This window comes from Homalodisca vitripennis, chromosome 2 (genome assembly GCF_021130785.1).
Source record: "Homalodisca vitripennis isolate AUS2020 chromosome 2, UT_GWSS_2.1, whole genome shotgun sequence".
Taxonomy (NCBI): Eukaryota; Metazoa; Arthropoda; class Insecta; order Hemiptera; family Cicadellidae; genus Homalodisca; species Homalodisca vitripennis.
The window spans coordinates 120,571,270-120,643,358 of NC_060208.1; positions in this window are offsets into that span (position 1 = coordinate 120,571,270).

A 72,089-nucleotide genomic window follows, 5' to 3' on the forward strand; every position below is an offset into this window, starting at 1 on the left:
ATGGCGTCCCCTCTGACCTAGGCTCCACACGAGAAATAGCTCTTCGCAAGTATCTCCAACAGGAAAGACGGCTTGAAAGAAAGCCGGGAAATCTGGCTCATTATTCAGACAATTTACAAAACTATGTTGACCTAGGTCACATGTGTCTCGCCCCTCAGCCCTCTCCATATGTCCTCACACATCACGGAGTTGTAAAAGAATCATCTTCATCTTCACCTCTTCGAGTTGTCTTTAACGCCTCTGAAGTAAGTGACACGAATCAGTCTCTTAATAAATTGCTGTTGACTGGACCCAAGCTCCAAGCCGACATCGGAACTGTTATCTCTATGTTTCGATTGCACCCCATCGCTCTGACATGCGATATAAAACAAATGTATCGAGCCATAAAAGTTGCTCCTTCTGACCGCAAATACCAACATTTGTTTTGGCGTTCTGACCCTTCTGGCCCTGTCCAAGAATGGGAACTTCAACGATTAACTTTTGGTCTCTCATCAAGCCCTTTCATCGCCCTTCGAACTTTGAAGCAACTAGTTCTCGACGAAGGTCCTAACTACCCCATTGCTGCAGAAGTGCTAAACTCGTCCTGCTACATCGATGACATCGTCTGTGGTGCCTCTTCGGAACACGCAGCCCTTCAATTGTTTGATGAACTCAATCAACTCTGCGTATCTGGTGGTTTCGAACTTCACAAATGGGCTAGTTCAAGTGTTTCCGTTCTCAACACCATCCCTTCTGACCACAGAGAAAGACCACATCCCCTTGGATCCATTCACTCCATCAAAGTACTAGGACTTGAATGGGACCCTTCCACGGATTGTTTTCACTACGCTATTGCCCCTGTAAATAAAACTCCGACCAGACGAAATGTTTTATCTCAAGTTGCCCGAGTGTATGATGTCAACGTTTTCATCAGTCCAGTTATCTTCACACTAAAACACTTGCTTCAGCAAATATGGGTTGGAAAATTAGACTGGGACGATCCACTCCCAAAACATCTACACATTGTTTGGGATAAATTTGTCAAAGAACTTCCACTTATGTCACAAATAAATATCCCTCGCTATATCCTCAGTACGTACATATCCGTCCAACTCATAGGTTTTTCAGACTCTTCTCAGAAAGGCATGTGCTCGGTATTGTATATAAGAGTCGAATGTGAAAACAAAACTACCGGATGTAGCTTATTGCATTCTAAAACCAAAGTTGCTCCACTCAAACCACTAACGATACCCCGCTTGGAATTATGCGCAGCGTTGCTCCTCTCCCAACTGGTCAAAGCTAACCAGAAGCTTATCACCAAACTACAGATATCAGATATCTTTTTATTCACAGACTCAATGAATGTTCTTGGTTGGATAAGAACACCTCCGCACCTTCTAGAAACTTTCGTTTCAAACCGTGTTTGTAAAGTAACGGAAATCACGTCTATTGATGTTTGGCGTCACATTTCAGGAGACAACAATCCCGCAGATTGTGGCACTAGAGGTCTGATGCCCTCTGGCTTACTTGATCACCCGCTTTGGTGGCATGGCCCCTCTTTTCTACTAAATGAAATTTCCTCTTGGCCTGTATCACCTGGAAAAAGCTCCTCTGAAGTAATTGAGATCAAGAAAACACCATTTAGCAATACACTAACAACTAACGTTATACCACCAAACGATCTGTACCAGTGGATAAATCGATTTTCTTTACTCACTAAACTACAAAATGCAATGAGTTATGTACTAAGATTCATTCATAACATCCGATCCAGACAGTCTGCTAAACGTTTTGGTCCTTTATCTGTAAATGAACGAACCGAAGCCCTTGCTCAATGTGTAAAACTCGTTCAAAAGCAACACTATTCTCCAGAAATAAAAGCAGTCAATCAAGGAAAGCCATGCTCTCCTTCGCTAAGAAAACTCACACCATTTTTATCATCTGATACCCTCATGGTGGGGGGTAGACTGAAGTTTTCTCCCTTGCCTGAGTCTTCGAAGCACCCTGTTTTGATTCCTTCTCAAAGTCACTTCGCAACTCTATTGTGTGATCACTATCACCTGTACTCTCTTCATGGTGGTCCCAAAATAGTTCAATCTCTTATTCAACGCCGCTACTGGATTCCTGGTGCGAGAAATCTCATCCGAAAACGCATTTTTCGATGTCTCACTTGCTTTAGAATGAAAGCAAAACCCACACAACCCCTAATGGCAGACTTGCCCCCCTCTCGCTTCAAGCAAACGCGATGCTTCACCAACGTTGGATTGGATTTTGCTGGTCCCTTTCTTGTTAAAGAAAGTACTAGAAGAAACGCAAAATTGTCTAAATGCTACATTGCTCTTTTTTTATGCATGACAGTCAAGGCTGTTCATCTAGAACTAGTCCACTCTCTCAATACTGAATCTTGTCTAGCCGCAATCGACCGTTTTATTGCTAGAAGAGGTTTATGCCGCAACATATATTCTGATCAAGGCCGCAACTTCATTGGTGCTGCTCGTCAGCTTCAAGAAGTTTATTCTCTACTCAAGAACTCCACGCCACTGATCTCAGACCACTTAGCCAAGAACGAAATCCATTGGAACTTCAATCCACCCTGTGCTCCGAACTTTGGTGGTCTCTGGGAAGCTGCAGTGAAGTCTACCAAGCATCATCTGAAGAGAATAATACAAAACCACCACTTCACTTCAGAAGAATTCTCGACATTCTTATGCCGCATTGAAGCTGTTCTGAACTCCAGGCCGCTCTGCGCACTTCCATCATCACCTGACGACGACTTCAACTACTTGACTCCAGGCCATTTCCTCACTGGAGATCTTCTGCTGTCAAGTCCAGAAGAGGACATCACTTCCGAGCCACTCAGTCTTCTATCTCGTTGGCAACAAGTGTCTCGCGCCACTCAACACTTCTGGAAGAGCTGGAAGAAAGACTACCTCCACTCGCAAATCCAACGCCCATAATGGACTGAACAAACTACAAATGTAAAGGAAAATGACCTAGTATTAATGTACTCTAGCAATAGTGATCCTCTAACTTGGCCCCTAGGTAGGATTATCAAAGTGTTACCTAGCTCTGACAACATTGTTCGTGTGGTCCAAGTGAAAACCCCGTCAGGTATTGTAACCCGTCCTGTAAATAAGTTGGTTGTTTTACCTAATGTTTAGTCATAATCTCCTTAGTGTACATATAACTCCATTTTCTATTCATATTTAGCTCTTAATTAATGATAAATTGACTCAGGTATGTTTCATGACGAATGGTAAATTTTCTTCAATCATAACGTTTTCTTTTTTCTTACTTGGGTCAAAAAATGTCCTTTTTTGGGTGGGGGGAATGTTCAGTATTTATTTCGTAGTTAACGGCTGGTGTTGACTGGCCCGAGATGACGTCACCGACTCGCAGCCCCTTCTCCAACCCCTTCAAGATAAGAAGACGCGGCTCATTATTCTCTCCGCAGGCGGCGTACTGGACACACGCTGCTGCCCGCATTCCACCCCAATACATGAACAGTTTTCACGTTTATACAGCTCTATTTTGTTTTTATGTACTTCAAGTCAATATAGTTACTTTATTTTCCCTCTCGGAGTGAATCATTCCCCTTGTTGTCCACCGCTCTCCATCTACAAGACCTACCCAAGACTTCTGGTGATCCTGGACTCCCCGCTGCCCTGACCGAGGACCTCGACGACCCCGTTCTACGAGACTCCCCCAAGGTACATCACCAGTCGTTTTTATTTCGGCTATACCGCGGTTACGGCTCTTCCTCAAAGACCGTACAAAATATATGTATTTTTTTGTTTAGTGCAACATTCAGGAATGGATACCTTAATACTTTAGTCCTTTTGGCTAATATATAGAATAATCCACATACTTCTTTTATTACGCCCATACAATTTCTTGTAGAAGGTATTATTCAAGCATCAGATAACAAGTTTAGGTTACGCGGAAGCAGTGTGAATACAAAGCTAGAGGCTATTTCTTTTTCATGCACGATTGCACCCCTTTAAAGTGCCCTCTCATCGTTACTGCACCATCCTACCTACAGCCTCTCATTTTGTTCAGATCATGTACTAAGTTTAGAAAAGGTATCCAATCTGTGTTAGCTAATGCTACCCCATTAATATTATACATTGGAAAAAATGTAAAGAATTCTCTGACTTTGTACGATGAGTCATTAAAATATTTTGGCCAAACGTGTTAATCAGCTTATATTGAATAAATATGCTCTTATCGTCACCGTCCAATAATTAAAGTTTTAGATTGTTGTCTTCACTGTTAACCCTGTATCTCAAAATCGTAAATTTCCACAATTTAGTCTGGCTCTTCTAAGCCTATTTGTCCGCTATCAAGGTGGAACTTCAATGCTAATTGTTGCTTCCACTTAAGTCATATAATTTTGATTATAAGATTGAGCTTTTTCCTGTTTTCTTTAATATTTAATATTCTTTCAGCATTTATTTATTTGATAACACTCTCTGATTTTACAACTATAACGGATTCAGTGTGTTTCGCTAAAAAAAATCGATAGTTTGTGATAAGTAAAATTCCGTGTTTACCAAATACTTGCTTTGCTTTTTTAATTGGAGAACTCTTGTCATAAATGACCCTGACTCTTGTCAAAATATTATTAATTTGACATCGTTTTTATTAATAAGAATGTGGTCATGCGGTTTGGGTATTAATTGAAAATTTGATACTATACAAAGTTTACTATTTTAAACATGTTAATGAAAAATAATATTAACTAGGCTATTTATTAACCAGGACGTTTATTTTGATAACGACAAAGTTGCAGTTGAAACTGACGTTCATGTTGTTAAGGATAAAATATCACATATCAATCCTTTTAAGTAATTTCGATTACGTATCTGAAAGGATGAAATCAAATTGGCAAAAATAAAACCGTAATAAAATCAAACCGAAAATGATTTTAATTGCTTGAAAATATATTTGTAATTGTTTATAAATATTGAGTCACAAAGTATAATTAAAACTATTTAATGCAACACTATATATTTCTGTAGTAGGTACTAAATATAAGCTATTGAGGACTTATAAATCATAATATAATATTATACAACGATTACAAAATATTTGTAAACATTTCTTTGGAATTAACCGTAATAATATTATTCAGTTATTACGTAGAAAATGTACATATGCGTTACGTGAATATATAGGTACTACTTTATAAATATTTTAAGATGTTCTAAGCCTGTATCATAACTTAATTAATAATATAATTAATGGTCTCAACCTTATAATCTTACAAGGAAATTGTTCTCTATACACAATATTTGAGACTAAGTTTTATTACAAATATAATTAATAATTAGTCAAACAAATATAAATTGAAGATTGTAATTAATAGTAGATAATCAGATTGCAGTTAATAGCATATAGGTTCTGGCACGTTGCGTTTGACAAGCTGCACAATAAAGGCCTCTATAATGTGATCACTTTATCATATGTACTTTCGTTTATGAATAACTTATCAATGTACATTATTCTAATAGTATTATTGATATTAAGCTATTATTGCACATTAGATTTGGGATAGTTCTGGCAATTTAAAAACTGGAATATGTTTTCAGAATTATTGTTATTTAAATATCTATTTTTCTAATTAATACGTAATCATACGGACTGAAATGTCACTTGAATATTGTGAGAGTTCTGAAACGAAAAAAAAAAAACGAAAATTGAAAATTTTTACCCAAATAGGTTAAATGAGTATGTAACGTACGTTATGAATTGTACTTTATTAGTGAATTGTAATGTCTTACAAAATATATTTACCGTTATCAAAATGAAGCCTGGAGACATAATTGTAAATATCTAATAGTTAATAATGTATTATGTAAATTACGACTATTTCTATTGTAACTTTACTTATTTAATGACATTAAGATATGAATCTGTTTGAAAGTGACTACGAACCGTCGCTTCAAAGCCCACATAAAATGCAGTAATTGCGGTTAGGAGTATCTAATAGAAGATCATAACTATAAAGAAAACTATTTAGATTTCATGTTAATCGAAGCAAAATATTTTTGTGATGATCCCTTATAAATTAAATCAATACATAATATAATCTATAATAAGTATATAAATGACATATACACATATATTTATAGTAATATAAACATCCTTAAATATATATGTCTATCCCTTTTCACCATAGGACACCTCATCGTGCTCCTCTAGGATGTAGTTGCTATGTAGTGTAAAAGTTAAATTTCATCCATCAATTTACAACTAAGTATGCTGCTTTTGTGTGTTATTTACGTAGTTTAGTTTATCGAAATGAAATGTAATTAACGACTGTGACATGCATATATTAAAGAAATCTAGAATATGTAGGCATATATGCTTAAACAACATTTTGTCATTTTATTTTATCTATACCTATTTTCTAGAATAGGGTTTAAAAAATAAGTGCTCTTGCAGGGTAAGTACCCATTTTCACTTTACAAAACGTGGAGGCATTGAAACTTATTACAAAAGTGTAAATATATTAAATTATTGGTACTCTGATGATGGATACATATAGCATATTACTCAAATTAAGAAAAGTAAATAGTCAATTATTTTATTTATCTGATTTAAGACATAATTTATGCTACTGTGTTACAATTTACTGAATTTTCCAGTTCAAATAAAGTGATTTAATGTAAATTTTAAGTATGAAATTATTCATTGATTCCACAGGAACCGCTGTAAGACACCATATCTCCGGATGTCTTTGAGTGACGTCTGATCCTCAGTATCGTGTAATTTGGCGTTGTGTATATTTCAAACATTTCGCATTCTGTATGTAAATTGTATGCAACAATGTATCTGGGGACGTACGCGCACTTAATATAACACTTTAATATACTTCTGTTAACTGCCCTAAGTACAACAATATTCAACTTCATTTGTTATCTTTTTAATTCCCATTAACATGTAAACAAAAGATTTAGAAACATTAACATAAAAAGGTTAAGAACTTTATATAAAAAGGTAACAAAGGTCTTGTAAAAGGTACTATAGATGCCAGGAGTCTATACTATTCTTAAAAATATTCTTAACTCTTTTAATATACTATCCTGGCATGTTACATACACGTCAAATTTAAAAAAATGTCTACAAGGACTTTTTAGCAGTAATTATTACATTAACAAGATTTATATAACATAACGGAGAATATTGTTTGCGTTAAATCATTGTTGTGTTAATAATACAGTTTAATACCTGTAATATTTAGTGGAAATCGAGCGGAGTGTAAGGTTAGTAAGTTATTAGTTCATATAAATTACTATTATTGCATTATTTTAGTGTGTTACTGAATTTGAATGTTACTCAAAACTACAACTCTAAGAGGTAATAACAGTGACGGACGGAAGGTAGAAGAGGCTCTGCATAGGAAGGCCTCTTGACTTTGTTAAATTTGAATGTTTTGGCCAAATATATTACGAGATAGTTCTGTTCAGTTGCATAAATTCAACAACTAAAATTTTGTTTTGGTAAAATAAAATAAATTTAAATAACCAAGTGTGTAAGTCAGAAAATGTCAAATCATTCTATATTCTTGGTTTGCGCTAAAACTAATTAGAAAGAAAATGGATTCCAACTTTTAGGAATACGTTGTATTTCAACTATCCTGAAATGTGCAATAAAATGAAACAGATACTGAGATCGTGAACGGGAGTGTTCATGTGTTGAATAAAATATCACGTGACACACATTCCTGTGACGTAGATTTACAGTTAATGTTCAACAGTAGTAGCTGACAAAAATAAATAATACTACAATAGAGCTATAACTAACTATGTGTATAAGATATTTGCACCTTATCATTGACTCAAACCGTCTCATTATATTAACTTTATTAAAAGCTTAACATTAAACTCATTTATGTAACATTAATTATTATAACTAGTTGCTTTTTACAATTCTCTGAACGTGAAGTTGACTCAGGTTATTTTTAAACACCAACGCTCACACCTATGTTTGAAACGATCCCAACTTTTCAACACGTTTTATAACCGGAAAGGGATGAGAGCTTTTTATATATAAATGACAGTATACACGAAGGAGGAATGAATATTGGAAATCATAGTTATGTATTTTGTTGGCTAACGGAAATGTAAACAACCAAATAGCTATAATTATTGATGCTTAAGTAACACTAAATTTCGTAATGTATAATTTTAAAATACGAGTAATTTATTAAAAATAATGTAATAGTAGCCTAATTAACAAAATAACATATAGTACTTATTAATAAAATAATACAAATACATTTATACTTACTTACTTGTACATACTTATTTGTACTTATAAATAAAATAATACAAATACATTTGTAAAATCTACAATAGTGGGCACATAAAATTACGATGTTTTATTTGACTAGATTTTAATTTCAATGAACTTAAAATCACAAAAGTACTATCGTCAACATATTAAAGATCTACATTAGAACTTGTTAACAAGGTTTGTTAGTAAATACCAATATTTAAATTCAAAAATAGCGTTCATATTCTGGAACCTACATTTTTATGAGAGACTTTCTATTGTTACCTAATAAACTTTACCATACTCCTATTTCATTATTTAATGTTGTTTTTTGCTGTAACGTAATACAATTTAATTAAATAAGTACAGAAATATTAAATATTTTTCACAATAACATTTACAAAAGACACCCATGGTTACCGCTTATCCAATCATTAACAGATAAAGGAAAGTTACAATCATTTGTGCAATCGTGTAACAAGGTACCTCATTTACTCAAAAACACTTGTTACTGAACAATACATCTGATGTTACGCATGGCTGAATTTACACTTGATTATAATTAATTGACAACTACGTGACTACTTAGTAAATAACTGCAGTTTGTCATGAGTTTTATTATATCAGTATTTAAATTTTACACTTAGTTTCTTGTTATGCTGTAATCAGCAGTGAGCTCTATGCTATAATGGGCTCTATGTTAATCTTGCGCTTATTATTCTTGTGATTGGCTTATCTTTTGATTAGTTTCAGACTATTGATTGCGAGACTATGCAACATACTAATAACTATGTTTTGGAGATATTAATTAATTTATAAATTATTTATCCAAAAGGTTTGTGTGTTAAACGATATAATGTAGCCTACCATTGTACATTTCTTACGGTTAATAAAATTGAAGATTTTTATTTATTTTTATAATATGCTTTTCTGCCCAGCTAATTAATAACAAAAATTTATAAAAAAATAATTATAAAAAGTTACAGTTCCCAATATTAACAAAGGCTTTTAACTTCTAAATAATTATAGGACATTATTATTTATTATTTTAAAGAAACCAGTGAAACAACCGCAGTATAAGTGTTTAAACACTATTAATCACCGAAGTATATATATATATATATATATATAATATATATATATATATATATATATATATATATAAATTATTGCTCTAATAGAGCAATTATACCCTGGAAATCCATAAAGAAAGTGGCCATTACCTTTGTGGCCATGCTTACAATGTTAGCTACCTCGGGAACTTTTAATCTTTGATCTTCTTTTACCATATTTTGTTCTTTATTGATATTTTCCGGTGTGGAGACTTCAACGAGCCGACCGGAATATGCTTCAAATAACGTGCTTTTTCGACCACGTTTAAACTCATTGATCCAAAAGTAAATGATCTTCAATGTTGGGGCAGAACCTACTTGGACTTCAGCTAACTCGGATTTGATCTGTGTAGCTGTAGAACCCTTTAAAAGTAAAATTTTTAATGGCTGCACGAAATTATTATTTTTTAAATTCAGTGGCTACCAACATAAATTACTAACAACTGCTTTTTGAAATTTCTTTTAATATTCGTATAAATATACGGCTTACTTACAACATTGCAGGCTCTGAAAATTGCCCGCTCTTTCATCTAAATTTACCAGGCTTATTAAACCGGACCCGTACGCGTATACATAGAATGCAATTAGAACAGTTTATTTGATGATTAAAATGCATGAAACTCAATACTAATTGTAAAAATACCAAAACCATGAATTTCCATCTATTATTACAATATTAATAGAGGAAAACTTACACATTTCTACAACATCCAATTTTAATTACCAAACATGGGGATAAAATGCCATATACATAATTGTTAAGACTAATTTAATGATAATTTTAATGTAGAGAACTGATTGAAAATTATATAGAACATTCTATAAAAATTACACTTGAATACGCTTCAATAATTGACACAGCTTGAAATATTCATCAAAGAAACGTTCCAAGTGACAGTTGTGTACAGAGTGGGGTATTCCATTACGAGTTATTACTGTGGACAGGTCAATTACTAATGGTAGCGTTATCTGATTCCTTTCAATTAGTTATGTAGTGGTTCCATTAGTATTACCCATCAAACGTTACCTTTACTGTTTCATAGACTAGTTTGTAGTATTTTTTGTATGTTTCTTATAAATGTTCTACTTTTAACAAAATTTGGAAAAAAATGTTTATAGATCACAATACAGAAGATCTAAAACTGACTCGATCTAGAAATGGATTTTTTATATTCCTGTAAGAAATATAGCTTACGAAAATGTGAATACATGTATTTTAGCAAAGATATTAATAGCTTCTTTTAATATTCAATGTATAAATTTAACGATTTCAATTGTTTTTTGTAGGAAATCCAAAGTTTTATATGGAATGATAAAATATATCATAGAATACACATTCCAAGCAATTTTTAAGTGTTCAATTTGCAACAGTTTTTATATATTCCTAATTACATAGCTCCGATAGTAGAAAATGTAATGATTGTAATAATGACAGTACTCATTTAACATCCGTTTTATTTTATTATTCACTCTGGATGACGTTCTTTTAACAGAGTATAAAGTTGTAGTTCTCTATCATAGCATGTATCCATATGATTAAATAGTAGACGACTCACTACAGCAGACTGAAATATTCCAAGATTTTAAGTTTGATAATATTTTATTCCTTTTAAACCGAAAATATTTTAAGTAATTTATATAATTTTATGTAATATAATATATAATCAAAGTAATATTTTTCTCTTCTTAACTGTTTTAGGAGGGATATTTCAGAAATGTTAGTTAGGTAAACCTTCTTCCATTTTAGTTCTAGTATCGTGTCTGCTTACGAACTATCGAGGTAACGAAAGCAGGTTACTGTAAAAATGTATTCCTGGGCAGAGATAGGTATTTTTTAGCTGCCTCGAAACAAAAAAAGTTATTTTCATTCCTGGTTCTTCTCCAAGTCTTGTCGGGTAGGTGTACAGAGTTTTAAAGTTCCCATGGTAATAAAAAACAAATTCTGGATTTTGCAGGTCCAGCTGGTAACGATCTATTGGATACCCAATCTAATAATCGAAACTAATTTTTCTTCCCATGTATTCCATTGGCTCAATATGGTGTAATGTTATTTAATTGTGGTTGGAACTTCCTAATTAGTCAATTTACAAGCTATGATATTAAAAAAGTTCTTTTCAAAGCATCTATTATATATGGTTTTTGAGGGTTTCTCAATCCTCCACGATATAGGCAACATAACCTACAGTTAGCATGTGATATCTGGTTTTATTTCACTAGACTGTTTGATCAGATTGTTAAAAATAAATTACTATGTCTATAAATGACTGAAATAAGTAACAACTCTCCTAGACATAACTGCTATTTTTTTAGGAAGTAACGTGCTATATGAAATAGTAGATTATTAAAAGTATATAATTGAAATCAATACGTAACGTTTGTTCAAAAAGTAATGAAATGTTAAAATAAAATATCCATGACTAGTATTTAAAAATAATTACTGAATATTTAAATACATATGGAATATGAACATTTTATTTTTGACATGCCTGTGACACTTTGTGAATTCGTCTTTTTCTTATTACAGCCCCAAGAAACAGTTGAGTGACCAAATGGAAATAGCAAGTTTTTAAAGAGTTTGATAAATGTCATCCTAAGTTTGTTCAGCTGCCGTTAGACATCATATCAGCTTCAATTCTCTGAAGCTTCTTTCGACAGTCTGAAGTTATTTGACGTCCACCATTTCTATCCCCACTCTTTAACTTGGGGAAATATATGTTCATAACCTATTTATCATATTATATAATGCATTAGCAATGCTTTAAAAATCACAAAAACAAAGGAAAATGTTTAAAATGTGCTGGTTTACCAAATTATTTTAAATTTTAACAATTTTGCTTATCAGAAAAATGTGCAAAAGAGAAGATTTTCTGGTTGTTTCCTATGATGACTAATTGCTATTTCTAGCAATGACATTCCGAAATATTTTTCTCAAAATGTTCTACTCTAAAGTTTTTAAATAACTATTTCGAGATTAAAGTTCTATTTCCACTATTCCTATGTTAGGCAGGGGAGAGAATTTCTAAAGTAATTTTCTGTTACGTCTGAAGTGAGAGTACTATTTAATATGAAGGAGTTTTATTTGATAATAATTTTTTTAAAACACAAGAGAGCATACTTCCGGAACGAAGCGGGCATGTATTTGAGCGTTCATGCCAACGTTTATTACAATCGTACATAGTAGCTTTTACGTAATAGGAGTACAAAAACGTAAGCAATCGTATAAAATATTCACATATAAAATAAATACCTAAAAGAAACATATGTTTGTATTGCGGGCCACCCTCTTGAATAGTATGAATATATCTAATCTAATACAGTCTGAGTTAATACTCTCAAACCTCTGTTCTATATTGTTTTTATGTTTTTGTTCTAATTCAAGAATAATATCTAATATAACATATCTCATTAGTACAGAACAAACTCTATTCTCCTCTACAACAAAGTGCTTTTTTATGTGTTGAATTGCTTTGTGATTTTAGAAGAAAAGGTTAGAGAGGTTCACTGCGCTCGCTTGTTTCCTCAAATTAGAGTCATGGAGAGAGTTGCTACATTGAGTTATATTAATGCTCGCCCCTCTTGTTTTTCAGCTACTGTAAATACTCCGTGCCACCATGTACAGATATCGAGTACGTCACGTGCACGTATTAGCAATTTGTATTTTAACGTAATTATATACTAATGTTAAAATATAAGCCAGAATAAAATACTGTAGTTTAAATTTGCCACTTGCATGCTCTATAATAAAAGATGGGTAATATTATTGTTACTACTACTATCAAAACGGTAAAAATTGCTGGTTTGAGTGATATATATATATATATATATATATATATATATATATATATATATAAATTTGGGAGCAAGTACTTTTTGCGATTCAATGTTTACTGAAATTAAATAAGGCTATTACCATTTATACAATTTAACGTAAATAAAAGTCGTTTGACAGGTGTTTGGTCTTCCGATCATATGTTAGTTTGCTTATTTAAACGCATATGTGACAGATACGGCCAAATACAAAATAATTGAATCGGAAAAAGTAAGCGCTCTGTGGTGTAATGGTAGCACATTCACCCGGCAAGTGAGAGATCAGGGTTCGACTCCCGGCGGAGCAAGTAATTTTTGCGATTCAATGTTTATTGAAATTAAATAAGGCTATTGCCATTTATACAATTTAACGTAAATAAAAGTCGTTTGACAGGTGTTTGGTCTTCCGATCATATGTTAGTTTGCTTATTTAAACGCATATGTGACAGATACGGCCAAATACAAAATAATTGAATCGGAAAAAGTAAGCGCTCTGTGGTGTAATAGTAGCACATTCACCCGGCAAGTGAGAGATCCGGGTTCGACTCCCGGCGGAGCAAGTACTTTTTGCGATTCAATGTTTATTGAAATTAAATAAGGCTATTGCCATTTATACAATTTAACGTAAATAAAAGTCGTTTGACAGGTGTTTGGTCTTCCGATCATATGTTAGTTTGCTTATTTAAACGCATATGTGACAGATACGGCCAAATACAAAATAATTGAATCGGAAAAAGTAAGCGCTCTGTGGTGTAATGGTAGCACATTCACCCGGCAAGTGAGAGATCCGGGTTCGACTCCTGGCGGAGCAAGTACTTTTTGCGATTCAATGTTTATTGAAATTAAATAAGGCTATTGCCATTTATACAATTTAACGTAAATAAAAGTCGTTTGACAGGTGTTTGGTCTTCCGATCATATGTTAGTTTGCTTATTTAAACGCATATGTGACAGATACGGCCAAATACAAAATAATAGAATCGGAAAAAGTAAGCGCTCTGTGGTGTAATGGTAGCACATTCACCCGGCAAGTGAGAGATCAGGGTTCGACTCCCGGCGGAGCAAGTACTTTTTGCGATTCAATGTTTATTGAAATTAAATAAGGCTATTGCCATTTATACAATTTAACGTAAATAAAATTCGTTTGACAGGTGTTTGGTCTTCCGATCATATGTTAGTTTGCTTATTTAAACGCATATGTGACAGATACGGCCAAATACAAAATAATTGAATCGGAAAAAGTAAGCACTCTGTGGTGTAATGGTAGCACATTCACCCGGCAAGTGAGAGATCCGGGTTCGACTCCCGCGGAGCAAGTACTTTTTGCGATTCAATGTTTATTGAAATTAAATAAGGCTAATTGCCATTTATACAATTTAACGTAAATATAAAAGTCGTTTGACAGGTGTTTGGTCTTCCGATCATATGTTAGTTTGCTTATTTAAACGCATATGTGACAGATACGGCGCCAAATACAAAATAATTGAATCGGAAAAAGTAAGCGCTCTGTGGTGTAATGGTAGCACATTCACCCGGCAAGTGAGAGATCAGGGTTCGACTCCCGGCGGAGCCAGTACTTTATTGCGATTCAATTTTTATTGAAATTAAATAAGGCTATTGCCATTTATACAATTTAACGTAAATAAAAGTCGTTTTTAACAGGTGTTTGGGTCTTCCGATCATATGTTAGTTTGCTTATTTGAACGCATATGTGACAGATACGGCCAAATACAAAATAATTGAATCGGAAAAAGTAAGCGCTCTGTGGTGTAATGGTAGCACATTCACCCGGCAAGTGAGAGATCCGGGTTCGACTCCCGGCGGAGCAAGTACTTTTTGCGATTCAATGTTTATTGAAATTAAATAAGGCTATTGCCATTTATACAATTTAACGTAAATAAAAGTCGTTTGACAGGTGTTTGGTCTTCCGATCATATGTTAGTTTTGCTTATTTAAAACGCATATGTGACAGATACGGCCAAATACAAAATAATTGATTCGGAAAAAGTAAGCGCTCTGTGGTGTAATGGTAGCACATTCACCCGGCAAGTGAGAGATCCGGGTTCGACTCCCGGCGGAGCAAGTACTTTTTGCGATTCAATGTTTATTGAAATTAAATAAGGCTATTGCCATTTATACAATTTAACGTAAATAAAAGTCGTTTGACAGTATTTGTGGTCTTCCGATCATATGTTAGTTTGCTTATTTAAACGCATATGTGACAGATACGGCCAAATACAAAATAATTGAATCGGAAAAAGTAAGCGCTCTGTGGTGTAATGGTAGCACATTCACCCGGCAAGTGAGAGATCCGGGTTCGACTCCCGGCGGAGCAAGTACTTTTTGCGATTCAATGTTTATTGAAATTAAATAAGGCTATTGCCATTCATACAATTTTAACGTAAATAAAAGTCGTTTTGAACAGGTGTTTGGTCTTCCGATCATATGTTAGTTTGCTTATTTAAACGCATATGTGACAGATACGGCCAAATAGAAAATAATTGAATCGGAAAAAGTAAGCGCTCTGTGGTGTAATGGTAGCACATTCACCCGGCAAGTGAGAGATCAGGGTTCGACTCCCGGCGGAGCAAGTAACTTTTTGCGATTCAATGTTTATTGAAATTAAATAAGGCTATTGCCATTTATACAATATAACGTAAATAAAAGTCGTTTGACAGGTGTTTGGTCTTCCGATCATATGTTAGTTTGCTTATTTAAACGCATAATGTGACAGATACGGCCAAATACAAAATAATTGATTCGGAAAAAGTAAGCGCTCTGTGGGTGTAATGGTAGCACATTCACCCGGCAAGTGAGAGATCCGGGTTCGACTCCCGGCGGAGCAAGTACTTTTTGCGATTCAATGTTTATTGAAATTAAATAAGGCTATTGCCATTTATACAATTTAACGTAAATAAAAGTCGTTTGACAGGGTATTTGGTCTTCCGATCATATGTTAGTTTGCTTATTTAAACGCATATGTGACAGATACGGCCAAATACAAAATAATTGAATCGGAAAAAGTAAGCGCTCTGGTGGTGTAATGGTAGCACATTCACCCGGCAAGTGAGAGATCCGGGTTTCGACTCCCGGCGGAGCAAGTACTTTTTGCGATTCAATGTTTTATTGAAATTAAATAAGGCTATTGCCATTTATACAATTTAACGTAAATAAAAGTCGTTTTGACAGGTGTTTTGGTCTCCGATCATATGTTAGTTTGCTTATTTAAACGCATATGTACAGATACGGCCAAATAGAAATATTAATTGAATCGGAAAAAGTAAGTGCTCTGTGGTGTAATGGTAGCACATCACCCGGCAAGTGAGAGATCAGGGTTCGACTCCCGGCGGAGCAAGTACTTTTTGCGATTCAATGTTTATTGAAATTAAATAAGGCTATTGCCTTATTATACAATGTAACGTATATATATATATATATATATATATATATATATATATATATATATATATATATATGTTTATAACGGAACAAAATTACATTATTATATGGCAAGCTTCTATATATTATCTAATCGTTAGTTTTTTTGTGTGTCTAAATGATATATCGATAACGAGTTGATCTATATAGACCTCCAATTTTGCTGGAAGCTCCAATTTTATATACCCAACTCTAAGTCCGATGATAATAAAATATCCATGTGAATATCGGGAGAGCCGGTGTCAGCTAGCAGGGTATATGTGTCGAATGTAATGCCTGAGTTAAAGTTGATCACCGGAGCACTGTTTACGAATAAAGTCTCGTTTGCTTAGTAAAGTTACAAAACTATTCAATGTCGATTAAATATTGATGTGATTTCAAATATATGTGATACATAACTTTCAGACTATTCCAATACCTAGGCAATCGTTCCAAGAGATATATGCGCCCTAAAAAATATACTGAAACTTCTTGTATGAAGTCTATTTTTGACGATGGAAGGGTTTTTAATGAAACATAATATGTAGTGCTACTGATTTTTCTATCACTGAATTATGAGGAAAGTGAGGAAAATTCTGTTTATTTCACACCGAAACTGAAACCTTGCGTATTGTATGAATTATAGAAAATTACTTTGTTATTTGCAATTACGATTCATATTTCAAATCACAGAAAGAGTAATATTTCTGACTAGCCCGAGGCTTACACCAAATAAATGAATCTGTCAGTGTTAAAATAATTATGTAGAAATCCAATTTATCAACAGTATTACCCTCAAGCAATGTAGATTTATTAAACTGCTTGTTTACATGTTGTTAACTTAATACTAGAATATAAGGTCTCATAAACGCACGTAAGTTTAAAAGGTCTTTTGTGCAGCTCTGGTGTGATACGAGATTTAAGATGAATAAGAGTGGGGATAAGTATTAATTAAAGTGATCAAATCCATGTTATTGTAGATTTTGTACTGCAATAATTGTACCGTACAAATCGTTCTTAAGATAGATTACCACCATAAACTATAGCTGGAAAGTTGACCTAAATGTGTTCTTGGCTTGAAATATTGTCTGTAATTTTCTATTGTATTTTTTATAAAATTTCCACACTGATATTTTATGTTTACAATAAATATTGTGCATACCTTTAGACTCGCTACAAGTCACAAACTTAGATTAATTTTTTTTAATTAGCATAAATGTTTGAGTTGCCTCTGAATTACAATTACAAGATTAAAAAGCACACTGAAAATAATTTCCGGGGATTTTTTAAATGTAAATTGTGATGAAAGAGAAAGGATATTGTGTGATCTTATGTGCGGTTATAGTGAACAATCAAATATAAAACTAAAACCTGTCTTGCCGAAAATTGTTTTTTTCTTATAATACACCAAACAGGTATTGTTGAGGGCGATTAAAATACTACGATGTAGTATTTAAGAGCTATTGTCTATATAAATAAATAAATATAAATATCTTTTCTTTTATATATATATATTTCTTGTGTGCGTGTGTATGTTACTGAACTCCTCCTAAACGGGTGGACCGATTTTAATGAAACTTTTTGTGTGTCTTCAGTTGGATCCGAGAATGGTTTAGATTCATAATTCGGTCCAATTTTAATAGTTTATTTAATTAATTTTTTAATAATAAATTGTTGTTGATGGTGGAGTGTTTTACATTGGATCCTCCAGACTGCGCCACGACACGTAATACAAAGTGAACTGTTACGTAACACCTGTAAATATTTTCAGCTGAAGTTCATCAAAGAGGCAAACACATTTGTTCACATTTAAAATTTAGAAAGTTCATATTTTAAATTTGTAAAGTGCTTGATAATTGTGTAATGCAGATTGCAAAGATGGAGTTTCACCAATTGTTCTACGTAAACATTATAATATTACAACACAGCCATACGTTTAATCAATAATAGTCTTGAAGGCATAAAGTAAGCATAAACATATAAAAATAACACCACTTCTTATTTCATTATATTCTGTACTCACTTTGGAGGATAGAGATTATCCAGATATAAAATTGGAAGTTTTAGCTTTTAACTGAAATTGACAGTTTGTGCTGCTATCAATGTGTGTGTGTGTTGTTTTTTAAGGTTCATGTTTCAAAAGTAAATACGGCAAACAACATTAAAATATAATAGAATGAAGTTATAAAAAGTGTACTACGTGGCCGCGTTATAAGTTTATAAAAGCCAACAGGCAAAAAGTAGAAAATAAAAAATAAAACATCGTGTAATTATTGTGTGAGTGCTAAAATTGTAATAGTACATTAATAGAGATTATTGGTCGCATTACCTCAAATAACCTAAGTAGCATACAAATCAAAAGGTTGTGTTTCTATGTGTGAATAACTATTGCTAACATATTAGATAATCAAGTTTTAAACTAATGGATTTAATATAATTTGTTGTAATTTACATTTTTAATCTTCAGTCAAAATTGGTCAAATAAGTTCAAATTAAATAGCATACAAATCACATGTGTAAATAACTATTGTTAATAGTGTAGGAATTAGTTTTAAATTAAATTCTGTTGGCCAGTTCTGATACTATACTGTAATTTTAAATAACTATAATGAAATTCGGTAGTTTAGATAGGCTAATCAGGAATATCAATAGACGTTATCCAGATATAAAATTGGCAGTTTTAGTAAAATACACTTTTAACTGAAATTCGTAAATATTAAGTGGGCAGCGATTGATCAGTTAATTTTTTTGTTTATAAATAAATAGTTTTTTATCTTGGTATGTTTTAAATTGGATCAAGCAGAATGTGCTACGATCGTAGTTTCAAATGTTTTTCTATTTTAATTCCAGGTTTTCCCGACAGTTTGTGCTGCTATCAAATTTGTGTGTTGTTTTGTATCATCGTGTAATTATTGTGTGAGGGCTAATTGTAATATTAAATTAATAGAGAATTACATGTGTCAATAACTATTGTTAACATATAGATAATCAAGTTTTAAACTAATGGATTTAATTGGTTGTAATTTACATTTTTAATCTTCAGTCAAAATTGGTCAGATAAGTTCAAATTAAGTAGCATACAAATCACATGTGTGAATAACTATTGTTAATAGTGTAGGAATTAGTTTTAAATTAAATTCTGTTGGCCAGTTCTGATACTATACTGTAATTTTAAATAATTATAAAGAAATTCAGTAGTTTAGACAGGCTAATCAGATATATCAATAATTTGATTGTGATGGTGGCCACTTATTGTACTTCAGACCTATAGGGAATACTTATTTAGTATATTAGATAAATTAAATTCTGTTGGCCAGTTTTGATACTATACTGTAATTGTAAAAAACTATAATCTAATTCAGTAGTTTAGATAGACTATTCAGAAATATCAATAATTCGATTGTGATGTTGGCCGCTTATTATACTTCAGGCTTTACATAACTATAATCTAATTCGGATAGTTGTTATATAGACTATTCAGAAATATCAATAATTCGATTGTGATGGAGGTCACTTATTATACTTCAGCCTTTAAGTAACTATAATCTAATTTGGATCGTCATTTTAGTAGTTTAGATAGGCTATTCAGAAATATCAATAATTCGATTGAGATGGTGGCCGCTTATTATACTTCAGCCTTTAAGTAACTATAATCTAATTCGGATCGTCATTTTAGTAGTTAAGATAGGCTATTTAGAAATATCTATAATTTGATTGTAATGGTGGCCACTTATTATACTTCAGCCCTATACGGAATACTTATTTAGTATTTTAGATACAGTAGTCTACGTTGTTATACATTTTTATCTAGAAGTTACTTAATTAAAATTACATATTCAATAAGTTACTCATATCCATTATGTACTATTATACAGAATTTTATTTTTACAGAAAAATGCCACATCTTCGTGGAAGAGGACGAATAGTTATTCAATCATGTGATTTACATGCTACTTAATTTGACCTTATGTGACCAAACTGTTAACAATAGTTATTCACACATAGAAACACAACCTTTTGATTTGTATGCTACTTACGTTATGCGACCAATATACTCACTTCGTTCAATAAATTTTCAAAATTAGTTCAATAACTTCAATAAATAACTATAGTTTTTTATATACTTCAAACATCTTCAATCTCTATTAATGTAATATTACAATTAGCACTTACACAATAATTACACTATGTTACAAAACAACACACATATTTGATAGCAGCACAAACTGTCAGGAAAACCTGGAATTAAAATAGAAAACATTTGAAACTGTGATCGTAGCGCATTCTGCTGGATACAATGTAAAACATTCCAAGATGGTCCACCCATTTAGGAGTTCAGCTCCATACACACGCACACAAGAAATATAAATATAAAGATAATGAAATTCGGTAGTTTAGATAGGCTAATTAGAAATATCAATAATTTGATTGAGATGTTGGCCGCTTATTATAATTCAGCCTTTAAATAACTATAATCTAATTCAGTTCGTCATTTTAGTAGTTAAGATAGGCTATTCAGAAATATCTATAATTTGATTGTGATGGTGGCCACTTATTATACTTCAGCCCTATACGGAATACTTATTTAGTATTTTAGATAAATTAAATTCTGTTGGCCAGTTCCGATACTATACTGTAATTTTAAATAACTATAATGAAATTCGGTAGTTTAGATAGACTATTCAGAAATATCAATAATTCGATTGTGATGGTGGCCGCTTATTATACTTCAGGCTTTACATAACTATAATCTAATTCGGATAGTTGTTATATAGGCTATTCAGAAATATCAACAATTCGATTGTGATGGAGGTCACTTATTATACTTCAGCCCTATCGGAAAATCATGAATTTGTTTGTGTATACTCCTGAAGGATTAACAAAAAATATTGTACATTCAATGGCATTACGATAAATTAAGTTGTAAATTGAAAAAATATACTTGTTATAAAATAGTTTGTTTCAACTTTTTTACCTTCAGATTAAGTAAGTTTTCATTTAAAACATCCTCTACATTTCACATCACTCATGTTATACTCACACACTATCGGTTGGTCGAAGTGTGATTAAATGTACATGTGATGAAGTTAGATATTGTAATAACTTTTTAATAGACATTTTTATCAAAACAGCCCAGATTGTTACAGATTAATCAAAGTTTAAAATTTTCTAATTAAAGACGTATGTACAGGACAACGTCTGTCGGGTCTGCTAGTATATATATATATATATATATATATATATATATATATATAGCCTATTTACTTATTAATTTATATATATATATATATATATATATATATTATATATATATATATGTTTGTGTCTGTTTTGTTTCATGTATTCTGCATGAGTGAGTCATAGTTACTTGTAATATCTTACACAACAATAATTTATTACAATGAGACAATCTTTAACAGCACTGCAGTTATTTGCTACACCAGTACGCAGTATATACTTATACTAAGTATCATAAGTATATGTAGGCTACTTGTTTAGCAGTTCAATTTAGAGTTGATGCAAGATAACGTCATGCACGTAAAAACTTCTTGACTAGTAAGTTTTGGTTTTTTATGTAAATAAAACTAAAATTTGAATATATTTTCTTATTTTTTACAAATACATTTACTTTTATAACAACGTTCCCAAATGCTATGTATCGGAAACCTAATATTAGTTATTAATTTTTATTATCATATTTAATTAAACAAATACTTGAAAAATCAATAATATTAGTCTTATAAATCCACAAATATAAGTATGTACAAAGTATAAACTGACATATATATCCAAATATTGAACAATGTTTAAACCCAAGAGCAGTAAAAACACGCCGAAGGGCATTGTTAATATTTCACTCTAATCACTCAGATGAGTACTCTTATTCTCCTATTAGTTTAAATATCCGCATGATGATACCACAGGAAAGTTATGTATATAACCATGAAAACAAAACTTTGCAATAAATAATATAGAATAAATAGTAGCTCTTTATACGGATTTAATAGACCTGCTTTTATTTTTAGTTCTTTTATAAACGTTGACGAATTAATGTCTTTTGTACTACGATTTTATGTTACAGGGACTAGAGAGACTAAATTTGAATAGAAAAATTATAATAAATGAAATTAAGATTAATTAAAACTTCCCTGTACTAATGAGTGACTTTCTTTGAATAGGGTTTTTGTTTTAAAGCAACTCGAGAAAGTAAATTGAAAAGGGAATATTATAATAATTAAATTGCGAGTAATACAACCCGCTCTTATTAAGCGATGTTTAATAAAAGTATTATTTCTTTAATATTATAAACAAATAAGTAAGGCTTTTTTTAAAATTCCTAGAAAATTCTTGTGAAGCCTACCAAATCTATACTAGAAGTAGGGTTTCTTGCTGTTGTTAAGATATTTCTCAATTCATTCCTGGAAGTATTTTGGTCATAATTTAGGTTTATACAAGTAATGTACTCGAATTAAATGTAACGCAGGGTATGAAATGGAAACTTCTTTTCTCTCACGGATGCCATTTTAATAATTAAAATAATGTGATATAGACTGTATGTACTCTTCATTAAGTTACGTTGACTTCTATCATCTCTCAAATAATTTCAGTTCATGGAGTTATTAATAAAATAAATCTTAGCATGGAATGTAGGGATTTACTACAAATGAGTAATTTACTACTGTTAGGTAATCAATCGCATTTAGATATTTCATAAGATTAGGTAGCTTGATAATGTTTAGATTTTGTCGCTATATGATATATCAAAAATACTAGGTAAGAGGAAATTACGACACGAGCTGTAGCCAGCAAGACATGTACTGTACAGCTAGACCTACCTATTATGGCTTGAATCGTGAGCAGTAAAATAATAAATACTTATATATGACAAAATGTAGAGGGTGTCCTAAAGCTGTATGCATATAATATTTTATGACAGTTTATTTGCCGTTTTATATTTATATAACAAAGCTATTTGTAAAAACAATTCCCTATTTCCTTCTCCAAACTACAAGTTGGACGTCTGACTACGAATCTTCTAATTACGAAAGACATCGTCTACGACCATCTTACAGTATTTAGTAAATCCTACTACATTTTTAAAATCAGGTTTAGAATGAAACACATTATTTAACTGTTAGTGACTTAAGGATTGTACTGTTTAACATAGTACCTATTTAGCATATACTGTTACATTAAAAGACTCAGAATTAAAGACATATGTAAAATTAATTGTTATTATGCAAATTACCTGTTCCATTCTAGTACAAGAGTTGCCAAGAATTTAAACTCCATAGCAAAGCTTGGGAGGAAAACCAGATACAACAAGTGAACGCACGTTAATATTATGTAGATTTTTGCATGTATGAAAACACTCTCATATTCCTCATTAGTGATAATGAGTGCACATGATTAATGGGTAGAACCAAATGTGCATCATTGATGCAAACTACGACACGTTTATTTCATAATTCAGTGGATAATATTGATGTACTCTGTGTGTTATGAACCAATAAAGGGAAGTATGGTCTTTCATTTGGAGAATTTCAATTTATTTAAGAATGATAACTCTTTGTATTCATAACATATATTGCAACGATTTTTATTCCCATAAATCTAAATCATTTAATCACCATCATAGTGCTACTAATATTGTTTAATACTACTAAAAAACATAACATCATATCTTAATAAATTATTCCTTCCGTATAATATTATTTTCCGTATGAACGGAAAGATCCGAAATAAAATTAAAAATATAAATAGATGAAATACACTCCAGGACACATCTGAGTTCTATATTGATCAATTATAAATCTCTGAAATTTATGATGGGTACATACACTAACTGAGATTATACAGTTTACGCTGTCGTATGTCCCCTACCTAAATTTCAAGAAAGCATAAAAAACTCTTTTATATAATATTGAATTATACATACAAGTATTTTTATTTTATTAACTGTAAATCTTAGAAGTCTAAGTAAAGAGGATGGTTGAACTAAGGATTACGATGAAGTCTTAAATATGTCAGTAATTTCATAATTTCTTAAAGCGTAAGTTTTGGTATGAAATGTGCTAGATCCAAATTTTTAAGAATTTCATGAACATTATTCTTTCATTTACCTTGTTCAAGGTAAAAACAGTTAGAGTACTACAAGGCACGAATGTACTATTAACATATACCGTTCAGAAAGTAATAGATCTGCACGGATTGCCTGTTTTTGGTTTTTTATGGCGTCTCTGCAATTTTTACTCTACAATAGTTATTGTTGCACAAAACACTCATGCTAAAAGTATGCAGAAACACTAATAATATATATATATATTATTTTTAGCATGAGTGATATATATACATAAGCAATATAGCGCAACCCGTAAAGTAAATTATTAAACTTAAGGAAATCTTATATTTTTATGATATGATATTCACTTAACAAATTTACGTTAACTTAGAATTCAAGGATTGGCGCATCAAATAGATAAATGTGCTAGTATTTGTGACAAACAAACAAACATGACCTCAGGGCATCAGCAGGATTTCTCTGAAGATTACCTATCTTAGAAGTGGTTCGGGGTATCATGACAATAATCCTTTATATTTCCGCAATTCATTTTTAAATTTTCAAATGATTGCCTTTTAAATACAGTAAGACCTGGAAGCAAGGTGACTTCCATATAGGCATTATTACTGGTCAACTGAACTTGAGCCGCTAGATGTCCTTAAATATCTCCTAGTTTGTGAAAGTCTAATACAAAATCTCAGCAGAGCCTCCCATCCCATTGCTAAGCCCGTAAACTGGTCGAAACAAATTTAAAATCATTGTTAATTATCCAATAAGTCCTAAGGTAACATAGATGTCAAACAGAGAAACTGTAATATTAAAATAAAATCATCTTTTGAAGTATTCATATTTAAGGAGCAATAAAGTAGTTTTCTCGTTAATACTTTTTAATGCAGTTAGGCAAAGTTTAATGAAACCAATAGTTTATAACTGACCTGATATGATTTACGTTGTACTGATATTTATAGATGTAAGGCTAATATTATTTGTAATGGCTATGGTTCATGCCTGCCAAATGGTATCCTATCTGAAAAAAATCTATTAATAAGTATTTAATATATTGATGTTGTTTTAATTTTAATAGGCTTGGTGGTTTTTTTTAAATAAACAAAACTATTATGAAGTTTATCAAATAACAATTATATTAATTAATTAATTATAAATAATTATTAATTATAAAAATAAATGAAATACTGTGTTTTAAATCATCCAAATAAAGGATAATACTTTAACCCACCAAAAGCATATTCGATATGAAAAAATTATATAAAGCTTAAATTGTATGAATATCATTCTAAATTACAGTAATAGAATAAGAATAAGTCAGAAATAAATTGCCTATGTAAAGGTTTCCGCGTGTATATATCTTAGTTTACGTGTTAGACAGCTGAATTTATTACAGTAAAATAATTAAACAACAAATCCACATGATAACATTAAGATAAACTATTTTAGATTTAAAGGATTCATATGCACGTACATGTAAAACCTGCAAAATAGGTCAACACCGAAGGGCTAAGGCGATGTCGTCTCATTCACACCAACACGGAAACTATATGTGAAGACATTACGTTTCAACATTTTTATAAGTAATCTGTTTAATCAAAATTCTTGTATAATCATTTAGTATGATATAGAAGATAACAACATTAATTTTAATAAATGTGATTCAAATAACATATTTTTAAGTTTAGACTCGAAATGTTATTGTCTCGTTTTCCGTGGGGGACAGCGATCTCTCGTGTGGTTTATCACTTATAGTCTATAGTACAATACAACCAGTGTAGATAATATACTTGTTTATTAATATTGTTGTAATATATTCTAACAAGTATATTATAAATACTGGTTGTATTGTACTAGAGACTATGAGAGACAAACAGTGAGGCCAGAATATTTCAGGAATTAAATTGTACGAGCAATGTCTAGCTTCCTTTGGAACTGACAGACTTTCATGTTTGTTGTGTTATTTTGTTATAATTGAACCATATATAGGGACGTACAAAATTTTAACCGTTAAGTATCGTACTTACGTACAATGAAAGTGGCAAGACAGAAGTACACCAACTCACCTGTAGTATAGTATGCTTCACTGAGGTTCAACGCGTAATTTCAAGTACATAGACCATTTCATTTGGCTTAACATGTCAATATATCACATATTAAATGTTATATAAACGTACTAATATTCTGTACCAATTTATTTTTACAGTCATTGTTGACCTCATGATTACCCATAATACCAATGTAAAAATATAACTTAACGCTCAGCCAAACACAAAAAATTGACATCTACGTTCATGATTATTATCGTTGCTTGTATAAAATAAAGCTTCTTGCGAAATTTACATCGTATAGTTAATTATAGACATATTATGCCGACATATTGACAGATAGATAGAGATACAGAAATGAAGCTTTTCCTGCCACCTTAACGATAGGCATCGCTAAAGTGTAGCCATTAATAAAGTCTTCCTGTTTATGAGGGTATATTTCAACTAATAAGATCCCTTGGGCAATGATCCACCACACGTAGTGTCGTATTTTATAACTTATGCAACGATGATACTTTTTGTCACAGTTTTAGTTTTTATTCTTTTAAAACAACTTCAATGATAAATACGGTTGTATACACAGTCCGTAGGATTTGGCAACGATTCGTCATATACTTGCAAAAATCAATATAAAGAACTTTGTTTTTAATGATACACATTTAGTTTTAAAGGAATGAAAATATGTTAGAGGTTATATGAAATTATTATTTATTATTATATAAGCTTAAAATATAAAATTTTACTTAATATAACATATCTAGATTTTGTTTTTATACATTTTTGCGCTATTAGTCACGTGAAAAATATCCATTATATAAGTGAATCCATGAATCCGTCCTGCACCCTGGTCAGTTATGCCAGAGTAAGGGTTTATAATCATATTTCTAAAATCAGTTGTACAGATAGTATAGTAATATACTCATAATATTTATAATATTTTTAAGCTAAAATTCGAATTCTATCTAATGGATGTGCCGAAATGCAGAAAAACTTATAATATCTCGTAAACCTCTATTATGCTATTAGTATAACAATAAAGCAATTCTTTGTCAGTGATATAACGTACAATCTTTCTCCAGAGGTTTCCATCTACAGTAGAAGAACAATAAATGTGTCTATGAGATATAGCACAATAAACAATAAACTGAAGTGTATTTCGGTACAACTGTATCACGTGATAATTTGGTGACTTGCAGAAGAAATATATGAAATGAATGGTTTATTCTATATATTTCCTTTTAGATATAATATTAATTGATCAATGATACGTTGCGATATAAACCTTAATCTGATGGTTGTAGTGCTTAAAGCAGCTGTTGACATTGTTGAATGTATCTCTAGTAAAATTTCAGGCTGAAATTATGATTCATTTAAAATTTTAACTGTACAAAGGCACAACTAGCTTTCAGAACAGGTATCTTGGTACTAGCTTAGAAAAACTATTACTCGATCTCTATACGTTTTGATCATTTTTTGTGTCATGTACAAGACAGCCGGTATTTTTTCTAATTAAATATTCTACAAACATTATAATTACATAAGTGTATAATGAAACGTAATACTCCCAATATAATTCCAATACGAAAAATGCCAATATTACACTGTGCTAAAACGGTAACAATAAAAAATACAACAACATACTAGTCAACAATATAAAAAGAAACAATATCAGTCAAACTTGAGTACGACTCGAATTTAAATGTTACCCTTTAATTTGAATTATAATTAATATGTAAAACAACTTTACTAAACACATGATCATAATACTGAAACTTTTATTTTCAAACGAAAGGATTACAAATATCCTCCATAGCCCCATACACATATAAGGATAGATACATTATGAACTCATTTCTCACTAGAACATATTATGACACGTTTATTGTTTTTATTGTGTGCATTATTTGCTTCAGTACATGTTCTTCCTCCTATGTTAATAGAAATATTTAGATAATAACATATTCGTGTAATGAAGGAAAAACGAAAAATTGGTAAAAGTAAAACGCATAAATTAAATCCTGATTAAGATGATTTATCTTAAACAATTACAATATTTAAGGGAAATTATTTCTACGGGTAACCTTGAGATCACTGATTATAAAGAAAGGGAAGAGAAATTTGTGATGGAAGAGACTAGTGAACCAACAAACTATATCAGAATTGGTTGAACACACATCAGTCACTCGGGTCTTGTTTGTGATTTGATTGAAACCTATTTGATTGAGATTCCTTCATTTAGTACAACATTTCAGTTCAATAAAATACTTAATATAAAACAGAATGAAAAATCTTTGATAAAACAATCTTGTCAACAAATTCAAAATTAGAATAACCAAATTTGACCTAATATTTTAGTGTATTGAACAATGTTTCACAAGCCAGAAGAGACGACCTTCTGTGGTATAACGCATTGACAGGTTAGTTATAAAACCCTTTTTCTCAGTGAGACAACATTATAACAACACAAATAACATAAAATTTGTTAAAAAGATTGAAACAACTTGAACAGTATGGTTGTAATTTATGATATACAAAATATTTCTTTAAATAATAAAACATGAATATAAGTAACCAGTTTATTTTGTATTAATGAATGAGCTGAATTAAATAACTGAATAATAAATATACTGGCATTGTTTGATGAATGAACGTTAAACTCGAGGCAGACCATAGTCAAAGTGGATGTTTTCACTATAAAATTATTATAACTTAAAAAAATCCCGGATGTAAAACATACATACAGGCAATTAGGAAAAAGTTGGCCGCTTCTTTGTTGGACAGCGACGTAGTTTCTGGATTTTGAGTTTAATATTTGTTTTATGTCCGGTTTACCATTTTTAAAACGTTGTGGTAAGACTTAATTCACTAAATTTAAGTAAATGGCAGGCCTAAGCATATAAATTTTAGTATTTATGATCATATTTCTAATAAGACAAGCTATACGCAAGGATATATAACTCGCCTTAAATTACTGATGAGATAGAGAGAAAAAAACCTTCTTTAACTGACGATACTTCCAACATTACCTTTGTCCAACAGATAAGAACATTTAGTGTGAAGTGAAAACGAAGGAACATTTATGTGAGTCTTAAATTTCCGTCAATAACTTTTAAGCAGTACATTAAAATAATTATATTTTCAATAGTAACCAAATTCCATAAAATTATATTTTTTTTCTCAACCTTATAATCCATTTCCGGATTTAAAAAATTCCAATCTCATGTACATTTCCGTTAGCTGCTTTCAAACCTTTTTTATGTGATATTTTAACTACTTAAATACATATAAATAAAAAACAGACTCTATGATTGTTTTATCAAGTTTTGAAAATACCTTTAGTTTTTAAAAGGTCAAAATATATCTAAATAAATTTTTTACCACATTTAACCCACAATTCACAAATAAATTGTCTCTATACAAAGTGTTCTGGTATATTATGGAGTTGTTCTCTAATAACGCGATGCAACGCCAAATCGCGTGACACGTATCAGGCTTCGATTGCACGCACCATTTTGTGATTCTATACGTTTATAATTCCCTTTATTATGATTTTTAAGCCACATTTGTTACTATGTTGCATGTTAAAATGTCACATGAGTTTACACAGTTTAAAAAAAAATTATCTATTTTTGACATTTTCTCGTTGACATTAAATGCTTAGCTATTTGTTATAGTGTGACATCCTCCATCGTCAAGTTCGATAATACATGTATGGAATCGAAGCTTTAGGAAAAATTTCAAGTCATCAGGTCAGATAGTTTTCGAGATATCTTGAGGACGGACAGATAGGTAGACAGAAATGAAGGTTTTTCCATTTCCTTGTATGATAGGCTTCTTACTCGTCTAAAAAAAAGGAATCATACAATCAAGCCTTCCACAGGAAGAATACGACTATGCTAGTTCATAGTCCATTATACCGTCAGTTGCAACGCAACGATAATTTACTTGTAAAATAATTGCAATTTCTAATGAAGCAGAAACTGAATGACGTAAGGTTGAATGCCAGTAATGATTTTTTATGACAACCATGAACAGAACGAAACATTTGCTTAACATTCCAAATTTCATTGACATATTGTTCTATGAATTGAGTTTTGGTACGTGGCTGAAATTCAAAAGGTATATTTTCGTCATGATATCATCAGCTTTCATAATGTGGCTACAATTTTGCTTAAGTCTCATTTTTATTTTCTAAACTAAAGTATATTTTATTAGGTACGAAGTATTTCTTAAGTTTTTGTCTAGGTGTTTAATTATACATTTAGGAACATCTAAGACAACACATTATCAGTTAAAAAGATGTCATTAGGCACTTGACAATGCCCTGATACTTTATTATATTATTTATCGTATTCTTATTTGCAATACGCAATAAATTGTATTATCTCACCTATTTTTAGATGGTTCAAATCATAATGTTTCCTATGATCATACTAATTAGTAAAATATTAAAAAAACTTAATTGTTATTAAAGTGTATGCTTTGTATGTATTGTTGAACTCAAACATTATTCACAGATAAAAGTCTATTTAATGTAATAAAAATAAATTCATAATACAAATATTATTATGCATTTTATAGTACTGATATTTTTTACATTATTTTATATTTTGAAACAATCCTCAGAATTATTTCATATACGGGTAATAAAACTGGAATAAACCCATGTGAGTTTATTAGGAAATGAAATATTACAAACTATTTTGAAATTATTAAATTCAAAAATTAAAACTATTTGAAAATTATCCCTTTAAAATGTTTAACTGGTAGAGAATGGCAAAAATTTACCTTCTTATGAAGTAACGGGAGACAGGTCTGGGGATTATAGAAAGCTGAAATGATTAGGTAACTTGCGAAATTACTGATTACGCAGAACATTCAATCGGACTAAATATTATTTTTTACCCCTAATAATTTTAAATATAAAAAAGATTTTTTATATTTACTAATATGGAATTCTACATTCAGAGTTCCAATCTAATATTTGAGATTTAAGACGTGAGACAAAATAAATATTACATAAGTTTTTACTTTTGAAGATGCTTGCCGCGGCTAGGGACAAGTATTATTTAACTGATTAAGCACTGAAAATTGTTACAAATTCTTCGCCGAGGTATAGGTAGCATCCCTGTAGATAGCAAGGAGAGATGCATTTATAAGGAAATCATGATTAGCATTTATCTAATAAACCCATACATCGCATGGATGTGTGTATATATATATATATATAAATAAATAAATAAATATATATAATTTACATGTAATAGTCCCTAACAGGAAATATAACATGAATGTTAGTAAAGGTGTTTTAGGTATTTCCCTTCTCCATGACATCTGTAAGAATTAAGTTTAGTTATAAGTCTTAAAAATAATTGTTTGCATTAACCTTTACAGATTATTTTATACAATATGTATTATTAACTTCGTTACGCATATGTTACTGTAAATGTAAAGACGTACATGTTAATAAGTGTACATGAGTTGTTAGACCCGACAGGTCACATGATAGTGTAAATGGCCACCCAGGAGTGCCGATGGCCGAGCGGTCTAAGTCGTTGGACTTTGGGTCTGAGTTAGAGATAGCGCTAGTTCAAATCCTGCCTGTGACCGTTACACTTTTTATCAGTACCATCGACCTTGTACTGTATCGACTCTCCCCCTTATTCTGTTTGCTAAGACCCTCGCACAGGCCAGTGGCCCATGAGGACGGACAGAATAAGGCTTAAAAGGGAATCGGTCTCTCCCTTTTTTAAAAAAAAGAAAAAAAAGTGAATCACACTAGAATAATTTTGCAACAGTGTACATGTTTAGTCCAATATTACCATATAATGGTTTAGTACGAGGTGAAATTACTTTATTATTGAGATTTAAAATTACCAGTTTCAATGAATCGGCCAGTATAATCATCGATCCTGAAGGCTTCTTGTGGATACACAAAATGAAAGTAATTCCTTTTGACTATTATAGAAGATATAAGTGAAAATACCCATTAAATATATAGTATTATCAGGAAAATATAATTTATTAATTTTTTTACTATTTTGCAACGTGAAAAAATTAACTTAGTTGTGAAATAATTAATTAATTAATAGAAACATTAATTAATTAATAGTTGTTTGACAACCTCATCGTTGTTACGAGTATTAATGGCGGAACGTAAATTGTGCCGTACCCGTTTCAATGTATAAAATAAAAGGGTAAATTTTGCATAATATTTAGTGTTCAGAATATTACCGAAGTATATGTTGAACTTGGGCGTATTTATGTCCAACTGGTAACTCCAGTTGTCCAAACTTGTGCAATGGTACTTCAGTAAACTGTTGGGATTCTGAAGTCTAGCGGGCTACTCGCTTTGGAATTGCTACATTGGAATACTTTACTGATGGTGGGTATTCTCTTATATCGTTCCATTACCTGCTTATTAAGTTTTACGGACCATTTATATATGGTCGAATAAGATTACAAGAAACTTAGAATTATGGTGCTAAGATATACTGTAACTGGTGAGTGACTAGAGAACAGCATATAAATTAGTTATACGATAGTAATAATAATATAGAAATAAGGCGCTAAAAATACTTACTGAAGATACATAAGAACTTTTTTTTTAAATGTAGAAATAAATCCCATCAAAATTATGTCCAAGTATAATTTACCAACTACCTATATGTGATGCAGTGACACGACTTTTGGAATGGCTGGTTTTCGTTGTACTGATCACTGAAATGCTCATGGTCCGGTCATGCTATTGCGATATCTCCTCTAATATCCACTTTTACCTCATATAATTTAACTACTAATGACTCAAGCTCTTGGAACAAGATAGATTAAATTTATGTGAAAATTTTTATTTACGAGTAGATGCCAAGAATAGATACTCATGGTAATCTAAAACACTGCGGAAACAAGCGGAGGCAGAAACAGAGATTTTCGTTCACTTAAAAGGTAATGCTTATAAATGGATCATTAGGCAGTGCAATATAAATCAAACATCAAAATATTCTTAAGCTACATTGTATAGCAACTTAAAGTGTTAAAGCTGAGTTATCCATAAATTCTTATATTTACGTAAACATTAAAGGATATTGTGTGTCTCTGAATAAAAGGTGGATGCATTAAGACAGAGACTTTGACATTAAAGCTTAAAATCATATTTAGTGTATTTTATGCAGTAAAATGTTGTTATTATTATTAATTACAGTGCTTCATACAACATTAATACAGTAAAAAGTATTTTACTTCATACCCCCATGTCAATCGTAACGTATACGCCTCCAAAGTAAAATATTTTAACCATTTATGTCAGATATAATATAAGGAAGGCTGGAGTACTATGATAAATGCTCAATTCATATCGAAAAGGTCATCTGTGATAATAAAACCATAATGATTGCTCTTAGTCATTTTAGACCAGGGTGCTCTAGCTAAAGGAAATAATGATGAATCTCCACCTTAATTACATATAACTACAGACGGATGCTTCTTATTAGCAGTTTTCGTCTGACACATGTTGAGCGAAAATGGTTCTATACAGCAAAGCCGATACAATTTAGAAAATTATTCGTGTAAGATAACACATCGACACTGTGCAAACTGGACAACTAAGGATGCTACTGTTAAATTTACAAACAAGTCTTAACAACTGTATACAGTGAATATATTTTGAAACGTTAAGTGTGCAATAAATTAACTAAGACAAAATTATATATTAGGTTAAAGTTGTATTTATATTACTTATCCAATATCTTTCCGTTATATTTTTCTTCTTGGGCATGACCTAGCTCTCGCAGTCGATCGAATTGACTTATAGTATGCACAAACACAAGAACAAAAACGCCGACATATTTGCTGCCTGCTTACCAACTACGGTTATCTAAACCTGGACAATAGAAATTGTACAAACAATTTGGGAAGCTAAAGCATAAAGTCCTATCTCACTTTGTGTAGGCATTTCTAAGCAGAGACTTATTTTAAAAATAATTCTATAATATAGTTAAATCTATTTGCAAAAATTTGCAAACAAAAGAAAGAAACAAGTTATTAAGGAGTTTGACAGTCGCATGTGAGCTGGTACTGCTCTCTCACCAGCTTGTACCAGGAAGCTTTCATTTTCTCAAATGTTGTATGTGTGCCTATTTTTACTTTATATTTTTCAAACCATCAAGCTTAACTACTGTAGTATACATTAATTTAGTGAAATTCACGTGTGAGATGTAATCTTAATAGATAAAACAAAATGAAAAAGGAGGTAAACGTGACAGAAAAATTCAAAAATATTATTAGGTATTTTGTATATATATATATATATATATAATTTTTATTTATGTATTATAAAAAATAAACGATTAGAATTTATTTTATTCAATTATGATTGGTAAACTCAAACTTTTCCTATATTCACTTATAACTGTATAACTATTTACAATTTGTATTACAACCAGGTAATATTTTCTTTTATTATTGTGAAATTTACTTAACAAACTTTTAAGTTTACCTGAAATCATGTTACTAAATAATCAAAACTGAACTAAAGTAAATTAAATTTAAAGATTATAACTGTATAATTATAACTGACTTAGGCTTCATTAATGAGTCGCTAAACTTCATCTACTAGAGATCTTCTCAAGCTCACCAAGATCAAGGCTAAAGAGAAAAATTACATCCAGGTGTGGACCTCCAACTGTTCGATTTTTGTTCGCAAGGAGAAGGGAAAATGCGAATTTATCCAAATACTTTCAGTGAATTATCTTGGCCAGATGTAAAACTGTAAGTAATTGTATTAAATATTTGCCTGAATGTTACGCTCAGTTACTTTTCACGCATTTGCGTCTCTTATCTATCCCTCCATTGTTTAATTATTCTGTTTCTTTGTTGAAAGCCATTATTGTTGTTAGATATATTAAGGAATTACATTTAAACTCTTACTATTATTTAACTTATTTGTTATTTATTCAGAGTCTATTTGCTATTTAATTATAGTCTGTTTACCTGTTTTAGAATATGCACGTACGTATACGAGTACGTGTGTGTGTGTGTGTGTGTGTGTGTGTGTGTGTGTGTGTGTGTGTGTGTGTGTGTGTGTGTGTGTGTGTGTGTGTGTGTGTGTGTGTGTGTATGCATGTGTATGCATGTGTATATGTATGTATGTATGTGTATGTATGTATGTATGTATGGGTATGTATGCGTGTATATTTATAGTTATTTATGCAAACTATTACTTTGTTAGTCATTCTGAGTTTATTTATCTATTACAATAGAGCATTCATATATTTATCTATTTATAATTTGTTGAAACACTTGTTATTATTAACTTATGTTATGCTATATAATTATGTTTGAATTATTAGTGCTCCAATGATGTGCATTGAGTAATTATAACAACTTGAATATTTATTATCAAAACGTAAGAGGCCTCAGGTCGAAAATTAATTTATTTTTAAATAATATTATGGCCAGTAACAACGATATCCTAGCTTTAACAGAAACTAATTAACAATCTGATGTTCATACCAGTGAATTGTTCCCAGATACATATAATGTGTTTAGAAAGGACAGAGATTTGGGTGCAACTGGGTTATCTAGTGGAGGAGGTGTTTTATTAGCTGTAAATTCCAATATTGTGTGCAACAGAATTCATAACCTGGAGTGTAACATACCGAACTGTGAAAATATATGGTTAAAACTGTCTAGCATTACAGGTAAATCGGTATATCTATGTGTTGTTTATATTCGGCCTAGAGCTTCATTAACAACGTATCAAGCTTTTTATGGAAGTTTACAAATTAATAATTTCATTAATAATAGTTCTTATGTTTTAATCGTAGGAGATTTCAATTTGCAAATATTTGGAATGAATTATAATTTCCAACAAGGAGATATCTTATGCAAAGAATTAAAAGTGTTTTTAAATACTCAGAGCTTAAGTTTGAAGAATGGAGTTTTAAATTTTCTAAATAAAACTTTAGATTTGATCATTTCAAATTTAAGTAATACCGAAGTGACTCGATGTTTAGATCCGCTTGTGGCTGAAGATCCTTATCATCCAGCGATAGAGGTGAGGTCTGTTATCGCTACTCAACAATTGTGCAAGTCAAGGTCTCCTGACCAAACAGGTTATTGTTATCACAAGACAGACTTCCTTCAGTTATATCGTAATTTGGCAGAAATTGATTGGTCTCAACTTTATAGTATACATGATGTTAACGATACGTTAGAATATTTTTATGATAAAGTGTACGGGATTATTAATGAAACTTGCCCTCGTAAAAAGTCTAAATTGTCGAAGTTCCCTTTCTGGTTTACTAAAAATATTATTTCAAATTTAAAACTAAAAGACAAATTTCACAAAAAATATAAATAATTTCATGATCAAGAGTACTATATTAGATTTAAAAATTTAAGGTCAATAATTAAGAAAGACATACAAGTTGCTTATGATAACTTTATTCATGAAGCTGAAAATAATATTGTTGGAGATAGTAAACAGTTTTGGAAATTTATAAAGAGTAAAAAGTCAGCCAATAAAACTTTATTTGTGATGGAAAATAATGGTGTTCAATTAAATAATGGTAGTTTGATTGTTGATGGTTTTAAAGACTATTTTAGCTCGGTATATAATGATTACCAAGTGGAACCAACTGTGGAGATGGCAATGAAAGAATCCCCCATGATGGGTGGCGATTGTTTGATTCTTGACCAGGTCACCGACCAGGATGTTAAATTGGCTATTAAAAAGTTAAAATTTAAAACTACTTCAGGATCTTATTTGTTACCTCAGTACATAACCAAAGGCTGTGAAGATATTTTAATCAAACCGTTAAAATTTTTATACTATTTAAGTTTAAAATCAAGCACTTTTCCTGAAAAATGAAAATTGGCTAAAATAACACCTATTTTTAAAAGCGGGAAGGAATACCAAATACAAAATCATAGACCTGTAGCCGTTTTGTCAACACCTGCTAAAATATTTGAAAGCATTATTTGCAAATATTTATTTAACTTTTTTAGTAAATACGTATCTCCTAATCAACATGGTTTCTTGCCTGGACGCTCAATTAACACAAACCTATTAAATTTTACGGATTACGTCTCCTTGGGGTTGGACTCATTGACCCAGACTGCAATATAACTTGATCTGTCCAAGGCATTCGACACAGTGGACCAGTTGATTTTATTGAAAAAAAACTGCACCATTATGGATTGTCAAGTAACTTAATACATTTTTTTCATTCTTATTTAATAAACCGAAAACAGTTTGTATGTTATAAGGGTTATTTGTCATCTAATTTCTTGGGGTACCTCAAGGGTCAAATTTAGGTCCTTGTTTATTCTTAATTATGAGTACCACGATTTGTGTGACCACGTTAAAACAGTAAAGTCTTTGTTATTTGCCGACGATTTAAAACTTTTTTATTACATTTCTTCAATAAGGGACGCTGAAATACTACAAGCTGATCTGGATAATGTGTATAAATGGGCTAGCCAAAATAAAATGAATTTTAATATTGAAAAGTGCCATGTAATGTCTTTTACCAAATCAAATAGTTCCATAATACACAACTACAATTTAAATGGACAGTCAATTACAAGAGTCAATTTAGTTAAAGACTTGGGCGTTACAATTGATAACGAATTATCGTTCAGTACTCATATAGAAACTTGCGTGAATGCTGCGAGTAGAATGATGGGCTTTATTATGAGACAAGGTGCGAATTTTAGAAACATCGGGTCTTTTATGGTGTTGTACACATCCTTAGTCAGATTGAGACTTGAAAGCGCCGCCATTGTATGGTATCCTACACATTTAATTTATAATGATATGCTTGAAAGAGTGCAAAAGAAGTTTTTGAGATATTTATACTTCAAGTGTTTTAATGTTTACACGTTTTTAGTTCTATACAATGAGCTGTTGGAGATGTTTGGGTTGACGAGCCTGGGCCTAAGGAGGCGGGTCTTGGAGCAAGTACATTTGTGGGGCCTGGTCCGGGGTCGGGTGGATGACGCGTACTGTTTGGGGACCCTCAGCTATCGCCTACCGAACTTTAACAGCAGAAACAAGTTTTTGTTTAATTTACCTCACTCACGCACAGTGATGCGATCGTCTTTTCCTCTGTTGCGGATGATGAGGGGTTATAACGCAATGCTTTTGGGAGGATCCGACATTGATGTTCACTTTGACAGTTTGAATATCTTTAAAGAGAAATGCAATTCATTAATTTTGTATACCAGTCCTTCATAGTATATTTTTCATTTTACAATTTCTTAAATTCAAGCCATATTTATTAAATGTTGATTTATTATTAATTTATTAATTAAAATTCCATTAATTTATTAAATTAATTTCCTGGTATTGTCATTACCATATACTGTATTTGTTATTTATCAGAATGTGTATTATTTATTGTTTATTTATTTATAATAGTGCCTATGTAACGTTTAGAATAATATGTATTTATAGTTATTTTGATTATAAATATTCCAGTGATACAATGGATATGGGACTTGGACTCAAACCACTTATTTAACATTTTGATTTGTTTGTACTGCTATAATGTAATTGGGTGTATTTCCTGTTTTATAGCATGAAAATAAAATAAAATAATAAAATATATAATGTGTTACTAATTTAAAACCTTTCCTCATCCACAATTCTTCTTAGTCTGCATTTCCAGCTGGTGGAAAGGGCATACTTACAAACTGATGAAAGTTAAACTATTTAATAATATTCAAGATTAGGTTATTTTACTTTTAATGAAATTCGTGTCAACTTTGAGGGTCACTAGGCATGCTGCCTATCTCAGTAATCGTTCTCAGAAATATAATATCTGAAATTTGGTCACAGAACAGAATATACTCTTGCTTCACATTGTCTGTTCGATATATTATTATATTTTTCTTTCCAGTAAAAGAAATATATTATTACTAATAAAACTAATAAGTATCGAATCACTTACCAGGATAAAATGGACGCGATTTTCCTCGGAAGATTTTTTGTCGTAAAAACTGCACTTAGTGCCTGAGGTATTGCTTTGTGATTCCATTTGATATAGTCAATGACTGCGCGCGCTTTTTTACTCACAGCAGTAAGTGAACGAATGGTTCGTTAAATCATGTAAATGTCCGATCCCTAAGTTTTTTTGTTCCTTTTTATACTGTAAATTTACTATTACAAAACGTAAAAAAAATTAATAATTTTGAGTACATTGCATGGACAACTTGACAATTTTGTTTAAGAAAGTGAAAAGCAAGAATAAACTATTTGATATCCCTTAGTGGCCATCTGTAATAAAAATGAGATAATGCGCTAATAATTGAGATTAATAGTTGTATCACATTGAGTAAAAAATACTTGCAAGATTTATTGTTATTTTAGAGTAATTCGGTTTGAAATATTAAGTTAGATTGTATAAAATAGATTATTAAGTTTAAAGCTGAATTATTTATGATAAATTAAAAAAAAAACGGTACATACTCAGCCAATACATGCTGATATGCAATGCAACACTCAGTGCATTTTTATTGTAACCTACTACTTCAACCCTAGCATGTAAATGCAAAAGTAGTGACAGTACGGGTTGGCATTTTGAAATATGTTATTCCCAAACACAGCTTTAGGCTACATTTGTTTATAGTAAATAAAATTTATTGAAATAAACAACGTCTATAATCGATGCTATTGACTCTCATCCATTATTACTGTGATCAGATTTCTAATTGCAATGAGACCGTATGGTCTCTAGCAGGAACATATGGGTAGTTATGTAGCCGAAGGAGTAGACGCTATAAAATTAACATCGGGATGCAGATAGCATTATTTTATGATCTCAAGCTACATACGTTCTTTAGGCTTAAGTGCGTAGCAGTAGTTAACAATTAGAACAAGGATTTGATGCGGAAACTCCTGATAAAATTTTGTTAATTTGAAAAATATTGAAAATATATAAAATATTGGGAGTGACTGAATGGAATAACAAAATCTTATCAAAGAATTCATCGGTTTAACATTTTCAATACATATGAGACTGACAAAGATGATTGCAATAATCCTTGGGGCAAATCATATAAGGATCAAAGGGAACTAATCGGTTTAAGGGATGCGCGCTGATATTGGCACTGATACCCTTATCTCTTGGAAAAATATCTTTTTAAGATTTGACTTTGAAACACAGCAAAACTGCGAACTAAAACCTATTAAGATTGCAATTTTATTTATATTACAACATAAGCATTTAGCCATATATGTAGAAATGCTTTATAAATAAATATTATTTATAATTATACATAAGAATTAACGAGTCATTATTTAAGTAGTATATGCAGTGTCTCTTTCTGTTTCAATTTAATCCTATTAAATATGTTTATTGACTTTGAGTTACATACGCTAACAAATAAAGCTAGAGTAAAATCAGAATTAAATCGACTAAAAAATAGTAAAAAGGTAAGTTACGATATAATTTACTGAGAGACTAAAGTAAAAGATGCCCTGAACACAAATATACAAACAATACTAAAATAAAGACTTTTTGATAAGGAGATCGTATACATGGGAGAAAGTTTAAAAGTTTACATATTATATGAATGCCAAACTCAAAAGATTTTTCTTCATCCGCCCTATTTTCAGCACTAGAGTTTCCACTTTCCAAACGGCTGTCACAGTGTATTCACAACGTAACAAATAGTAAAGTAAAGGTGTCTTGTTTTACCCGGCGAAGTTAGGGCTAAGAAGCCCTCTCTAACACTTAACTTGGGGACCAACGGCTTAAAGGTGACTTTCGAACCACCACCAATGGCAGGGCAGGCGGGCTGCTTGCAAGGACAGAATCATTCATCCAAGCATCAGCCACGCTCGACATCACAATGTCTGGGCATTTGATATTACATAGAGAACAAACAACACAGATTCACTTGGGAGCGTGAAGGAACTATAAAGCAGATGTTTTAAATACTAACAAATACAAAACACAAATAACAGCAACAAAAAAGACATAAGCATTGGAAGTTTTATAAACAACCAGGGGGTTTTGTTGTATGAAAATTTTAAGCAGATGTGAACCGCGGCGGGGCCATGGGGACAAAGCCAAACACTTAGAAAGAGATGTACCTCTCAATCACCACTTCATCGTTACTAAACCAAATACTCGGATAAAATGAAGCGTTAACGATACTTTAGCTTAAGGTGTTTTAACCTATTCCTGGTAAATTATTGTGTAATCTCCGACCAATCAGAGGCAAAATGAGATCGCAGCTCATTGGAGAATCATATAAAAAGACATATTGAATAATTATTTTAAATGTTTTATACCTTTCTATTTCATTTTATTCTTCAAGAATATTAGAACACTTTGCTGTGTTTTTTTCTAGATAGACTGAACATGTGTCCGATGAAACTATTTGCAACACATCTAGAACTGCATGATTCACAAGACTATGTGACCAAGCGAAACGCAGGATGTGTGCGAGAGGCGGCTGTACAGTGATAGGACTCTCAGCGCAACTCTAGCTATGAGAAACATCTACATTTCTACATAGTCAGGCTGGAAGTTCATATGAGGAGTTTCCTATACGATGGACCAAATATACTCAAGTCAGGAGTACACCACAACATGTGTTGTGTAACGACTTCGTTAAGGTGGCATGCCAAATTTGAAGTCTATAACTCATTTTATTCTCGAGGAGTCCTGCGGGCAGATCTACAGACTGACAAAAATGAATTTAATATAACATTTATGATCAGCCAAATTCGATTGTTAGATGTGCACTGTCAAAGGTACATTTTATCACAATACATTCTTGGCTATGTAAATGTGAGTTTGACGGAACATTTATAGTGTCTGGATAACATATTTTCGGGATATCTTACCAAAAGACATATTCGAATTCAGAAATTATAAAAGTTCCGATATTAGGTAGGCAAATTTGCGCTGAATTCAAATAGTGTCACAGATTTTTATCATTGCTTTCAAATTTTATGTTTTTTGTTTTAATCTATGAGTAAATATGTCACACGTTCAAATATGATATTATAGAACATCGTTTAAGTAATAATTCCTGAAGACAACCAGTAATTTCCGTATCTACATCAGAATACATGAAATATTAGGCAGCCATACTATACACATATAAATACTTTTTGACTTAGAATATATTTAAATCATTTCCTTATATGTGTTACAAGCATGTCTTTGTAATGAAGTGGGAAAAGAATCTCTGATCTTAAGCACAGTTTGTTCTTACAAATAAGGAATAAAATTAAAATATTTTCCCCATACTTAAAAACATAATATTTTTGTTAATATATTCCACTGCTATAGAAATGGATTTCTTCCTTGAGATTTTAAGTAAGTGTGCGAGACGTAAATGCAGTTTTACATCGCACCTTGTAAAAAATACTGCAAATTATAATACCTTGCCATTGCTCTCTAGAGTGGTAACGTCCGGAAGTTCTTGGCTAACAGAATCAAATGGATCGAAATTGTCAGACGATGGTCTCCTGCATATCTTAGAGACTCTTTGAGACTTTCATATTTTTATTTAAAAGTTGCAATATTGGGGAAACATCCAAATACTGAGTGAGGGCTCTCAGAATTATGGAGAACCCATTGCTATGTTTTGTTTGAACAAATGATTGGCAAACATGTAGGAGTTACTATCACTTTTCCTCCTACAAACAATTTAAAACCTCATGTTATTTTTGGCCGTTATTTTTGAGAAGATGAATTTTGTGTTTTGGTTTTGTGTTTTTTTTTTGTAGGCTTATATGAGATGGGTAATTTTAAAGAAACAATAATTGCGCAACAAAAATATTTTTTTAGTTTTATTACTATTTTTATCAGTTATTTAGAAACGATCTCAAACTTCATTGTACTTTAGTCATTTAAATACAGTATTGAAAAACGTATACACCTCTGAAGAGGTTTGAATGCAAATCATCCACAAAGCTAAGATAAAGTGTGTAAAACTAAATTGATTAGAATCGGATGATTCCAAAACTACGATCATCCAAATTATAAGATAAAATCATAAATTTTACTATCACGTGTACGATTAATTTGCTGTTCAATGTGACGCATGTCCATGACATTTATTTGAGTTTTAGACAATATATTTACATTGGTCTAGTAGGTAACAACGATGATATTAACAAAGCTCATGATGCAATAAGAAAATACCCAGTGTCATTTTACTCCAACCGTGGTTTTAGAATAAATATAATCTTAGATTACAATAGTGTTAAAGAAATTACGAACCAATTGATACATCTGTATTCTTATCAATGATAAATTATAGAAAAAATTAATATCAATACAAATTGTATGAGTAAAAGTAAGAGCTGCCATTTTAGTTCCAAAAACAAGGTAAATTGAATTACAAAATCTCTGTTATTTAACAACTGAAATGTTATATTTCTACAACCAAACATTACAATATTAAAAATGAATTTCAAAATAAATGCCTTAATACTTGTACAAGTACATCCACTTATGGAATTATTTATAGTAATATACAAAGCACACTTACTAACCATAAATGTAAAAACAATGTTTACATACATTGAAGAATATATAAAGTACATAGCCTTAAAAACTAAATTTTATGAAGCTAAAACATGCCTTAACTACTGAAAATTAAAATATATTTTTACTATAGTCAGCATTTGAATGTTTTTGCTTGGGTAACAATCCAAAGTTTGGATGGATGAAGGTTCATATAACGGGATACAGATATATTCGTTCAGTAAACAGAGGGCCGCATGTGCACTTACAATTAGTCCTTTGTTTTGCTGTACATTCGAGTTTACTTCAAAAACATTAATTTAGCTGTAAAACGTTCTTTCGCACTGAGCAACATATCATTTCTTCGCTCTGTTCTATGTACTGTAACGTATACTATATTTATATGTACGTAATTAATATATATTTCAGAACATTACCATGTTCCTATGATTGTCTACAGGAAACCTAACGATTTAATTGGGTACAGACTTGATATTTTGCATGCAACCTCAGCAAAGCCAGTTACGCGACCGAATTTGTGGCAAACTGAAACCTTGTATTTAATAAAACATTTTTATAAGTTTAATTTTAATGTGGAACATTGTGAACAAATAGAATACTATAAATTAACATTCCTTGAGATTGGAGTATGTTATATTTCAATAGATGAATGATAAAAATAAAGATATCAGGTAAATAGCACGATTCAAAGACGCATTCGCTCCAGGACTAATTAATATTTAATTTGGAAACAGGACAACACAAAGCATTGCACAAGACACAAAGAACAACTTTTGGCATAAAATAATGACACACTGCTATGTGCTTTATTTTGCACTAATAAGGCGGATATGATACTGTTTAGGAACATACAAATCTATATAATTTTATAATATAGTGAACCTACGAAATGGATGTTTACCAAACAGAAAATCGAGCAGTGTGTTGTTTCAGATTTACAGACACTCATACCTTTCAGAAACGAATACTGAGGAAAACAACAACAAGCAGCAAGTCGAGAACCCGCAATGTAAACACGCATTCTCTTGTTGAGAATGAATGTTATGCCCGCACATTATCTGTAGTATCATTTGATTTAAAGTAAACAGACTTAGTACAATGTGAGTTATTGAATAGTAAGAAAAATATATGTTTTTCATTCTATTTCTTATATCGGAAGTAGATTTCAAACTACTGCAGTACACACATTAGACCCACGTAGGTTTCTAAAAACTATGTATATTTATATATGTCTTGCTAGGGGCAACACAAAAACTTAATTATAGCATTGGAAATACATAGCACCGGTCACATTTAGCTTGGTCTACCTTAACCACAAATAATGAAATAATAATGTGTAAATGATAGACAGTGCGTCTAAGGAAGAGGAATATACATTTATTATTAACAATATGCCTGTATATGGGGTTTTGGTATCGGTACATTGGTTTTAAAATAAAGTTTATTACTTAAATTAAAAGGGTTAGTTGCTAATACTAGAAGAAATTACATTTCCAAGTGGAGAATAAATTAAAATAACTTTATTACACCTAAAAGTTTATACAATTTCAAACATTTTTGGCACAAACAAAGCATGTTGGCTGCTAGACAAGTACACTTTAACATGTACTACTGTAAAATAACTGCTTTTTTCAATACATTTCTTTGATTTAGAATCGCATGATTGAGGATTTAAAACTCAAGCGACTTGAAACAACTGAAATTTCGTGATTTACATTACTGTACTAACTAAGTATTGCATTGTCACGTAAGTAGTTACATGACAAAAGAAAGAATTTAGATAAACTGTTTTACTATCGAAATATTAAATATATTACCATTATACTACCGTAATACAATGCAGGGGCTTGCATGAGTTTTTAATGAACTAATAGAATAATCCCTGCATTAGTATAAAAATTAGGCATATTTAAAACAAAACCAACTTGTTAATGAAATAACCTCAATATTGGAAGATGTCAATCAAAAGTATATGTCTGAGGATGCATACTTTAAAAAAGTTGAAACGCATGTATAAATACATATTTGTTTACTAAAGTTTCTAAACTACATTTTAATAAATCAGAAAATAAATCAGTCTCAGATATATTCTGAAAGTACATCAAAAATAGGCCTGCAAGTAAATTTACAGGACATTTAAATTGAATCTGTTCGTTTAAAAAGTGAAAAAAAAAACACTTTATAGTATAGTAAAAAAATGTAGTCTTAAATATCTGCGTTAGCTTAATTGAAAAGTAAATTGTGCGTGAACTCAGAACTTCATAGTATTTGGCAACATACATTTGATTATTTATGTATTACATATCTTACCACAATGCTCTGTCATATATGCATTATATGATAACTGCTACAATCGTGGAGGCTAAGTGGATGAACTGTAAGTGCGTTGGAGGATATGTAGTTACTTGAAATTACTTCTTGTACTTGTAGGGAGCTAGGTATACACACAAGAGTAACAGTACTGGTCGATTGAATTATATTTAAGGATTTATTGTATGTAAACATAGATAAAAATATTATGTTTCCTTCGGTACATTTTGAATATTTATTGTTTAAAGTGGTATATTAAATATGAGAACATATTATATTTATCTATAATAAGTATATGTGACATATTATTAAGTTAATATTGTATATTTATTATTGTTATTATATCCTGAAATAAAATCTAATATTTGAATCGTAAATTAAAATAATTCTAATTATAAAACCTAGCAGAATAATGACGTCCAAGATTCCAACTAGAGCTCAGCTGAAAACGGATGAAAGCGTTTAGATTATTAGCTTCAGTTGTTGAACCCTTTCAGAAGACATGATTTAATCAACACAACAAAGTTCTGTGTTCAATTCTTGTAACCTTCTGCAGTGCTGGGTTTAATTAAAAATTGGCATTAGGTAATATTTATAATTTAACTGTGCAATAATAAATCAGGTACTAATCAACAGGCATTGTTGTGAACATTCATTTATTATTATAAACATATTTATAGAATAAAAACAATTACTTTTCTGATAATGGTGACGATACCAAATTTTTAAATTAATTATAGCTAAAAAAAGACAAAAATTCAGAATAAACGTAGATATTATATCCAAAACTAACGCCTAAGAATTACGGCGTATTTAACGCCTCCATTATGATGATAGAAAATTACAACTATTACGTAGCATTGTGGAAATCAAAGCTGCATTTTAGGAGATCAATGCTATATTTGTTTCCTATTTTGTATTAATTAGCAAATCCTACATTGTTTCTTTTTATTTACGCTGTTTATATCTAATACATAAATACATTGCAGTTAATTTTTTCACTGCAAATAGTTGCAAATAGAAGATTCAATTTTTATATGAAATATATATGATTTATAATTTGTAATAACTGATAAATAGTATTGTACAAAGAGCATAGAGAACAAAAAAGCTAACAGTGGTATATTACAATACATACCAGACCAGTTTTTGTATATGGTTATGAGATTAAGTAACTTTTTATTAAAATTTTATAATATGATTGAAAATTATGTTGTAATTTTTTCCTTAATACAACGTAATAAAGGTTATAATTTAGTCTAATTTTTAACTACAAAATTATATATAATTTAATTTTAGTATCAGAAATGTGATACTTTCGTATATTTATTCTGTTGTTGTGTGATTCATAAATCTTAATCCTTTCAGCATATTTGTTGAGAATCACGCATTATTGAGAATGTGATACTTCATTTAGTAGAATAATACAACAATTAAATATCAATGCAATTATTTATGATGATTTAATCGCACACACGTAGTACAGACACTACTCAATGAATACATACTTATATGTGTTTATTGAGGTCACGTTGAATTAAATTACTTTCATTCAAATAGTTTTTGATTATACTATTATTGTTATGACAAGTCATATTTTAACCCCCTGAATTTATTTATGGCCCATGAATATAAATATAAAACAACATTGAAAGCTTGTAATCAAACTAATTTTTTACATACAGAATCCATATGAATTTTGAAATATACGCTGGAATTGAAATGACTTTAGAAGTGCCCATGCAACATAGTAATATGACGGTCCACCGCAACTTGTTGTCTGGTTGTACGACCTGGATTCTTGAAAACTACACTTACAGAGATTGCTGTTTTAATAACATTGAACATATGGACTTAATTAAATCTTTTTTATGTTAAATATTTTAGGGAGACTTGGAGCAATAACGGGGTAATCTAACAACGAGCTTAAATAGGAGCAGAAATATAGATTTTTACAATTTTTGAAAATAATATTTCTTTTCTCTCTCTGTAATGTTACTGTTCTTTTGCGGGTTTACTGTATATAGTTAAATTATACAATATAAACTTATAAAATCAACTTATCTGAGTCTATAACGTTTGACCGATATTACTAAGAAAATCACTAAAGGCTAATGTTTTCATCAATAGAATCTGTGCGAAATTGATTTGTTGATAACACCACAGTAACTTATTCTATTCTCTTAATTCTAAAATAAACAATAATCTCTGATATCAGAATTGAGATCTAATCGATTATTCAACTGACACAATAAAATGTATTCATAATTGGATTTAACCGTGATTTACAGACAAACAAAAGAACTCAATTTACCTTTAAGGCTGCCGAGAGGTGAATGATTTGTGTATCCATTACTGAAATGCTGTTTTCTCAAACTGGAAGATTTGATTGATAACTCATTCACGTTCATCACAATCTAGATCGTACGATGTTAACATTATGCTACAATTTAATTTATATTTAAAATTCAATTATCTTATGATATGGAAAATTGTTGTTTATGAATTTAATTTGAATGTCAATTCTTGTATATTAATATTATAATTTAACTAATTATATTTCTTTAAAATCACTTATCAATGTGCAAATTCAATCGTAATATATACATCATATATTTAAATATAATATGTACATTTTATATATATATATATATATATATATATATATATATATTTATAGATGTACCATAACATGTACTTGTACCACTCGAGTATAAACATCTTCTTCTTTGTTACGAACATTTTTTTTATTTATTATTAAATATATATTTATTTTTATATTCGAGTAATTTCCTTCCATAGGATTCAGTCACTGAAATCCACACAGTAATGCACCACTTTATCTTAAAGCTAATAAAGTCTACTATAATATGGAATGCATTGTATGTTGTATGTTATTCGATTTTGTAAACACATTATGGCAGGTAAACGGAAAGTCAGTTTTAAATGTTTTTTGTTTATGTTTAAAAAAACACTAACCTTTTAGCTATTAATGTTATAAGATAAATGATATACACAAGAACTTTACTAGGAATACCTGAGCAACTACTTTAATTTAATCACGTGGACTTCATCGAGTAATTCTTCTAAACATTTTTTGATAAATGAGGTAACACGTTAGTAAATTTTGAAAATGTTTAAAATAAGCACAGTGTTCCTTTCATCATGTGGAAATTCTGTTATTCGCTTACTTTGTATTAGCCTATATTTTTTAATAGTTAATCTGTTCCAATAATATATAAATAAATATGTATGTATATATATTTTTTATCTTCTTTGAATATGTTACAAGTAGCATTCTTTTAGCATATAAGTACAAATTATGCATAAGAATAAAGAATTTAATGTTACATGCAAAATAATTAATATAAAGATAAAAAAGTATAAAATACTAATTTATTTGTACCTTTTATAAATTAGCAGTTTTTTTGTGTTACGTATTATGGCTGTGGAAAATGACAGAAATCTTATTATAATTTAAATTACAAAATTAACGATAAATATATATTAGTGTAGTTATTCTAGAAATGAATATGTACAATTTGAAATTATATGCGCTTACAGTAATTCTTTTGCACAATATCAGTATAGGATGCTTCCTATATTATTTAATTATTTATGGGAATCTTTATAATTAATTTTAGTTAAGGGAATTGTGAATTAATATAATAAGTGAATTGTAAGATTGTGATCCTTCCGCAGTGCTGAATTTCTTGTCGATTCGGGTTCGAGGAATGCCTAGAAGCTTCCTTTTGTCTCTAGGTATTGAGCATAGGATACAGGTCTGGGTTGGATAGGTACCATCCAATTCAGACATTGTGTTTGCTTAAATTTGATTGGCCAATGTTAGGTTGATTAGATGGTGGGAGGGACTTCTAGATCCTTCCGGTGGATTCAACCACGTTTTCATGGGATTCTTTGCTGTGTGCTCAGAGAGAGAGAAGTACGTGTAGAAGTGATAGCCTACTCTTGTCGTATAGATTTTTCGGAAGGAAGGTTGAGTTTGAGATTAAAATTCTTTCCTAAATTTAAAGTTTAATGTTTAATTTGATTAATTTATAACAGTTATTTTTCTTAATCGGTGAATTCTTCAGGAGAAGTGTGAGGTACTGTGAAAGTTAGAATTTAACACTTAAATAGTAAATTGCTTGATGATATTTTCCTGTTCATCTTGGTTTAATCAGGAATAGCCTACTGAAAAAGAAAATTTATTTTATGTTCTGAGATTCTTTATATATTTTAACAAGTTCCTAAATTTAAAATTCAAAGCCAAGCGGATAATTCTGGATAATTCAGTAATTTGTAAATTGGAAATTTACAGAAAATAAGTAGTTTGAAATTGTTACAATTTTTGAATTTAACTGGTTGGACATTGTCTTTGATAATATATTAAATATTAATATTACCTTAATTTGTTTGATTTTTATTTTGAGGAGAAGTCTTATTTTATTATTTGTTTAATTTTATATTTGAAGAAGATTATTTTATTTTGAAGTTTAATGAAGATTTTTATTTTGAGTTTGTGTTGAAAACATTAGCACTGAGAACTGGAAGGACACAATTATTGAATGATTGATTGATTGTTAATTATAAGACTGGACTTGTGAACTTTTGTTGGTTAAAAAAAAGAAACAATTGAGAATAAATTAAAAGTAAAAAACATAGCTTGGCGTTGCTGTATTATTGATTTCAAATTTTAATTAAAATTACTATTAATTTATACTGAGTTTAATTATTGAATACCATTGGAACTTGTGCATTCTAAAAATAAAGGGTTATTAGATTATAACTCATTTGATCGCTCTTGTACTAAAACAAAAATAGTTGTAATTGGTTTATAGAAATTAACCTTACTATAGACACGTTACAATCAGTAAAATAAAATACAATAATTAATTCCTCTTTTATCAGAAAAAGTTTCCAAAAACAATCGTTAGGCCTATTATGTATTATGCAAAAGGATTCATTTTAATTCATTCTTAGGACTGTATTAGGCTCTTAACCCAGATGGTTTTAGTAGGAAAGGAGTGACATAGGATTCCTATATTAATTTTTAAATCAATATAAGGACAGTGAATTACTGAATTGCTTACAGTGCAGACTGCTATTTCCATCAGTTGCAACTTCTATCAACAGCCAGTAAATGTTTACACAATTCAATTATCGACGGACAGAGTGAGTGTAGCAGTATAACATGGGAGCGTCACAATAAAGGCACACTCGTATATTGCTGCGTATAACTGTCCAGCCATGTGATACTGCTTATCCTGTATATGGTTTGTTTCAGAGCTATACGTTTCAAATACATCAAAGCCCGCAGCTAGTTAGCAAACAATGATCGTATCCCTCCATATCATGCTAGCAAAGCAATATTGTATGTTAATCCTTACATTCAAACACTGATTACAAAATGTTATATTTATCCATAAAATACCTTCGTCATAAATCGTTTTAACGACAGCTTAACAGTTAAACTTTTTAAGTTAACATATGTTGAAAGAAAGGGGATTTTCTGGAAATTTTTCATAGTTTACTGATACAATAAAATAGATAAACTTCGTTTAGAGATCTGGAATCTGATCTCTTTCTCAGGTGAATAAATAATCTAATACATAACTACAGTCTAGGTGAAAGTAAACAAAATACACCAGAGTGAGATGACACGCATTAGGGACGGCAAAGGCTATGTTGTGTATTTTCTTTATACACTAACTCTAAAACACGCACTAAATCTAATATAAAAAAATAAGCCCTAATTATTATAACTGAATTACAGAATGCAAGTTACAATAGGCTTATATTTACCGGCCAACCAAATTAACCTAGAAAATACCGTGTAATGTTCTGTTGGATAAATTATGTCACAATAATCTGTCAGGCGACTGAACAAAGCAAATGTAATGCTCTATCAAGGAAGTTTACTTTCTTAGAAACAACTTTTTCTTTTTTCCTATAAAACATATAATTATAATAAATCTTTCTTTTTTAGTTGTATTAAGGACAAGCCCTGTACATTACAAAGTCATACCTAGTGCCTTTTTATGCTTTAAGATAAAGTCCCAGGGTCCCAGGGTATGAAGAATCGGTACAGATATATGTAACATTAAAATAAAGGAATGATAAAAAAAATAGTCCATGAGGAGTACAAGTAAATGTGATTAGTAAAAAGGTGGGATTAAGGGATTATTAAAAACTGATTGACCACCAGAAGTGGTCCTCAGATATTGATACGTATTGGATTAAAAATATTACATACATGTGTCTCATCTATTTAGCAGACAGTTTCACACCAACAGATTTTGCTAATACTTCTGCAGCTTGTCTATCGCTATACGTTTCTTAAATAATTTCAAACATTAAGTAACTATATTGCAATAATTTTAGGCAGTACTATGATAGTAAACCAATCGACTTGGTGATTGTGTTCATGTGCTACGTTACAAAAAAATCAAATCTAATACCCTAGAGATTTTATTTCTCAAATAAACTGCACAATTTATATATTTATAGTGCATGTGGTACATTAAGTTTTAAAAACCACTTACTTAACATGTTTAAGGCCATTACAATAAATTTAATACGATAATATACAGAAGATAAAATAATATTTTAGAAATAAGATTATTTTTCTTAACGTTCCTAGAAAACTACAATGATTTTATGTACCGACTCTTATCAAAAAAGCCTCAGATTAATTTTAAAAAAATTTTAGTTTAAGCCATGGCGTATTGATTAATTATATAATTATGTTTAAAATATGGTTTTAGCTTGATATAGTATAGTAGCGAGATATAGTAGCAAGATATAGTAAACGGACATTAGCTTGTTTAGTTATCATTGTATTACTAAAACGAATTGTCAGCTGAAAAATGTCATGCTAATTTTGAAAATATTCATGTAATATTTTCCATTACGAAGCTCGACTTACTTGGCTTTAAAGGCACTTAAAAATCACTTTTGAATCCAAAAAAGTTTAAATTAATTTGTATTGAAATAAACACCCTGTTTAGAGTGGTTTTCAACTGGAACCTGCCATATACGTTCTTAATGCCATATTCTGTTAAAATAGATAAAAAAATAAATAGATGTATAGGAAACACAATGAAATATTTAGATGAAAATATTCAAAATACATACTACCACGTAATAATCATTTTAAATATGCAATGGTAACACTTTTTAATACAGGGTGATTCGCGAGAGGACGGCGCAACTTCAGAATGTAATAGTAGACACAAAAAAGGCAAAAGTTTCATATGATGATACGTCTTATCTCGTTTCATTTAGTCTCTGTCTGTCCATATGTGTTTTTATTTTTAAAATCATAGCTCAGAACCCGTTATAGCAAATAATATAAAACTTATTAAGATAATTGGTTATGTTAAGATATTTAAAGAAATATTAAAATAAAGTACTTACTATTACTTTCCATTTCAAAATGGCCGCATTTAACATTTTTTATACTTTGATATCCCTGAACTGTAATCCCAAGACAAAATTACAAGAATAATGATTTATTGCAAATTTCATTTAAAATAATTATATCAATGTAAACATTTGGTAAATTGGTTTATAAATAAAAATTGTTACATCAGTTTTAGTTGGTTTTTATTGAGTGTTTATGGTTTCTTAAATGCGGAAAGTATATTATGAAATACAGACCGTAATTGTATGTTATTTATTAGTCGTTGCATTAACAGTTGCGAAAGTAGCCTGTTGTGGGGTCAGATTTAATTTACTAGCAAGGCGAAGCCAAGCGTGGAAAAAGCCTAACGAGCCCCGCAATACTTTCTAGACGATTATTGAATAGTACTTGTTATCATTAAGTTGGATAAAGGCAAATTTTGTCTGTATTCAGGGTTTAATGATTTAGTTTATATCACTCCTTTACAATTATTAGTCCAAGACTGTAGCCTTTAATTCCTTGTTTTAGAGGAAACCCTACTCCTTATTTTTAAAATGAGTTTCTGGGAGATACCTTTCAATTTTTATATCTAATTTGGGTTATTAATAAAGAAATTAGGTATTAATTTCCATTATTGTTAATAAAAAGATTTGTGTTACTGTTATAAACTGCTTAAACTATGTTAATTCTATTCATGAGTTATTTCTTCACTCAGTAGCACGATTCAAAAACTTATTTACTGATTAACTTACTTTTCTTCAGACTACGTATAATTCCATCCAATAATGAGTAGAACATGTGTTTAATAAGGTAACTTACATAACTTAAGTATACATTAGTAGCTAATTTGATTGGGTATCTAAATATGTGAGGGTTAAACAATACATGTTATAAATAATATTATACATTCATTAGGATAAAACAAAGAAATTTAATTTCTTTTAAAAATTCACAATCAAGTTATTTATTACACGAAACAATCAAATATAACATTTTATGTACTGTGTTTACATATATACACTACTGTGATAGACGAAGCAAACATGTTTTAAAATACTGCTTAAAAATTCCTGAAAATTATATTTAATTATATTTTTGCCTTTAAAAAGTCCATTTCAAACGACTTCCTTTTCTAAATAGCTATGCTTTATTTTATTTACATTCTAAAATGAATATGAATTTTTAGTTTCATTTTCAGGTGCTGTGTCATTTGTAGAGGAGTTCAGTAACATTTACGTCATACTTTACTTAAAGAAAGATTACGCATTTCTCACAATGTCATGTACTTAGTGTTTGCTCGGAAGGAAACATTATTTTCAGTTTTTACAGTCACCCAATTGTTCTTTATATCCTGATCGGGAACACGGTGGTCTCTAAATATTTAAAATCATTACTTAAAATGTCCGATATATAGATATAATGATAGTTTATGTCATTTGTTACCGACAGTTTATCCAGGTTCTGACACCTTCGAAAGTAATTCTGTCATAGATTTTTATTGTTTTAAGGAGATATAAAATATGTTGTTGGACAATATAAGGTAATGGTAAGTTATACTCTCGCCCAAACGTAACCTCACAACGAGAAATATATCTCCATCTAAGCAACAGTTAATGCATTACTTGGAGGAGCCCTCAGAGCACTATCAGTGAAAGAATCCATTAAGATTGGCATCGTTTCATTGTATTTTTATGCTTTCCTGGTTTACAGCATCTGGTTTGCCATACAAATCTAAAGACACTGGGACAAACGTTGCAGCCGTAAACCGTTCTTAGTACAAGGAATCGGTCAATGGTTATCCAAAGCTCTTTTTTTTACAAATCTTTCGCGAATGTTCGATCGTTATGATTAAAGCCTAACCTCAAATAAAAATAGTATGCCTTGAATCTAAACTTGTAAATTTTGAGTATTATATCCCCACATTTTCAATGGAGGGGCTGATAAAAAAATTGAATCTTTAAGTACTGTTGTTCCCCATTGTTGTCCGCATTCAATCAACATGATTTTCAAATTAATTTCATAATAATGAGCTTACTTTTTAGTTATTAATAATACAATCACGAACTGCTAGTAATGTTTTTCCAATTATAAATATTATTAGAAGTCTTCTTAGGTACAATTGTAGTAAACATTATAAAGGAATTTAATATTAACCCATATTAAGATATTGTGTTATGCATTAGAGGAATTGAAATTTTTATAAAATTTATGTCATATTTTGCAAATTATTTTGTTAATTGACACATTATACAAGTAAAACATGGTTCTGATACAATTTTTACTAAAAATGTTATCAGCAACCTACACGTTAATAAAACATTTTCCGAGCACTTTACAGTAGTTTTTTGTACTGAATTCGGAAGGATACTTGGGCCTAAATAAATAACTCCAGAGGTACGAGGACTTTATGTGGAACCTAAGAAATTTTACGAACCACTACTAACACGGTGCCGAACGTTGAACAAATGGGACAGCCAGTTTTAATTGAAGTGAAGTTTGTCCTATAGAGTCTGTTGGAAGGCAAAAACTGGAACTATTACCTGAATAACACTAACTAAAAAGTTCCAAATACCAGGAGACCTTCAAGAACTAGCAGATGGCAGTACCAGTTTAAGGGGAGTCGGTTGACCCTATCTAACCCTATGTTAAATTATCAAAGTTTCCGTACCTTTATATCAGGAACCGTTTATGGTATCAACATAGTTTTTCTTAATCTTTTGACCAGAAGAATTAAAAAAAAATTAAAAATATATATTTTTTTATTAAAAAGAAAAGTTAAAAAAAACCATGTTTTATTGTAAATAAACTGTAATAACTTTTTTTGTTATAAATATTACAAAAATCCGGAAAATCTGCCGGGTCAACCTTTTTAGTTTTAAATTTTCTACTAAACAAAACAGGCGGTGACATAAAAATTCGTTCCGACCAACAAAGTCGATCAAAAATCTATGCGCAAAATAAATAATAAAATGAGTTTTATTCAACATATTTGCATTAAACCTTTTTAAAATCAATTCTAAATATATTTATAACAAATTTAAGCAATAAAAAAATATTGAAAGTTTTTACCCTTTGGGTCAACCGACTCCCCTTGACCAAAGGCCAAAGAAATTAAAGTAGAAGACGCAGCAACATACATATGTTACTTGGCTGTAATAAAAAGCAAGTATTTTAATATTAACTTATAGTGTATTAACAAAAATAATTCAACAACAATAATTAAGTTAAGATGTGAACAGTAAAACACTTATTTTGGGATACTCCACGATTGTTTTACCACTGAAATATATTATTTACATGGCACAGCTGGTGAGTTTAGACTCTCTAAAAGTAAATAAAACAATATAAAGCGACGTGTAAATGTGAACGTTTGCTGTAGCCTCGGGAAGTATAGCTCCGTTCCCTTTAAACGGCTGCGCGCAGTAAAAGGCCATTAGCAGAACGTGAAAGGTTTTATTTCAAATGTATTTCAATTTATTATTTTCAGTAATGTAAAAAGCTTGAAATTAAAATCGCAAACTATGAAGAGACAGTTTTTAGATAAAATTAACTAAAATGCTGATTTATTCCACTGGATTGCAATATTTAAAATATATTTTATGATAGGTGAGTTTGGTACAGCATGGTAGTATTGGTTCATGAGTTACCATATATATTTTTAATTGGGCCTAGGAATTTCTAATTAACAAACAATCTTAGATTGGTTACTTCTGTGTTAGACAAAGAGATACTTTAAAAGGAAATGTTAAAAAATGTACAGTTTTATTTCTTGTCATTAAATTCATACAATCTACACTTATACTTATTTTGGTAAGGCAAATAATAATAAATTAAAAATAACACCCATATAAAGGCATTGTGACACGGACGATTGAGTAATAACAACTAGTTAATTCCATGTATTCAAAATATTTTGCAATACGCACTAAGTAATGCAAAAACTAATAATTATTACTAAATAACAGAAATAACATATAAAATGTAAAATAATTTTAGTTGCAACAAACTCATTAACGTAAAAATTCTTGAACTCAAATCATTGATAGAGGAGAACATGGAGTGGCAATAATAGCACCTGGTCACGAAGTCCAGATGCTCACTGCATACCGTCTTTATGCACAGCACACAAGCTGGTAGTAGGCACTGCATCATCAACATACATTTGCTTTATGTATGCTATGTTCTATGCTTTAGTCACTATACGTATTACAACATGCTATCTGTTGTGACATACGCATTACAAAATTCATAATAATTGTGGCAATACTGTAATACACACAAGCTGCCCTTCGCTACTTACATATGTAAAACATGATTAATGTAGTGCTTCTGGGACACTTTTGGAGATAATTCAAAATCTAGAGAACTCTTCTTTTTAAGGAAACTTCTAACTATAAATCTAAAATTTTAGGCAAAACGCTCTGAATAGTAAAAAGACTTTGATTTACAAAAGTTTCAAAAAAGACCTTTATAGATATTACAAAATCAAATGAAAATTCTTTCATTTATAAATTATTAAAAAAAATTTCTTCTTTTTAGCTTGTAAAGGAGTGATTCGAAAGTTGAATGATTTATTACGATGATTTAATGCTCTAAACGTACTATGAACTCATCAAAGATTTAAGGTTCAAAATTATAATCGAACTGTATACTAAATAGTAAAAGATACGAGTATTATTTGTGCATAATATACAAAAAATATATCTACTTATTTACACAACAAAAAGGGTATATTTTTTAATAATATGATTTATTAATATATTATCTTTTTAAATTGGTTAAACATTGCAAAATATTAATATTTATCAATATATTTTATTAAAAAGTATATACATTAATTAATACTTCAAGATTATATGACCATTATTTGACAATATCAATATTTGATTTTAGAATTTTAGAAAGAATTTAAGGACTTTGTTGTTTGGAATAGTATTATGGAATGTGGAGATTATTCTATGGACATTCCATTGAGAAAAATATCTGAAATTTCAAATATGTAAGAAGAAAGAACTGACTACGATAAATTGTATATTAAAAGTAATATTTTTTAAACTATTTTCAATTCTTATAATATTTAAAGTTTAGAAAGCTATTTGAAATTTAAAATGATTTTTTATAATTATGTTTTATAAAAGTGTCAATAATATATAAAACAGTGACATTTAAACATTTTAAAATATATTTCTAAATAAATCATGTATTACTAAACCTATTTGAGCAATGAAGAGAAAACAGATTTTAAACATGTCTATACAATTAATAAATAACATATTAAATTGAACAAAATAAATAACTGAATTTTATATTAATTTGGGAGATAATATTTGGTCATCAACATTTTAATCTAATATGTTTGGAACTCAAGCAAAACAATGTGGTTTGGTATATTCTGTAACGATGTATAATCGATAATTATATACCGTTAATGTTTTTCTATACAAGTAACAAATCATAAAGCGTATTTTATATAAGATTAGGAAAACTGTGGTCAATTAATTACAAGAAAAGGAACTATTTCTTAACCAAAAAGTGATGTTTTTTCTCAAGTTTCAAACTAATTTGAATAAAATGTAAAATTTGGTTATTTTAAAGCGGTTAGAAATTAGTTTCATTTCAGGTTACGGTTTTTTGAACAATTACACTTTTCATTTTAGAAAGGTTAATCTACAAGAGCTAAAGATGAAAATGCAATGTTTAAAACAAAAACTGGAAATGTTGATTAAAACATTACTATAAACAAAATGATTATTACAGTTCCAATGATTGATGCCTAAACCAAGAGTAAAATTAAATTAATAATAAAATTACCAAATTTTATCACGTTATAGTTAATTTTCTGAATTTGAAATGTATTGTAAAAAATTTCTGCAACAACTCAATGTTACAAATATTTAAAAAAATATATACTCAAACCTGAATTCTTTATTATTGGTTTTCCAACTGATCATCAAGAACAACCCTCAAAATCTGATAGTTTTGATGTAAGATATATTATTGTTATAATTGGGTGGTACTAAGTATCCAGATTAATTTCAAAATTATTTTAAGATTTTTAAGAATGTGTACTACGTAAATATAAACGCGTATATAATACGTTTGAACCAAAAGAAAATTTTTAAATTTATGTTGTTTATAAAATATTAGAAATTTTAATATATGATGCTCTAAAGAATAATAATAATGAAATTCACTACATATTTTTAATTATTTTATAGGATGTTTGTTAAATAGGCTATGTTTCGTAATTTTTAAACATGTTAAAGACACTGATGTAAGTATTCATTGTTTTCAAGAGTATATTTAAATCAATTGTGACTAATTTAACCTACTGTAGAAACAGTATACAGTATATTAAAGGGGATATTCCAAATCAAACTATACATTTTTTATGATAAAAAGATTACGTAAATGAAAAAGATCACATTTTTACTTAAAAGATTCATTAGTTATTGGTAAAATGATTATTTAACAAAAAAATGTGTTACAAATAAAATGTATGGAACTTCTTCAATTCATTTGTTGACTTTATATACTCGTACATCAGTATTGTGTGCCTCTATTGTTAACTTATTATACTCGATGCCAAGAAAGTAACCTTTCTAATCTTTTGTAAATGTGTTGAAATATCTTCATATAGTCTTTTCTAAATCGTCTAGTGACAAAAACCTTGGTTAATATATTCGATAGTGGAAAATATAGCACCTCTCACGCAGCTTCATTATAAAATAAAGTAAAACACTTTGATGCGTTTTTTTTATTTTTAAATATTCCGAAAGAAAGTTATATAAATGTCTTGTAAATTTAACTAAACAATATCTTTAATATCAATAAAGATAAGAACTGTTCTAAACTAAAACAAATTATCAATTACAGTATTGCAATACTTTCTGAATTAGAGTTTCAACAAACTCTAAGCGGAGGCATCAAGTACTGTTTTGTTTCGGTAATTCATCGAAAGCATTCAAATTATCTTCTTCGTTAGGTTTGTAAATGCTTGGAATCGTAGTTACTTTGTGGAATATTTTTATTCAACTTAAGGATTTAGAAAAATAAAATTAGAATTGATAATTATGATATTGTAAGATTTTCATACATTTAGCATTAATTTTAAACTTTCAAAACAACATTTTTAATATTGAACGGATATTAATGTAAACCTAAGTAGCAAAACGTTAAGAAAAAAAATACATTTTAAATACCAGTAATTTGTAAATTATGACATTTTTATTATATTTTGTAATGGCTCCTGAAATGGCTTAGAAATTTTCTGAAATTAATGAATTTTCTATATTATCATTTGGCTCCAAAAGTCAAAAAATCACTATATACGAACATATGTACTAAAACAAGTTTTAAACTATTCGAATTAAAAAGGCGGCTTTATATTTATAGGTTAATTACTTTATTGAATGTATAGTTTTAAATAAAAATCTATAAAGAAATCTACGATAGTTCTATGTTACCTTTGGAGCTATGGAGATAAAACACTATAATATTATTTTACAACTTTCTTTTGTGTAATTATAATATTTTTTAGGAATTATTAAAAATGCCGTATTTCTTAATTGTATCCTTGTCAACAGTTTGACACTTAGTTCCTATATGTGACCTGTTAAACACGTTTAATGCATAGCCCAATAGAGCTATGGAGATTATATTATCACACAACATACGGTATCATATTATCTCACAATTTTCTTTTGTGTTATTTTAATATTATTATCGAGGTATGCATTTTCAGAAATATAGTATTTGTTAATTGTATGTTTTTCATTAGTTTGATACTTATTTCATGTATTAGAGTTGATAAACAGGTTCAATACATAACCCTAATAGTACTAGGTCATAAGATAGTTACCAATATAATATGTAATTAAACTTTTTATATTTAAACTAAATTGTTAAATAAATATTCAATAAAACGATCGTGATTGTGATGATTGTGAAGTGATATAGTCATCAATCAAACGTTCCAATTTGTGATAACAGGATTTCTCTAATGGATATAACCTGGGTATAAAAATCATTCACTACTCGGTAGTTATAATTACAATTTAATGAATTAAAACTCTCACAAAAAATACGATTTAACAGATTTTAATTTACAAATGTGATGTTATGGGTTATTTTATAGTACTCGTATAATAATAGTATAATACAGTAGTGTCAAAAGCAGATTAAATATGCACAGCTACCATTCGTGATAAAATTATCGGTAGTTATTTTCTTAGCATTAATTAGGGTAAAATTGTAGATTAAGTATTTTAATTTTGATAGTATTTCGTTATAAATTTCCATTTTATATTTTGCTCTTTGGAGTCGAAGGACATTGGGAGAACGATTTAATGAATGATTTGCATTGAGAGAATGATTTGTAATAAGATGTAATGATAGGGTAGTAATAAATATGAGACAACAGAACATGCCTCACTATTACCACATATTAAACACACATCATATTTCGTGGTAGAGTAGGAGGCTTCGAGTTTATCCCATAGTGGACACCATTACGACATTCAGAGTGACTCCAAATGTAGAAATTTTTTACCATTTATATTTATATTACACTTCGATTTAGACACAGTCTACTGTGTGTAACTTTATCTCTAGATGAAGTTACACACATATTCAATCGTATATGGTAATTTTTAGAGATTTTGTGAATGCATAGTGAAAGAAATTTAAGTCATTTGTAACTTGTGGGATATATGTATTAAAAATCTATGTACAGAAAACAAATGTTATGTGATTGATACACGAAAAACACAATTTTATTTATTCTGAATCTAGATGTTACGTGTATCTTCCTACAACATTTCAAAATAGAAGTTCTCATATTACTTAGTAAAAAAAGTTATAGTGTAATGTAATAGGATCCTACGAAATATTAGAAATATGGGAAGGCATACATCACTTACAGATTATTTAAGTGTTAATGGTCAAGAGTATGAGAAAAATCCTAACTTATAACATGTTTTGTATATGCACGAGCATTTCTGGTTCAAATCAGTTACATTTATAAAGTCGCAGTTGAGTACGCCTTTTTGCTCTGTCCTAGTAAATAATCCTAGTTTTCTTCTAGCCCTTGTCATACACTTCCAGTCTAAGATATTTCCAGTACTATAGTGCATTTTGCCTTGCTGTCACGACGAAGAAACCATTTATATTAAAATACGACTGAAATACCCACTTCGGTTATAAGGTGCGGATTTATTGCCATTTAAATTCAATTGAGGTGCCACAGTTTTTTTACCACTATTTTCTCGCTCAAAAACTATATAAACTTTAAAAGCACTATAGGCTTTATATAGCTTTTAGAATTTATTTCGTTTATAAAAGCGTCTACTAATAGCTCTTGTAACCCACTTCTAGTTAAACACATTTCCAGTGCCATAGTTGACTTTATCTTTGAAAATATATAATGTTTATATACAAAAATATACATACTGAAAGGATTTGAGGCATATTTGGGTTCATTTCTATTTTGTCATATGCTACTATTAAAGTATCATATCACAATGGTAAGGAAGACTATCGGTTTGTATTATCCTAAGTAAAAACAATCAAAGCATTGTTCATTAAGATTGGTTTTATAACAGTCATTAAATATTATTTAAAATGTAATATATGTAATACATTCATTACTGATGCAATCTAGATTAAAACTTAGATGTTAAATTTATATTTGCTATCTGTATTACTTAACTTACTTACTCTTACTCCCAGGGCCATTTATATCGGAGGTGATATTTAGCCGCACCAACAAAGCTCCTCCATCTTGAACGGTCCTCTGCATCTTCCTCTGAAGCGCCCACCTTCTCCATATCAGCCTTCACCTGGTTCCACCATCTCACTTTCGGTCTCCCACGGGGTCGTCTTCCTTCTGGGTTACCGTACATTACCCTCCTCAGTTTGCATTCCTCTTCTCTTCTCAAAACATGGCCTGCCCAACTGAGTCTTCTGCACTTTATTTCTCCTATTACATCCGTACTATTGTAGAGCTCCCTGATTTCTCTATTATGTTTTCTTCTCCATACCCCTTGTTCATATGATGGCCCATAAATTTTACGTAAAATTCTATTCTCGAAAACTAGAAGCTTTTTCTCATCCTTCTTATTTAGCCTCCACGTTTCGGATCCGTACAAAAGCACTGGACATATAAATGTTTTGTATATTCTAGTTTTAGTTTTGTGAGAGAGAGATTTGGTTGAAAGTATCCTATTGCATGCATATACACATCTATTTGCTGAGTTGATCCTATTTTGTATCTCTGGTTCATCTGTGTTTTTTTTATTTGATATTGTAACCCCAAGGTACTTAAAGTTCTCCACTTGTTCGAAAACATGCCCATCAATTTGTAGGGGTCCTCCTCTTTGATTTTGATTCCTTTTAAAGTGCATATATTTAGTTTTTGCATCATTCGTCTTCAACCCCACTTTCTCTGCCTCACTCATAAATAGTCTAGTTAGTGACCTCAAATCATCTACATTTTCTGCAAATATGACAACATCATCTGCAAAAGCTAGGATGTTTAGTTTAGCTCCAACTTCCACCCCTAAATCCCTCTCTGCTACACTCTGAAGTGCTTCTTCTGTGGCAATATTAAATAAGATTGGAGAAAGACCATCTCCTTGCCTGACTCCTGAGTTTATCCCAAAAGGTACTCAGTCCCGACCATTAATTCTTACTGAGCCTTTTGACTCTGTGACACTCATCTTAACTAAATTTATTAATTTTCTTGGGATGCCAAATTTTTTTTATCTGTATTACACTATTAATTAATTACTGTTTACCTAAGTTGTATAGGATTTAAATGTAAACAGATTCTTAAAACCAATTTTAGCTACATGTATTATATGGTGGTTACTGCCAGTTCAATTAGGATTATGAAACATAAATACTAAAGCTTTTACGAATTTTAGAAATTTCTGTTAAATTTTTTAATAATTCTCTTCATATAAACCTTCTGCAGATTTCCATAATATTTTACAAAAATAACCAGCTAAATTGGTGCAGGACGTTCTCAAGACTAGTCAAACACGCAGCGCTAACGTTTAGCAACACATTTTCACATCCATTTTTATTCCTAAGATATATTTAAAAAATGTATATTGAACGGAAAAATTCATACAAGGAGTTATTATTTACTTGACTTATAAATGATAATTTTGCTCCTTAAGGGTTATATTATCATTTTTAATAAAGTTAGTTAAATAAAATGTCCATATACTTTTTACTAGCAGCCAAAATTCTCGTGTACTATGAGATATATGTTGGCTTTATATAGTTGGTACGTATTGAATTTGTAAACATGCTATTAGTTTTCCTGTTTTTGTAATCATAGTATAATTTAAAACTTAACAGAGGATTTTGTTTGGTAGAATGGTTTTGTTTGGTTAATACGTGTTTTAATAGTACAGATCTGAAATTAATTTCTTGGATATGATTGAGGCCAAGCTAAAGCATTATTTAAATTGTCCCCTTAATAAATTAAGTCACACTATCATGTTTCAGTTGTGTTTAATTGGGAATAAATGTTTCATTTAGAGTAAAGTATTATTAAAATAAAACAGATTTAATCCCTAACGTCAATTCAATACAATTCCATGTGATCTTATGGCTAACGTGATGTGTTTCGAAGGTTAACCTTCATCGCAATATCCGTAGTGGTGGTTGGCTTTGACATAGAATTAAAATTCCACAACGCAACACAAAATACCGGTTGTCCTACGAAGAGCTTTAAATGTTTCATTTTATACTACTATGAACCTAAAAAGTAAGTAGATATAACTATGCGGATTCTAGCGCACTTTTGGAAACGAACAGAAATTGATTATAAAATACTGTTCAAAGGACCATAAACGAATTATATAAACCAGTAACGAACCAGTAAATATATAAAACTAAAAGTTTGTAGAATTATTTTTTTATCATTTCATAAAGTTTTAAGTTAGCGGACACAATTCTTTACAAAATCATAATATTATGGAAATTTTTAAAAATCAATACATTTTTTAAGGTAATTATAACATTTATAAACCTATTTAATACAACTCGGTCAGCATATACTTTATATGTAAGCTTCTAAACGTTTTAATGCATGGTTAATTATATTTTAAACGCGTAAACAATAAAATATTGGTTCTCTGGTTTCTGAAATAAAACATAAACCTAATAAAGACATATATACAGACAGGCGGTACACGAAAAGAGTTAAACCATTGATTAGGTTTAGTTTTTAGCTCGTATTGCTCTAAAGAACGATTTGCCTAAGTTTGTGTATAGAGTTTTGATACGCTCTATAAAGTTATTTATTTATTTTCATGCAATAACTTACTGTAATAATATTAAATAACCTGATTGTAAAGTTATAAGTAAATGTCATACTTAAAGAATATTAATAAAACTAATACTAATACTATTGTTAATCAATAAATTAACTAATTATAGAAACAATTACAGCAACAGTTACAAAAGAATTAAGTTTTACATAATTAAATTATTAAAATAACGAAAACGAAATAGATTTTCAAAAAGCAATTTAAATATTTGGTGCTCCATTATGATAACTAATATAATCTAACATAATGTATATATATATATATATATATATATATATATATATATATATATATAAAACAATATACGTGTACAATACCTCTCATGCTATTTAAAATGTATGTGTTTGATGGATTTATATAAAAAGGAAAGCTTCACGACAATATTTGTTACAAGTATATTGTATTTTTACACGTTTAAAAGTATTTAAAATTCATTTTACCGATTACAATAATTCAATGGTGTAGAAGGATACGCCATGAGTCTCTGCACTTAAACCGTAAATAAATCAATACTGTTATTCTGAGCACGTTGCGTAATCTGTCTGAGTGCTACACCGTCATGTAATTTGTAAGAATGTCCCTGTGACTGAATGCGGAAAGGCCATTCTAGTCTTCAATAAAGTTATTCATACTGACAATTATATTGATTAGTCTCAGCGTTCCACCGACGTAGTCTCAAAACGTGAAGTACGAGAAATAAATTCTAGTGATCAATAGTATTATAATGTTCTTACTGAAAGTGTAGAATTTTGTATGAGAAAACAAAATGTTATCTGACAACTTTAAGAATTTTCTTATAAGGTAGAAATTTTTTTAAATTTTTTAATAATTCATTAAGGTTTACAGATACCAGTTTATGGTATGAACACGAAATCGCATATTCTATATATAGTCCACTGAGCGGAAATTATCTAAAATATATGACTGAAGCCATAGCAGCTAACGCCCTAGTGATGAGTTTGGTTTACGACACGCTGGAGGGAAATAGAGGCGATAGATAGGAGATAGTGTGACGTCATACAAGTGGGACAGTCTCTAGATATTACTAGTTATAAGTCCGTTTTCAGTAAACCTAAAAACTGCAGTTTGTAAAATTTTCAAGGTTGAGAATTAGTAATAATGAATTAATAATTATTAATTTTAATTTGTCTCACGCAATATCGTATTTATCAATAACGCTTATTTGCAATTCATTTTTACAATTAGATAGACAGTATCATAAATCTAATAGTGAAAAACTACGTGAGAAAAGAAATATCAGATAATGTTCAATCAAATTAAAGTCAGTCCCACAGGAATAGTATGTGTTCAGCCCATTCCGATTTGTTTTCTTGGTCTATTAGCTCCTTGGCAGACAACGTTGTTTAGAGTTACCCTTAGTATTTTTTCTTTAGTAATATTCCTTTGTTAGTTTTTAATTATATCCTGTGTGTGTCATGTAAAGAAGAGACACGAAGAAAAATAACTAGTTCTATTTCTTTCTTCAAATTATATATTACATTGTGATTTGAAAATGGTTGTCTCCAAGTACTGACAGCTGAATAACGTGCCGAGTCACCATACATGAAATACATCAGTTACGAAATGTATAGGACATAAAAAAGGTTAATGCATTGAATAATACTATGGTATAATATTAATATATTTTTAGAATCGCTACCACTGAAAAGTACTTTGAATTGACACCTTCCACTATTCAAATGAAAATATTTGAGTCTTTATTATGAACTGGGTTTAATTTTATGTTAAAAACCTTTATAGAATGACAAAAGTATTATGATTTAATTAAATTTTTTTAACGCACACATACTTACAATCTCACAGACAAATTGTATTTTGATAATTTATATTATTATATAAAAATTGATGGTGTCCGTCTGTTTGCGTGGCTGTAAATCAATTGTGTAAAAACTACTTAGTGATTTGTACTGAAATATTACATGGACATAATAGGATCCATAATACATTTTGGTTTATAATAGTATTATAAACCACCTATATTTATAATAGGTTTATTTTATAATTCCAAAATCACTCCGATCTGTAAAGTTGCCAAAAATTATAATCGTGAACTGCACGCGGATATGGAACTTGAACTGTTTTACTTATTTTATCCTTTTTTACTTCAGTGATATCCTTAGAGTTGTGCATGTTCGAAATTATCTTTACTGTCTTTCTAATTATGGCTTGCCATTTTACTACTTAAATATCACCATCAGTTGTAAAGTAGCTGTTCCCCATTTTCATATGTAATGTAGATTACACGTTTTAGCAGAGATGTTGGAATTATTTTCAATCAGTTTGTATGTTGTGCATTCAACCTTCTACTTACCTAACCTTGTTTAAAACTAATGCCTGTCTGAGAAAAATCTATAAAAAATGCGTAATAGCATTAATCCTCAAACGCCTTTGCAATCGTTAGTTTTATAAAACAACCCCTAAGTCTCGTCTCTTACCTTTACTGACATCAAAACTCACTATAAATTCAGACATTGCATTGATCAATAACCAGCCCTTAAACCCACGTTTTGTGGGTCTCTTGGAAAGGAATTGTTTTATTTTATTACCCTCTTTAAATCCTATCACCCTTTTATAAGTGGTAATAAAACGACTGGGGTTCAATAATTGTAGTAAATTTTATTGTAAACCGTCAATCATTGGGTGCAGTTAGTATATACGATGAAAATTAGGGCGTTTGTTTTTGACATCTTAGAATTGTCATTTAAATGTAAGTACCTGAATATCTGAAAACCCCTCCTTTGAGCTAATACATTTGCTTCAGTTTTAACATGAAATAAAAGCCCATACTTGAATGCATGTCGATCCCATAATTATCAACATTCCAAAGAGTGCCAAAAAGTCTCTTGAGTCAGATTAAGGTTGATTGATAAAGAATTTTCGATTTATGAACAAATGGCCATATTATAAATAAAAATATTTTATTAGAGAAGATAAATCTAGCTGAACGTTTGAGCCCGTTGGATGTGTAAAGAAAATCCTGAAAGATGTATAACTTTGATTTTCATTTATTGAATGAATGCACAGGCTTGGATTTAGTTTTCCTACCTTCGGTTTTTATATGGTTGATTAGTCATGAAGTACACTGTCGGAAATTTTATTATTATCTCTCATCTAATCCTCGATATCAAATGGAGCGCATTTGGAATCAGCTACAAATACTATATTTCATAATCAGTTTCATAATTGGGACCAGCGTTTTTGTCCTTAAATTCATCACTATGCCTGTGATCAGTCCTGGTTATGTAGAAGCCTGTAATTTCCATGCGACCCTCTTGTCCGGAGGGTTCCTGCTTCATCAGGTGGCTCTTAACTTACTCCTAGCTAATGGCCTACAATAGAACTTCGTGATCCTTATAGGGCTGTACTTCAGTAAAAATTGTCGTTAGCTTCACTGTCTCCAACATACTATGAGTTAATAATACTGCTCGTAGCTGTGAATCATCTCACAGATTGCAAGTGTATATTGATAAAGCTCTGTTTATTTTCCTCTCTTCTTCGTCCATTTTGTAATGTAAAAAAATTATTAATTTATAAAATTACAGCATATTTTTTTGTAAAATTCATTTACCAATCTCAAAACACCCATATCTATGTAAGGTATTATTAAACTTCACTTACAGAAAATCGAAATATACATTTTGTAGCTATAATACAATATGTATTGAATCTATTCCTAACTGATGGTAGGATATTCCACAGAGAAGATGACGAAACGCCGACTATACTAAATAATAATGCTATAGCTCCTAAAATAATATGTTTAGATTAAATTTTGAAACATAAACTTCATAATAGTTAGAAAATTGTATTCCTTCAACAATCGACACACTCTGTGTAAACCTCAAATTACGGTAATTATCCCATATAACTTGTGGATATATGTTTGCTGGTATCATTAAAATATTTTTATTAATTTACTTTGATGTTGGCAGATTTTGTACAGGTTTATTGAAAAATATGGAAAGTAATATATTATATGAGTAATAACTTCTTTTCAAATATAAGTTGCTATCATAGTATAAGTTATCAATCCAAACAGATCCATTTAGTTTTGAAAGCCTGTACTATTAACAACTAAAAAAACACAAGAAATTGTGATTTTTTTAACTCTTACCTATAATAGTGTGTAGTAGGTCAACTCGAATAAACAACAAAGTGACCTTTTGACAAAATAGTTTTAATGATTAATCGTTGAAGTATTAACCGGTAGCTAGGCTTTTTCTTGATAGATCACAGCACATATTAGATTAATCAATACCATAAACTCCCGTTATTTATCAGAGCCAATAGATGATCCCCTGACGGAACAAGGTATGTTTGCTTGATTGGGCACTCTCCAATACACTTTATGACTAACTGTTGATGTTGGTTGTAATATTTCATAGTAAGCGTTAATTGAAAAACACTAATATCTTCGTAGAACAGGAGGAAACCACTTACCTTCGGAAATGTCAAGCCGGGACCTATAAAGGGTTATAGTCTGGAATTCATAGAGTAAGCTTGATAGTGACATTTCAACCTATTTTGCAACAGCTACTGAGCAGAGAAAATTAAAATATCCACCTAAAAATTAATAAACAGCCTGGGTAATGGTATCAACATTTACGTGTAAACACTGAGACAGCACTCATATGTTTAATTAACTCAAAAATTATTATATTAGTTGGACATATATAATCTTGAAAGCAACTAGGACGCTTGATAGTACCAACACTAAGAGACTTAATGTATACTCTTTTACACATTTAATTGATTTTGGCATCAAGACAAACTCAGCATTGGCGTCGGAAACATAATTTACACGAATCATAAGTGCGCATACACCTGCAAGCTTACGGAGTTGTATATGGGCTTCAGTTAAAAGCCACTTATTTTTTAAATCATCTCAGATATAAAAAACACTTGCCTTCAACCAAAGCAGCTTTTTAATGTGGTACAATCTAACAAATACTTCTCTTGCATCTAATAAACATACTTTTAAAACGGGTTTTTATATTAAAAAAAACTTTACTTTTGGGAAGATGTAATTCCAAACGAATTGCTATTAGTGAGAGATAATTTTAGGGTTACTTCTTCTTCTCTACTTGCAAATGTTATTACTATTATTGTTAATGATAAATGTCTAAAGAGGGACACGAAAGTTTTTAAAACGATATAAATAAAAGATTTGGTACGTGAACATCTTTGATTATTTTTTATACACAATTACACAATGATTGCAGAAATGAAGATTTTTGGGGTGATAATAAAAATGACGTGGGGGGTTGACGCCAGTGAAATATTTTGGTTATTAGCAGCAACCCCTGGCTGTGAACGAAATGTTCAACTGATTAACTGCGAAATTAAAAGCATATACATTTTAAATGACACATCACTAATTATTGCGAATGCTATTGTAATATATTATAATTAATTTTATAATAATTAGAATTTAAGTTTAAATATCAGTTATTTGGCTCCCTTAGTTTGTAGTGTGTAATATCAAGGAAATAAATCTAATTTCTGTACAGGATTCCAGGAAATTACTTTATGTATTAGGTATATTATCTAGTGTTTTAATAATTTACTAAAACTAAATATGATGGATCCTTATTATAGTTTTCAAACGGAAGTAATTATGAGGTTTAAAACAGAGATTAAAACGTTCATATTTAACAAGGTCGTTTAGTTGATTGTAAATAAATTTGACTCAAACTAAAACTCATTCACAGTTAAACACTAGTAATAAAGACAAACGTGTAAACCTCATTGTCGGATATGCTTTATATCAGTAACAAAATATTATT